The 72089-nt window shown below is 36.8% G+C and overlaps 3 protein-coding genes and 1 pseudogene across 4 annotated transcripts; 1 reads left to right on the top strand and 3 right to left on the bottom strand.

Annotated features, from left to right (window-relative positions):
* Positions 1-2740: 2740 nt before the first annotated feature.
* On the bottom strand, positions 2741-3680 carry LOC148927501 (zinc finger BED domain-containing protein DAYSLEEPER-like; annotated as a pseudogene).
* Positions 3681-19786: 16106 nt separating this feature from the next.
* Positions 19787-21640, top strand: LOC125191635 (cyclin-D3-3-like). The gene is made up of 4 exons (XM_048089031.2): positions 19787-20426; positions 20514-20715; positions 20863-20993; positions 21114-21640. The coding sequence occupies exons 1-4, from the start codon at positions 19974-19976 to the stop codon at positions 21372-21374; spliced, it is 1047 nt and encodes a 348-aa protein (XP_047944988.1). The 5' UTR covers positions 19787-19973; the 3' UTR covers positions 21375-21640.
* A 12833-nt stretch (positions 21641-34473) lies between these two features.
* On the bottom strand, positions 34474-36761 carry EB1C (end binding protein 1C). Its single transcript, XM_048091208.2, has 6 exons — positions 36555-36761; positions 36322-36477; positions 36072-36178; positions 35213-35456; positions 35018-35131; positions 34474-34928 (listed from the first exon to the last, which is right to left on the bottom strand). The coding sequence occupies exons 1-6, from the start codon at positions 36660-36662 to the stop codon at positions 34674-34676; spliced, it is 984 nt and encodes a 327-aa protein (XP_047947165.1). The 5' UTR covers positions 36663-36761; the 3' UTR covers positions 34474-34673.
* A 1032-nt stretch (positions 36762-37793) lies between these two features.
* Positions 37794-41037, bottom strand: LOC125194366 (putative LRR receptor-like serine/threonine-protein kinase At4g37250). 2 transcript variants are annotated; one of them, XM_048092547.2, is made up of 3 exons: positions 40453-41037; positions 39394-40365; positions 37794-38595 (listed from the first exon to the last, which is right to left on the bottom strand). In XM_048092547.2, the coding sequence occupies exons 1-3, from the start codon at positions 40955-40957 to the stop codon at positions 37901-37903; spliced, it is 2172 nt and encodes a 723-aa protein (XP_047948504.2). In that variant the 5' UTR covers positions 40958-41037; the 3' UTR covers positions 37794-37900. The 2 variants fall into 2 exon arrangements, with proteins under 2 accessions (XP_047948504.2, XP_047948503.2); XM_048092546.2 differs by having other exon boundaries at positions 39394-41036.
* Between the last annotated feature and the right edge of the window lie 31052 nt (positions 41038-72089).

Below are 72089 nucleotides of genomic sequence, written 5' to 3'. Positions count from 1 at the left end.
GACCTAGTGATTGTTCAGTTTAGTTTCCGTGTATGTTTTTGTTGTTTCGCCTAGATCTAGCTGTTAGCGTGGCAGTTTAAATCCCAAGTCAAGTTAAATTTCCTCAACCCAAAAATGCGTGGCAGCAGCCAACCCAAAAATAATCCCCAAATCCTTGAGCATGATTATTACGCATCCATCTCTGTGGGATCGATCCCTACTTCCCTGTGCTAGGTTTTAGTAAAGTGGTTGAGGGTTTTTTTTGAAGGAGTGCTTTGTGTGTCCGACGACCAACGAGTGCCTAGACCGTGTGATCTAGCGGATTTGCTGGACCTAGGAAACCTGTTATTTTCTTTATGTGCACACAGTGACCCCCCACACACTAGTGTCGTCTAGCGTGAGCTTTCACTCGACATCAGGTGTTTCATGAGCGTAGCAAGCACATTGATGTGCGGCTACACTTCATCAGAGATGAGGTGGAGAAGGGGAATGCAAAGGTAATCAAGATCAGCACTTTGCATAACCCGACAGACATGCTTACAAAGGCTCTTCCAAAATAAAAGTTTGAGCATTGTAAAGAGTTGATAAATGTGCGTGTTATGGTCTGAGCTACTTGTGCAAGGTGGAGAATTGTGAAGAATGGTGTGCATAAGGAGCCCAGCCCACTAAGCAAGCAATTAAGTGAAGAAAGGAGAAATTAGTTCAAACTCATGAACTAGCCGTCAGAATAGTTGTTGCAAATTCTGTTTTGCTTCTTTTCCTTTTCTTGTTTTCGGTTAACAGCAGTTAGTAGCTGGGAAGTATATAGAGTAATGAGAAGAGTGTAATACACAAGATTTTACACATTGTTTGATAAAATTCTCTCTCGATTTCTCCAATTTTCTCATCTCAAATTCTTAGCTTCAATCCTTATTCTTCATCAACCAAGATCTTTCCCAAATCATAACATAAAAGTTAGGAGAAATACAAAATACAACTATCATTATTATCTTATATAGTTAAGTATGCTGGCGGATCTAAAGAAGAACAATTGGACCCCCAAAAATTATATTGTCCTATTATGTAAGAAGAGAGGGCTAACTGTGTAATGTAAATGCAGAGGTAGAAGAGAACGAGCAGTAGGAAGAATGGAAGATTTGGTTTTGGGCTTTAGAATGAAAGTGATTTCATACAAGATTTAAGTTTTTGGGCTTATTTAAAATACTCTATAACTGGCCTATTATTACAGTTAATACTTATGAAGCCTATATATCTTATTTTTATTTTCCACCCCTTTTAGTTTCTGATAAAACAATAAATGATGTAATAATACTAATTTTGAGTAGTATTAAACAATTGTTAGCATTGGATTTTAAAAATAAAGTAATTAGAACATAAGAGGATAATAAAGTAATTAAATGCGATTATTTTATTTGGTAACTAATAAAATTAAATTAACGAATATAAGAAACACATATTCTATGATGCAATAGCCAACTACAGAGCTTCATAGGGACTATTTCTAACACATGCACCCCCTATGAAAAGTTAGAGCTGGCAAATCTTGCGGATTGGGTCATTATCAGGTTGACCCTATAACGACCCAACCCAATAAGGTCAAACCTGAACCCAACCTGTTAAGGAAACCCCAAATCCGAACACGAACCCAACCCGCCACCTTCAAACCCGGACACGACCCGAACACGATAACGACACGAACCACTTTGGATTGACCCGACACGATAACAGCACAATATCGACCTGAACATGATACCGACACGAACCACTTTGGGTTGACCCGACACAATAACAACACGATATCGACCTGAACACGATACCGACACGAACCACTTTGGGTTGACCCGACACGATAACAGCACGACAACAACCTAAGCACGATAACAACCATTCACGATTACAGATTGCTTAAAAAAATGATCAAGACTTTAAAAAGCCATATAACATGAAGATGTTCCATTTTAAACAGCAAAACTCCAACACAATCCAAAATAACCCAACAAAATACATAACTTTTGTTCCAAATCCTCAATCAAGCTAACATATCATACTCCTTGGCAGCTTGGCTAGTTGCTGCATGTGATAACCTCAAGTCCCCTAACCTGTAAAATGTAAATTCACAAGGTAGAAATTAATCAAATTATAGATTTCACATATCAAATTTATTCTAAGCCATTTAATGATCTCAATAACCTGATTCACAGAATCAGAAATAGCATCTGATCCTCATTCACATAGTTTAAATCCAAATTCTGCAAGTTAAATTCAGTATCTTAAATTCCAACCAAGCTAAAACCACTCTCATAGTGATAATTATAGATCAAACATCCAGGCAAGAAAAGGCAATGAAATCTTGTATAATTACAAAGCTCAATATGTATATATAGAGCAGGTAACAAACAGGAAAACATGATAAACCAGACAAGCAAATAGGAAATTTCATCAACAATAGGAGAAATTATCGATCTTGATTAAAACCTTAGCTTAAAATCCTCTCCATCATGAGAAAGTGAATCAAATAAATAGAGAATAAGCTTCAAGAATTTGTTATTGAAAGCTTCAAGCAATAGGATAAACTAATAAACAGGTTCCTGCCTATATTCCTCACAGCCCATTTATCAAATTTTATATTCTTGAAAATGAAAGAAAAACAAATAATGAGTATTTAGTTAAGAATCAAATAGAGGAAAGGAATTTGTACAAATTAAGTGAAGTAGTAAGCTAACCTTTGATGCTTTCAAGAAGTAGCAAAAGTCAAGGCTGTTTAGGTTGTGGAGCTTCCGGTATGCGGTTCATCATCAACATTTAAAAAGACCTCGGCTAAGTCATTTGTTGGTATTTCTCCTTTAATGCCTTTGAAAGAAAATTAGAATTAATAAAATAACTATAATAATCATAAAAGTTAACATTGAATAAATAAAAAGTTACCACCTTTTTTCCAAACAACCAATCTCTAGTGCAAATTATTGCCTCCGTGTTGCTTGGCTTGAGTGAACTACGATATTGGTCAAGAACTCTTCCACCAACACTAAACACAGATTCAGAAGCAATAGTGGTTATGTGAATGCTCAAAATGTGACGAGCCATGCAAGCAACATGTGGATACTTGAATTGTGATCCTTTCCAATAGTTAAAGTATATCAAGATTGGATTTGACATCCAATCTTTTTTCTTCCATGTACAACTCTAATTAGGATTTTTGATGGCTCAATCCAAACTCAACATCCAATTAATTGAACTCCTACAATTAAGATGCAAATAAAAATGAAAAATCATTAAAATCAAATAATATTGACAACATATAACACTAGAGAGTAGCTTACCTCCGCCACTGCCATTGAATCAGCATTTGTGAAGTCATAGTTCTGTCCGCTTGCAGTAGAATTCCCATTTTTATCAACATCAAATTTTTCATTGTAGGAATTGCAAAATCTTCAAACAATGCAAAAAATTTCTCTTTCACCAATGAAAACTGACGAGAGTTGGGGCCATATAGTTTCTTATAAAAGAAGTCCACAAACTGAAGCCTATAGCGCGGATCAAAGACTACAGCTATGGTCAAGATCATACTGAAATCTGACCAATACTTCTCACACTTTGGTAGCATCAATTCAGCCATTTTTTTGAGATACGAATTTGAACTATTTTGATGTTGTCTCAATGAACTATAGCACATAACAACTGGACGGAAATACAAATTAGATGTAGGGTAGCTGCTTCCAGAAAACAAATTAGAGACGTCATAAAAGAAGCTCAAAAATCCACGAATCTTCTCAATTTTGACCCATTCTTCTAATGAAGGACAAAACTTATAGTTGGAATCATAGAGTTGAAAATGCATGAAAGCTTTCTTGTAATATAATGCATTATCTGTAGGAATTGGCAGCGGAAGCGGTGCGACGGATTAACATAATTTAACAATTATTAATCGCACAAATAAATCACATAATAATCAGATCTATTTAGTAGATTATTTAGAAAAAATCTATTCGCATAATTCTCACATGTATCATGCTCATAACTTGAATTAATCATGCTTTAAGAATATTGAAACCTAAAACATGCTTTTCTACGGAGCAGAAATAATACCTAATTAATTCTCCAAAGAATTGAAGATGGCTAGAAGCTTCTCCACGTGACGCTTTGAGTACTAGACCACAGATCTTCTCTCTGGTTCCCGAACTGTACTCCGATATCAGTGTGGGCTGATCTCACCAGAATACTAGGACTTAAATAAAAGAGACAGAAAAACTACTCCTAAGAGAAGAGGGAAATTCGACCAGCTCAATATGAGGGGGGGGGGGAAATTTTCAAAAATTTTAAGAATAAAAATTGTAATAGTTATGTCTCCTTTATCCTCCTATTTATATTTAAGTTCGTTTTGGGCCCAGACAGGGATCTATGGAAGGTTTTGGATATGGGCTCATCCAATTTACTTTTTACTAATTAAATTGAACACACAATTTAATATAAGCTTAATTGGAATATTACGAGCAGCCACTACAGAAGTAATATTGAACTCTCCCCATCCAAATCTGAAATTATAAGTAATCCGGGTTTCTGTTTTATCTTTCATTTCCCGTGCTTAAGATTAAAATGTCCATTAATTAATTAATGTCTGCTATGGACTTAATTAATTAATATCTTATTAATTCCAAGAGTGGACTTAGCATGAAACCCTTATTTATTATTCATAGCGTAATCAAACTCCAACTAGCTAGGTTCCGAATAATAGAACCTTGTTTCGCGCTCCTCTTGAGGAAATTATCAAACGAGACTCTCCTCGCGCACGATTCAATATAATAGCAATCCTAGCACCGCTAGATATTAATCACCACTACCCAATATATCAGGTTTATTGGGTTACGAAAAATCCGCACCATTTGATAAGTCAAAGTAATGCATAATCAATACCGTATGCTCAATGGTAACCTACATTGATTAAGAAACAAATATTTATCAAGACCTCGCCTTTCAGTAGATAGCCTAAGGACAAGTCTTGCTGTTAGATCCGTTCAGTGCTATACCACACCAATGTCATCTTATTTCAGTAAGGCTTAGAAATATGCGGACTGACATTGCAACCTTTCTCGATGGATAGTCTAATTCCATCTAGGTTGTGAAATTCTTCTTTTTCTTTGTTTAGGACTGACCGTGTTACCTTAAAGTGGACGCCGCCCACAACCGGTCTACTAAAACAAAGACTTAGACCTTGTTAAGTTAACTTATACATTTAAACATGCAATTAACATCCATTAAATGTAAAACATAACAACATTATGACAAAAATAATGTGTTTTATTCCTTGGAAAATAAAATAAGAGTTTTACAATATTCAATCACTCGAAACGTGATTTCTAGTATACAAACTCTAACATTATCAAGCATCAAAAAGGTTGAATTCCACCTAGTACTCACATCTTGCCTCAAACCTCTCTTACGATCCAAACCTACTTTGTAGACACATTCCAGAAAGTTTTGCTTCATTGTTTGTGAACCTCGCACATATTTGACACTCTCACGAATCTTCACAACAGATTGCTCAATATCCTTCAAACCAACTTGAACAACCAAATTGACTAGAAAGAATTCACCATTAGAAAGAAGTGAATTATTCACATTCATTTTTTTTATATATATATTTTTTATTAAATCGCCTTTAGCGGCGGAGGGTTAGGTGGACCCTCAACCCGTTCATTTCATCAAACCAATTTTTACATGGCTTATCCAAAAGTGATAAGCCCAAAGTGAACAACAACAGAACTACTACAAACCAAGCTGCTGAGTTAGATGTAATGATCCTTGCGGGTGCAACTCCATCATGGAGAGTATAAAGGGGACGAACCACTTTTCCGGGCCCAACACCCGTATACTCTGTGATGTGTTCCACCTTCCCATCCTTTTCTCATACTCACTCCTCCTCGGCAAGTACGACATTCGGTATTCCTCTCTGATCCATTCGAATGATCGCTTGTAGCAACCTCGGAATCGAGTTGCTCTCCCCGAATTGGAGCCTTGAAATTTCGGCTCCCCTTCTTGCCAAAAATCCCGCTGCTTTGTTTACACTCCTTGTGGATGTTGCTAAATCGACAAACACATTCTCTTTGTAGGAGTCGTATACATGTCAGGGGAATTCGAGTAAGAGCCGGGCCTAACTTGTTCGAATCAAGCAGAGCAACTGCCTGCGGGCATTCATTTCACCAAGATATGTTGCCCGAATTATTCACATTCATTTGTGTGAGCAACAACTCCACTGACAAATCATTTGCACTAGCATTATCTAAAGTCAAAGAAAACACTTTATTGTCAATTCCCCAATCACAAAGCATAGAAAATAACTTGTTAGACAATGCTGCGCCAGTATGCGGAGATGGCATTAAGGAAAAGTGCAACACAAACTTTTGTAAGACCCAATCTTTTTAAAAATAATTATGTATTTTTTTCTGAAATAAAGTGGTTGCATTTTCTCTGTATTCGTTTCAAAATTTTAATTTCGTAAATTGTTAAATTCCATAAATTGTTTAATTTGGTGAATTTGTGAATTTTTTTTATTGCGGGAAGTCCATGGGATGTCCGCCACTGTGCAGTGGGATGTCCTTATGATGTGGTAGTGCTGTGGGAGGTCCTTAGAGCATCTCCAATGGGGGCGGATGTCCCTCGCCCTTCCTGATGGACTTCCCAAGAACACCTCCCGCCACGTCATAAGGACCTCCCACAACACTGTCGCGTCATAAGGACTTCCCACTGCACAGTGGCGGACATCCCAATGACTTCCCGCGTGGACTTCTCGCAATAAAAAAAATTCACAAATTCACCAAATTAAACAATTTACGGAATTAAAATTTAGACACGAATACGGGAAAAATGAAACGATTTTATTTTTTTAAAAAAAGCATACATATGTGTTGAATCTATATAGTTTGACGCTAGCCGAACGGGGGTCTCGCTGATATGTTTTTGTTTTAGGCCTTCATTTTCAACGATAATACATGCGTTAGAGTTTTTAAAAAAATCGTACATATAGAGTTTGCAACGAGCCGTATATTTAGAGTTTGTAAAAAAAGAGTTAAAAATCGCATCGGACGTCCACGGCGGACGTCCGTCAGCATGCAACAGTGGGGGACGTCCCGGGAATGCTGCGGATCTCCCGTGTCTGCTACGGACGTCCGCGTCCGTCCCCGCCTCGCATTATGGCGGACGTCCCCGACGGACGTCGGGCATGCCGGTCCGACGCCCGCCGGGACGTTCGCGGCTGGAGATGCTCTTATGACGTAGCAGGAGGTGTTTTTGGGAAGTCCATCGGGAAGGGGGAGGGTCATCCGCCCCAACTGATGATGCTCTAATGATAGTAGAAATTTAAACAGTTTAATTTAGCAATCTTAATGCATTAAAAAAAGTAATTAATTGAATTTAGCGAAAGAGGCTTAATTAATTGACTGTAACACATTTGCATGGAAAAGAGTAAACACAATAAAATAAATATGGATGTGATAGTGTGAGGGGGAAGCAGAAGAAAGTGCATATTGGAAATTACAAAACCAGTGCGCAAATAAGAGATGACCAATAGAATTTGACAAAGAAAATAAATATACTAGTACTACTACTATTTATCTTCGTACCTGCAAATTTAAATGACTAGACTAGTCTTTTATGGTGGTGTGGTGGAATGCAATAATAATAAACTTTTCCAATATATTTAGACTTCATATCTAATATGCTTAGCGGAAACCAAATGATTATTTTAGAGTATAAATTCATATCCAATAATGATTATTTTGGATATGAATTTTGAATTGAGTGATTATAAGTGTGTTTCTTATATTTCTATGCATGATTATCCTCGATAACATCACCGAGAATATATTTATTTTCCATACATAATTAAGTACTCCCTTCGTCCAAAGGTATTAGACCAATTTTCCTTTTTGGGATATACCAACATATTAGACTCATTTCCTTTTTTAGCAAAAAGCATCTATCTTATTTTATTTTTCACCTACTTTTTTTCTCTTCGCTCCCCTACTTTTTCCCTCTCTCATACTTTACTCTCTCCACTTTAACTATTTAAATATCAATTCCTTAAATCATGTGCCCAAAAGAAGTGAGTCTAATACTCCGGAACGAAGGGAGTACTATGTTTGATGGTGCTATTAGAATTTCTTACATTATTTCAATGATAGATATTAGATCTTGAGGTATTCATAAACATTCAATGTATCTATATTGTTTGTATTTAACTAAGTTCTTTTCTAAAGTAAATACTTTAAATAATACTTACAAGAATGGATCTAAACTGTTTGTTTGATAAAATATATGACTAATTAATTTCTTGGCTTAGTTTGTCATTACACATTATCGCTTCATATTCTCAGATAAATTGAAGCCATTTGATACGGATACGACATCGCATGACGACATATCCTAAGCCCGGCTCAAACCACATGCCCACTTCTTGCCCAGCTCCACACTATGTCTCAAAGCATAATGTGGGATGGCCACCACATCTGCAGGGTTTATGTCTGACTGGCCTTGTATTTTAGCTCTACTTTCATTAGCAGTATTTAGTTAATGTGATTGAGTCAAGTAAATTATGTGTTCATTCAATTCCTCAGTTATCTTTGTTGAATTATTTTCAGAATTGCATGAGAGAGTTGAATCGCATAGAATTTCTCAATAGCTGTATAAAAGTCTTAATTATTAGTATTTCATTCCTTTCATAATAAGAACGTAGATTTACAAATATTTTTTGCCTTTATCATAATCTTTTCCTTCCCTTTTTCCAATTAAACCCTAAAAATCCATCGGAACTTTAGTAGGTCCCGATGTCTACTGACGTCGTACATGTCTTCCCCACGTTGACCGATCGTCATCGTCCCCACAACACTCAAGGCATATAACCATTTATCACTAGTTTGATCAAACATTATAGTAAATCCACGTGGACCAAAACAACATGTCACATCTGTTTAATTTCATCGAAAGCAACACGGTTGGATCGAGTTGTGAAAATTAAATAAAATTCAAAAGTTCATGATTTAATTGACTATTTATAAAGTTTACCGAAAAAATCGAAAAGTACTATATAAGTTGGTGATACTAGCAACTATTACTTCTAATATTAATCACTTCTTTATCTTATTACCAACAATAAAACAAATCCAATTCATTTTTCAATCAAACGTACCTTACAAAACTTGTTAAGAAGCTTTAATAAAATTCGAACATGTTGCCCTTATATTAACCCACAACATAGTGATCCTCTTGTGAGCCTTAAAACTAGCACCATTGATCTGTCACCTATTAAGCTTGATTCATTCAATAGCACAAAATCCAATTCAACCGTAAAACATACGCTGCCAATTTTCGTGTCCCATGCTTAAAATTATTTTCCTATCAAAATTTGATAATTTTATATCATGAACACTACTTTTTTTAATTACTTATTATTAATTGTCATTATTATCTTGACTATGAACTATTGAATCCTTACGGCATTGACCACTCTCTCATTCCAAAGGCAAGCCCTCTCTCTATTTGTACTCGGAAAACTAAAGTTGGAGATTTGTTGAATTACTTATTCGAATTCTTTGGTAAAAAGCTTTGAAATTAAAGTTCAGACATAATATAATGAAATTTAAACAATCAACGTCTCTTGATTTCAAACATGCCAATCCCTCAAGTCACCAATTTGGGTTTTTTTATTACTAGTTTCGAGGAAATACATTTCACTTTTTTCATGGACAGTCTTTAAAGAGTTGATATATCTAAAACATTAAATTGGTCTAGTTGATGGAACTTTATACACATAGTTATGATTAAAAACACTCGCATAGTTATTGATCCATCATTGTACTCATTTTGCTGAACCATAAATAAATACAGCATGATATTGTTTAGTCAACAAAATCATTTATAAATTTCAATGATTTTAAATATAAAAATACATAATTTATCCTTGAAATATTGACGTATAGTAAAGTATCTAGCTCCTAGGTGACTCGAATATTCCAACCTATTAATATGAGGGAAAACGTCCTAGCTACTAAGGTACGCTTTATCGTCTACCCAAATGTATGTATATATTGGTGGAGTATTTCAAGCTAATTGAGAAATATAATAAATTTTTAAAAAAATATATAGTGATATGTAATAATGGTCAAAAAAAAAATTCTATTAGACTAGGGATATCTACCGGTGGACCCAGTGACTAGGGTGAGACAACTGGCTCAAGAATTTAAAGTTGCTCCATACCCAAAGGCATGAATCGATCCCCTAACTAGGGGTGGCAAATCGTGCGTGTCGGGTCGTTATCGTGTCGACACGATAACGACACGAACACGATAACAACAAACACGAACACGACCCGTTAAGAAAACCTCAAACACGAACACGAACACGACCCGCTATCCTCAGACACGAACACGACACGAACCGTTTCGGGTCAACACGACACGAACACGACACGAACCCATTAATGACACGAAAATAAGTATTAAAAAATGAAAATAATAAGAATAATAATATTAAAATATTATGTGTTAATAAGAATAATAATATTAAAATATTATGTGTTAACGGATAACACGAACACGACACGAACACGACACGACACGCATTGTTAACGGATAACACGAACCCGACACGAACACGACACGAAATTTTCGTGTCCTTAATGGGTCGACCCGATAAGGACACGAACACGATAAGCTCTGACCCAAACCCATTAATTTCGTGCCGGTTCGTGTCGTGTTATCGTGTCGTGTCGAAAATTGCCAGCCCTACCCCTAACCATTTGATTAATGATGAACGAGTGTCATGCTACTTGACCAAAACCCTTGGATTAATAAGGGTCAATTTTCTAAACTACTTTTGTTTGGAAGAGTGAGTCAATGGTCACTTATTTCAAGAGTGGCATTTTCTTAGCCCTTTGTTTTCTCTACTAATGTGATTGATCCACTGTGTTTTGATTGATTAGCGTTTTAGTAGGTATTTCATTGATAGTAAATATCATTAATTGTATAAAAGACCATTTACTTTTTAAAAGCACGGTACTTTTGGCTTAAAATATACTGTGATTGTACTTATTTATGGTCGGTTATTCTAATTGAATGAGAGATATTCAAATAACCAATGTGAAATTAGTTCAAATATGATTGAAATTTGGTTCTAAAGAAAAATAAAAATAGTTTGGAGACCCAATGTGTATATACACAGTTGATATTGGTGCAATCGGCATTCGGGAATTTGACTTCTAAGAACATTATTTAGTGTGCCCTTTCATAAACTAATTTATATGTAACTTCAAAATAAAATTGATTTATGTGTCTAACCTGCTTTATACTATGTGCAATCATTTTGTAAGATTGTCGGGTGTCGTTTGTTCTCATTTACAAAAAGAATATTTCACATTCTTGCTATTTATTTAGCTACCTGTATTCATTTTTGTACTATCATTAAAAGTAACAATTTTTACTTTAATTAATATATTTTTGGAATCAGTTAGCCCTTTGTTATTTATGTATTTTCGAAATTATAGCATTGTAGTATTATTTGTTTTACACTACACGTCTTTATCAACCATATTTGTGGTAGAATATAAAGGAGAATTTAAAACTATTTGGATGCAAACAAACTTCTTGAAATTGAAAATGAAAATGAAAATGAAAAGATTATGGGGTAGTATGTTTCTGTTACTACTAACGGAATATAAATTAGTACAAAGTGAGAGAATATTGTCGTCAGAGGAAATAAGCATTGCGCTAAAAATAAATTAATATTCACAAGTTAACAATTTGTGAATGATTTACAACAAAAATTGTAGGAGTATCAATTGATTTGTGCCCTCGTTCAATTTTTGGGCTCCAGAAAATTAACATGGTTGATCAAAGTATTTGTGGAGGTGTGTTTAACATTTTAAAATTCACATGGCAAAAATGACGTTTGGGGCTTTACAAAAATCAATATTTGATTATCCAAATAAATATTTAAGAAATTTGATGATAAAATTAAGAGTTAAAGTGATTGTGGTCCAAAAACACAAAGGCGCAACCAGCTTCCACCAAACCCGATATAAGACAAAACCACTTAGAAGTGGTCAACGTTTTTAGGCACCCATTTTCTACGCTTTTTCTTCGCTTGAGATTCACTCAACACTACCCTTTCCTTTATTTTATTTAAAATGACATCAATTTTATAGTCGGTCTTAATCAATGTTCTATTATATCATTTCGGGATTTTCGTGATTTAAAGTCTTATTTTTCTTGTCTATTCTAAGGAAGTAGACCTTATCATTCACCTAAACCATTACATTCACATTTAACTATCTCCTACTCCCTTCGTCCACGAATAGGAGTCTCGTTCCTTTTTAGTTTGTCTCAACTAAGATGACACATTTCCATTTTTGGTAACTTTCTCTCTCCAATTAATTCACTCAATCACTTTTTCTCACTCCTATTAAAATATTCATCTTTCTTTATCTCTCTACTTTAATACTTACACCCACCTTCTCTCTCTCCAATTAAACACTTTAACCAATAACTCCTGAAATCTCGTGTCGGCTAAGCAATATGTCATCTTAGCCGGGACGGAGGGAGTATCATTTTTTCAAAACAAGTGCAAAAAAGTGAACGGGACTTTTATTCGTGGACGGAGGGAGAATTTATTTTTCCCATTTTTTATAATTTTTTTCCCTAAAACTCATCCTAAAATCATCTATAATTAGAATCATATAATGAACCCAGGCACTCAAGGCTTGTTGATGCCCTCTATGGTGCACTACCGGTGCCGGTTCGACGACTTGACGCAATTGTTATCTCAAATTAGGAGAACCAGCGGTAGGAGGAAGGAGATATGGAAGAAACTTTGAACGAATACGAAGCTACTACTAGTCATGTTTACGTGCCGTCCGAGACAGAGAAATTGTTCGAAGTGTGGATCGCCACTTCGGAGGATCCAATGGTGGGGAACCAACAAAACCAGAATGGGTTTTGTACGAAGGTGACTGACATACAACAACAAGCGCCCGAGGGGAATGCCCCCCCCCCCCCCCCAACGAAGATGCCTCGCTGTTATTTTGCTCTAGTTGACATGGACTTTAAAAAATTTTCCAGCATGCACAGGAATGATGAAATGCAGTACCAAAGTGCAACAAGTGCAACCGACCTTTTGAAGGCGGCTATGATTGTCTTACAACAAGACACCAGGCAGGCCTTCGAGTATGACAATACTTGGGAGAAGGTACAAAATATTAATAGGTGGGTGGGTGGCATCGAGTCCAACATGGACTCCAGGTCATTAATTACGAAGAACCAGGCAGATGGCCAATACACTTCAAGAGGTGGCAGTGGCCAATCCGAGCCGGGCGAGGAGGAGGTTGCTAGCCAATTCGCGAGAGTCGATGCAGGGAGCTCGAGCTCCAGTAGGCGACGTTGTCCGATTGGTGTGAAGGCGGTAAAGGTGGCTAGAACTAGAGGCAGAGGAGGAGGTGAACCAAGCCCAACGACCAACTCCAGAGCGGTATGACCGTTTAATGGACCGTGGTTCGCCGCCACAATGGTCGACGCTTCTCATATGACGTTGTTACAGTTTCAATAGCGTTGCCAAGGAATTGAGCATTTGAGGGTTCAATTGGGACTCCCCCTGACGTCGCCTCGCTGTTTGAGCAGCAACAAAACCTCCTTCAATTTTTTTTTATATATATTTTTCAAATTTCTAAAATTTAAATTGTATATTTTTAAATTTTTAGGATTTTAATTATTTATTTTTTAATTATACAAATATTAATTTTTAGAATTTTAATTTATAATTTTTTTAATTATGTATTTTAAATGGAATGTTTTTTTTGGGATTAAAATTAGATTGCTCCAGATACTATAAGAAGAGGGCGATGACATAACAATTTATTTTATAAAAAAGATAATTGCAACATACTCATTTCAAAAAAATATGATAGTTATTTCTTTTTACCTTTTCATTTACTGATTCGATTAGAGAAGCTTATAATCTAACCAATAAAAATATGGAGTTACATTAATTTCTTAAAATATAAGCTTTGAGATGAATTAGCTTGGTCATTAGCACGGGTTTCTAATTAAATCTAATATTACAACCAAATACACTATTAATACCTGATAAGAGCTTTTATCTTATTGTAACATAGCTACTAAATATCTCCTAACTTGACAAAGTCAGTTTTCATATTAGAATACATGCGCTTATTATATAGTAGTACACGTTAAGATGTTTTTGTAACACATCGAATGTTACGCGTTGTGTTTGAAGTACTTTGCAATGTTGTGTAATGGGTGCAGCGCATTTACAAGCGTTGTTGCACTTGCACTTGCACATGCCCTTTAGAGCACTCCCAATGGAGTTCCCTAAAAACTCCCTTATTTCTCCCTAACTCCTGCCACATCAGCGCCACATCAGCACCAAAATTTATCCCCAGTTTTTAGCCAAGTGCTACATTGGTTTCTCCCTTATTTCTCCCTTATTTCTCCCTAACTCAACATTTCATTTTTACATCATTATTTTTTATATTATTTAATTTTCCCTACAAATGTATTTAATAAATAGACTAATAATGAACAATTCATCGTTGTATTAATCATTGGAAAATATAATACAACGAGAAAAAAAAAACTACAAATAAAAAACGCAAATAAACAAAGATTTAAAAAAAAAAAATCTAAGACGGAGGGGCCGGAGGGGCGTCGGGATCGAGCCCCAGCGTACTCTGCAGGTGTTGGATGCATTTCCAGAGGGCCGCCTTTTCTTCAGGGGTCCCGCCGCCGGTGAAGTACAGCGTGTACATCTGGGTCAGATTGGCGACATTGCTCGAATAAGTGGCTTTTTCTAAGTCGATGACGGATTCCGACGCGACTTCCGACGTTGCGCCCTTCCCCTTCCGCCTCCCCTTCGCCTTCTTCACTCCCTCCGGGCGCTCGTGCGGACCATCCCCACTCAAGTCGATGTGGGCCGCGCTCCCCTCGCTCTCCGAAACGCTAAGTCGCGAGCGCACCGATTTCCCGTGCAGCGCGTCGTGCATTCCCGTCCGGAATTTGGGAAGATCCTTCAGCTTATCGTAGATGTTCCAATACTTGAAGCCCTTCGTCGACAAGTACTGGCTACTATACATCCGGATGGCCTCATCTCGGACCATGTGCTCGTTCTGGCCACTCGTCATGTGAGTCATCAAGTTAGAATAAATACCGTTGAAGTGCCCGCAGTCCCTCATGAGGCGCTCCCAATGCCGACGGATCGCCTCGCTGCCATGGTCCTTCATTGAGGCAGTCTTGTGGCTCCTGTACTTCGCGGCAATCCGCTCCCAGAATATGATCTCAGTCTGGTAGTTGCTGCGCTCCGCGTCCTGTGACGTGTCCGCCCAGCAGTCGGCTATCAGCTCGGACTCTTGCAGAGTGTAAGTAGTCCTTACCCGCTTCGGCCTCTCATCGGAACCCGTATCAGTCGCAGCCGACGACGCCGGCGCCTTCCCCCTCCCGCTCCTAGAAGGCGGCTCGGTGGGCGTTTCTTCCACCTCGAAGTCCTCCGCGCTCAGTGTCGCGGCCTGAGATTCTTGGTCGCCTGGGGTTGATCCGGGGGTGTCGAACTGGGGCCGATACACATCGTCGGCTGGAAAGGGCATTCTGCCGGCAGAGTTGAAGTACGGAGAAAGTCTCCGCGCCGGAGGAGTCTGCAAAGGAGACGGACCCCCGTATGGAAGTTGGCCGGGAGGAGAACCCATCGCCAACAACGACTGCATCCACTGCTCGTTTGCTTCATCCGTGTTGGGAATTTGTGAACTCGACTCTTTCCCCTTACCCTTATCCTTACCCGATCGGGAACTTTTCTTCCAAAAGCTCATAATTTTGATGAAAATTGAAGATTGGGAGAAGAGATTGAAAATGGAGAGAATGAAGATTGTGGGTGATGAATGGAGGAAGTGGAGGAAATATTTATAGGGGTGGAATGTAAAATAGCCGTTGGGTTCAAAAAAAAAAAAAAAAAATTTTAATTATCGCCGATTATCGCCGAGCGTCGCCACAGTGGCCGGCGATCGCTCGGCGATAATCCGGCGTTAGAACGCCACTCGGCGAAGCAACGGCAACATTATCGCCGAATTATCGCCGACTTCGCCACAATGGCCGGCGATAATTCGGCGATAACCGGCGATTTATCGCCGAGAATTCGCCACCTCCATTGGGAATGCTCTTAGAGCTTTAGCTGCACATTTTGGCAAAATATCGAACAAGTCAGAATAGTGTATTGGAAGCTTATCAATTTATCATTATCGTTGTTATTGTATAGTGTCTTATAAGTTATAAGCAACAGTAAAATTACAATTGTATTTTTTTTATTTCAAACCTGTCCTCTTCTTGTTTTTATCTTTATTTCAATTGTGCTTTTGTATTCAATTTTCAATACCTAAGCTCAATTATTTAAACTCTGACATTATGAGCTTTATAAAAGAGCAATGACTTCTTACTCATAAAGAAATTTACGGAAATAGATGCAGACTTTGAAAATAGATGCAAACTTATTAGTTGAATAATTGATTTATATAGGTTATTTACATAAGTTAATAGGGTTTATTTTAATTTTATATTCTTTCATTTTTTTTCTTTGGATATATTATAAGTAGCATTTCCTTTATCACCTATTGATCATATTTTTACTAAAATCGGATACTTTGGCTGTTAATTTCTTGAAATAAAGAAAATAGCTTTTGACCAAGAAAAAAAAAGTACTCCATGCATGATCATGAATGGAGGCAAAACTGATGCTAAAAAAATTGATGTACGATAACAAAATCCAACTTTTGAAAGAAAGAGAAAAAGATAAAGGCATGTATATGTATATGGAGTAAGTACTGTACTTCTCAATGATGGGCCTGACCCGACCCAAGACTAATTTGTTTATGAACATGAATTGATTTTAAATAAAAGTATATAGCGTTGTTTATTACTCCATATTTCTGTAAAAACTTCGAAACAGTATTTGACAACTAAAATCTAAACTCAGTACTCCAAAACCTTAAGTACAACTATTCTCTACTCTTTCGTATTACTATTTGACAATAATTTGGTAATTCAATGATAATCATGCTAAATAAATTAAATCTTCAATTTCTATTTAATACTATATTGTAATATTTGTAGTTTTGATTTTTATTATACTCCCTCCATCCCACTCTAAGTGGAACATATTTTATTCGGCATAAAATTTTATGAAGTGTTGTTTTGTGAGTTAGATGAATAAATAATAAATTAAGAGACGGAAAAATAAAAAGAGTGATATTTTATTTTAAGAAATATATTTTGTACTCCCTCCGTCTCAAGGAAGATGACCCCTTTCTTGGGCGGCACGGGATTTTATGCAACTTTATTTTGTGTGTTAAGTGGAGAGAGTAAAGTAAGAGAGAGAGAATAAAATAGAGATAAAGGGATTTCCATTTTAAGTAATGAGTCATCTTGATTGGGACAAACCAAAAAGGAAAGTGGGTCATCTTCAATGGGACGGAGGGAGTATATTTTAGAGTGAAATATCGCAAAAATGAATATAAGGAGAGCAAGGAAGTAATAAAATGTACTATAATAGATAAAGCACTGAAAAAATCATGTTCCCTAAAAAATATTTTGAAATATAAAACATATGTGAAATCATTCTTATCTAATACTAGTATCGTACTAGTTTTTAAAATTTTATAATAATAATCATGCTTGAGTGTACATGTATATGAGTAATTTTTTTTACAATAATCATGCTTCAGTGTACATGTATATGAGTAATTTCTAAAATTCTCCCAGTTTAATGGAGTATTTTACAATAAATAAATATGATTAATTTTTTTATTCCATGTGTCGATCAATAAATGTTCCAATTTTGTTTTGTGCGAATTTTAGAAAATATTTAACTTTATGAAAGAAAGTGAAAAAAATATTAGTGGAAGATGTGTCATACTCTTATATACTGGTTTTAATATAAGAGTGAACTACATAAATGGTATCTAATCTTTCACTTTCGCACATAAATGGTATCTGATTTTTATTTTATATCGTTTTTGGTACTCCATGACAAAAATAACCTTAGGTACCAAACATGTGATTTTTTTATTATGGAGGATATTTTTGGAATTTCAATTAAATAGAACCAAATATGTGATTTTTTTATCATGGATAGTAATCACATTCATGGTACTTTCTCACTAGGTACAGATATGATATTTTCACCATCTCTCTTGAGTATTGGATATGATATTTTCTTATAATTTGAGTATCTAAAATGATATTTTTCCCTTCATTTTTTCAATCACTTTATGTTGTCATTTTTTTATTTCTCTAAAACTTTTAGATGGTAAAAAATTAAACAAAAAATACTATGAAATTATGTAACACTAATTATAAAAATTAAATTTATAAATTTATTTATCAAAATAACTTGTAGCTAAATTTAATTTTGATTGTAATTCAATTATTTTTTAAATATTAAAAATTTAAAAATTGGATTAATTAAAAATTAAATATTCGTACTGTAATATTTTAAGGACCATTTGCGTAGCTCACTCTAATATAAAAAGTGAGTAAAATTAGTTAATGGCATATGAGATCCACTTACCAAAAAAAGTTTAAGTGAAATGAGATATTTATTGGAGGACGAGCGAAGAAGGAAAAATGAGACTTTTAATTGGGGACGAAGTGAGAAATAGTAGTATTTATTAGAGAAATCATGCATCCTTTTTAGATTTTTAAAATATTTTTGTAATATAATTTATATCTCTAATTTTTTGTATGACGTGTTTGTGTATTATAATTAACGGATCATTAAACATAAAAAAATAAAAAGAAAGGTGTGAGTAAAATTAAATCCTTAGTTTGGCAAGTGAAAAACAAACCATTATACCATCCATACTACATGAATTTTATTTTAATATTATGTGATGCAGATATATTTATAGTAAAGCATTTAAAGTGAGTTAAATTAAACCAAAAATAAGAATTTTTTTTTAATTAAGCATCAAAATAAGATTAATCAGTGTCCAACAATTAAAACAGAATTAATCACATATTAGTACCAAAATAATTAATCAAGTTTTCACCTAATAATCGAAATTCAAACAGAATGTGCAAACCGATTTATGATATTCATACTTCATCCAACAAGAGTTACAAAACACACACAGTCAAGTGCTTTATTTTCACCTAACAATAAATAATTTTCCTTAACTTTTATTAATTAAAAATCAAAATTGAAATTAAAATTTAATCTAATTGCACCTACTAGTACTAAACCGGCCAGTGGTTATCGAATCTAACTGATTAATGACTTTACTTAGTATCGGAGCACTGTTTACCTAGGTCTAATTAGAACCCTTAGAGCATCCGCAATGAATGCTCAATCTGGAGCCCGATCGAGCGAGATTGGGCCCCTGATTTGGCGCCTATAGCTTAAAAATTTATACAGAATTTTTAGTTTACACATTTGTCTAACTACTTTATCGGCTTGTCGCTGTTCATATTGAAAAAATTGTATAGGTTGTATAATTCGAATTCATATTCTTGGAGGGTAACAATAATTTAAGTGGCGATATTTATGATTTTACAGTGGTATGTATGTTGTACTGTACAAGAATGTAGATCATTATTGTATGGCCTCTGAACATTCCCCCCAATTCCAATTTCTCAAGGGCGCCAAAATTTTTAATTTTACTACTTAAAATAAAAATCTTCACTCACAAAAAAATAAAAAAATAAAAGAAAAACAAAATAGAGGACAGGCGTGAAAGGTCTCTCAGATAAAAGCCCTCTTCTTCTACCTATCTTGGTTAAGCCCTTTTCTCTCTTCTCTCTCTCTCTCTCTCTGCAACCCAACCCTTCTCAGAAAGTGCAAAACAAACATTACTAGAATGCGAGTGAGCCCAAGATTCAACCTTTCGAGCTTTCGCTTCTTGTCTTGAAAGATAATGAGCAGAGCCCCCTGCGTCTTCTTCTCCGAAGAAGAAGATGGTTGCCCCAATCCAGCTTACCCATCACCAAAATCCAATCTTTGACGCTCTGTACTGCGAAGAGGACCCCAAATTCGAGGATCTCTCCGAGATTGAAAAACCCCCTTCTGCGATTCTCCTTGACCACGACTTTTACTGGGAGGAGCAGGAGCTTAAAAACCTGTTAATCAAGGAGAAAAATGAAATCCCCTTAATAATCGATGAAATTGATTCCGATTCGCCTCTGAAATCGGCGAGAAATGAGGCTATTACGTGGATGTTGAAGGTGATTCGCTGCTACGCCTTCAACGCCTCCACCGCTGCCTTGGCCGTGAACTATTACGATAGATTTGTCACTAGCCGCTGCTTTCAAGGGGAGAAGCCATGGATGAGTCAGTTGGCTGCTGTCGCTTGTCTCTCTGTAGCTGCGAAAGTGGAAGAGACGCAAGTGCCCCTTTTGTTAGATTTGCAAGTAGGTTTGATCTAATGCTGTTTTTGTCCAGTAAATGTTTGTTGAAATGCCTGTGAGAGTTATTCATTTGCTTTGGGCGTGTTTTAGGTTGAAGAATCTAAGTTTTTGTTTGAGGCGAAGACGATTCAGAGAATGGAGCTTCTTGTGCTCTCCACGCTCCAATGGAGGATGAATCCGGTGACGCCGATGTTGTTCGTCGACCACATTGCCAGGAGATTTGAGTTTGTAAAGAACCTACATTGGGAATTTTTGAGGAGATGCGAGAGTGTGATTCTCTCAGCCATTGCTGGTATGTAGATCACTTGATTTGTGGCTTGATTACATCTTTGATTGGGTTTGGAATGGATAGATTGATCTGTTGTCGAAATGATTTTTATGGTTTCTTGAAAATTTAGATTGTTTTTTGACCAAAAAATGTTACTCCATGTTAGTGCAGATTCTAGGTTGACTCGTTATCTTCCTTCTGTGGTCGCTGCTGCAACAATGATTTATGCAATTAGAGAGATTGAAGATGAAGCTGCTGTGGAATATGAAGATCAACTTATGATTGTGTTGAGAGCTAGCAAGGTTTGAATGTTTGATTCATTTGTTCGATCAAAAAAATCCTATTAACAAATGATGTAATATAGTTTTGTGTATGGAAACCCGTTGTTAATGGATTTCTTGTTTGCTAAATATTGTTCGCAGGAAGAGATTGATGATTGCCTCTCCCTCATCTCGGAGGCAACTGGTGGTATAAGCCATAAATCTTTCTTGAAGCGCAAATTTGATTCGATTCCAAGCAGCCCGAGCGGTGTCATTGATGCCTACTTCAGCTCTGATAGCTCTGTGGATTCATGGGCCTTTGCAATGTCAGCATCATCTTCACCGGAGCCTTTGTTCAAGAGAAGCAGGGATGTAGCTCCTCTAAGCAGCATGTCTGCCGGCCTGGCTAATCGCGCTACTTGAACTCTTCTATTTCATTATATTGGCAGTGGTACTTAATAATCACTCCTCTAATGTTTTTTCAACTCATAATTTAGCTAAATCTTGCAACATTACTTGCTGTATTTCTGACCTATTCATGTGAGATGATGGATTATACATCCAAACAATCGACTCCACCGCCTCTTTGATTGTGGATGGAGAGTGAAATTGAAGAGAGAGGCTTGTTGAGGTTTTTTACCCTCTAATTGTAGACCATTTTGGTTTGATGAGTATGGTCATTTGAACTATACATTGCGTTGGTGTTGCATACTATCATACACAGATGATGGCTGTAGGTCGGTTTAATGAAGAAGCACGGAGAGGGATGGGTGCGTAGGGGTACTTGAAGACGTAAAAGGTTTTTAATCTAGGATAGATTAGGTTGTCAAAGGACTATGTGCTTCTCAACTTGTTTCCTATTATTGCTTGTCTAAATGCAAAGAGAAGTCTCTCATTCAACTTTTGCTTTTCTTGCTTTATTTTTGGCCTAATTCACAATCACATGATCTCTGGTTTATTTTTAGAGTATTTTCATGTTTAGGATAGTTGACAAGAGTCTCAAGATGAATTTATCCAATTAGCTTTTCATTAATCAGTATGAGTCTTGGAGAGTTATGTGGTTGATTGCTTGTTGGGTTCGTTTTGTTGCATCAGTGCACGTTAGAAAGCAATGTATCGAGTCGAGGACTTTATGTACCGCATCAGTTGGTTATGACATATGGGTTTAGTGTGAGATCGTCTCATGGTCAATTTTTGTCAGACTGGTTTAGTGTGAGATTGCCTCATTGTCAAATTTTGTCGGACGAGTTTAGTGTGAGTTCGTCTCATAGTCAAATTTTATCGGATGAGTGTAGTGTGAGATCGTCTCATGGCCAAATTTTGTCGGACGGGTTCAGTGTGAGGATCACCTCATTGTGAAAAGGGTTTAGGGTTAATGAGAATTTGATGAGAAATTTTTGCTAGTGTGGTTGGCATTGAATATGAGTGAATGACTGGTGCTGAGTTATCTTTTAGAAGATTTCACATGGTTGATTCTTTAGCTTATTAAGATATTTTTTACACTTTAAGGGGACCATAAGATATTACAAAATTTACATCTTGGGATGGGACCATTGTCTTCGAATATATATATTGCACAAAGGTGAAATACTTGTATATTTTGCAATATCACTAAGTGGAAAAAGCTGAAACAGTCAAGGACATCAAAATTAGGATGGGAAGTAATCGAGATGACTTCAAGAATGATGTGTACATGGTGGGATTAAGTTTGAATTTTGTTTAACGAATAATTGGACTTAAATTTAAATACTAATCCTATTAATAATAAATAAAGTAGTTTTGGCTATATAAGTTTAATACTATAGTTACTTTTTAGTGTTTCATACGTATGAATAGGTATGTATCATTTGGATGAGTTAAAATTTTAGAATGAAAAGTAAAGAGTGATACAATCAATATAAGCAGTGAGTATGATTATGAATCTATGATTAGGATTATATAGAAAATGAGAAACAATAATGATTTGTGAGGGTTCAGATTCAGTGGGGGCCGCCTAACCTTTGATAAATACGACATTCTTCAGAATTGGTTTCATTTTACTGTCACACTACGATTTAATTTTATCCATTTCATCATTTTACTATTCTTCAATTTTATATATTTATTTAAATTATGAAAACAGAATAAATCAATAAATAGGAGTTCAAAAATTAATTAATTTAAATTTATATAATTAAATATACAAATTTAAATATTTAAAATTTGAAATTAGAAAAATCATAGTCATAGTTTACATGCAAGTAATTAAAGCTTGAAATTGTTGCCATGTAGTGTCCCATTCTCAATGGCATATTCAGAAATTTGAATCAAAAGTAAGAATTACGTATAATATTAATAATTACATGGCATATTAAAAACAAAATAATATTAAAAGTAGTATACCTTTTAAACTAATTAGAAGACATGGCGGCATATTGCATATTTCGAATTCGTACCAAGGCATTAAAATATAATTGGGATAAAATAATACTAATGCTACCTAACTATCTGATATTAAAAAAAAAATCTAATTCTTACAAACCCATTAAGAATACAACTAAGATAAAAATTACTATACTATAAAATATAGTAGTAATAAAAAAACTAACTAAAAATTTAAAAAACAAACCTTGTAGAAAATCCAAACCATGTGCATGAAAGAGAGCGGAAATCAGCTCTATATTTATAATTGTGCTACCCAGTATTCATTATCGATGTATCATAGTCAAGAAGAGAGGAGTGTTGCTTGATCAACAATGCGCCCCCGAGCTTTTCCATTCTCTCGCAATGCTTGATGAGAAAAGGTTCTGGGCCAAATGCAACGTTCGTCGTCTCCAGAGCCTTCCCCTTTGCCGTTTCATGAGCCACGAAGGATGAAATGGACTGTAATTTCAAATGCTATGAAAAATGAACATGTTGATGTATTTATAGATGAATTTTAGTAAAAAAATAAATAAGTAAAATAAAGAATCACCCTCGACCCTCCATCATTGTGCAACGACAACCGAGATTCCAGTTGCGTTGCGAATTGACTACATCGATACATACACTAGGTCATTTGAATGCTCAACCTACTAATTGGGTTATCATTTTTGGTTGAGAGTAAAATATTGATATATAATCGTAAGTATATTTAGTGAAGCGTTCAAATGCCAGTGACACTGTTACAAATGAAAGAGATGTAATTGTTAATAGCAGAAAAAAAAATTAAGATTAGAATTTGAACAATAATTATGTAGTACTAGTTTAATGTGAAAAGATGTGCAACACACACATATATATAAGAGAAATTTTTTATCTTACATACCTTTATAAGCATCCCTTGTCAGTACCATTTTCGATTAATGCACATTTAACGTAATTTATGTTACTATTGTTTATATTTAGTTTGATTATAATATAGTAAAAATTGTTATTAACATTTTAAAGTTCACATCTCACATAATAATCAATGCTATATTTAATAGTTTATTTATGTATTTGAAATTATAGAGGATTAATTAATTTGTAATCCCTCCGTCTGCCATCAGGAGTCTCATTTATGGGCTTTGAGTTTAAAAAAATGTTAAGAAAAGTGGGTGAAAAAAGTTAGTGGAATAGAGGTCCTACTTGTATATATTAGTTTTAATAATGTGAGTGGAATGAGATAGTGGAAGGTAAGACGCTATTACCATTTATGGTAAAAGTGAACCAGGACTATGTTAGAGTTTGTATACTAGAAATCACGTTTCGAGTGATTGAATACTGTAAAACTCTTATTTTATTTTCCAATGAATAAAACAGATTATTTTTGTCATAATGTTGTTATGTTTTACATTTAATGGATGTTAATGCATGTTTAAATATATAAGTTAACTTAACAAAGTCTAAGTCTTTGTTTTAGTAGACCGGTTGTGGGCGTCGTCCACTTTAAGGTAACACGGTCAGTTCTAAACAAAGAAAAAGATGAATTTCACAACCTAGATAGAATTTGACTATCCATCGAGAAAGGTTGCAATGTCAGTCCGCATATTTCTAAGTCTTACTGAAATAAGATGACATTGGTGTGGTATAGCACTGAACGGATCTAACAGCAAGACTTGTCCTTGGGCTATCTACTGAAAGGCGAGGTCTTGATAATATTTGATTCTTAATCAATGTAGGTTAGCATTGAGCATACGGTATTGATTATGCATTACTTTGACTTATCAAATGGTGCAGGTTTTTCGTAACCCAATTATCCTGATATATTGGGTAGTGTTGATCAATATCTAGCGGTGCTAGGATTGCTATTATATTGAATCGTGCGCGAGGTGAGTCTCGTTTGATAATGTCCTCAAGAGGAGCGCGAAACAAGGTTTTATTATTTGGAACCTAGCTAGTTGGAGTTTGATTACTCTATGAATAATAAATAAGCGTTTCATGCTAAGTCCACTCTTGGAATTAATAAAGTTAATTAATTAAGTCCATAGCAGACATTAATTAATTAATGGACATTTTTATCTTAAGCGTGAGAAATGAAAGTTAAACGGAAACCCGGATTACTTATAATTTCGGATTTGGATGGGGAGAGTTCAATATTACTTCTGTAGATAATATTCCAATTATAACTTATATTAAATTGTGGGTTCAATTTAATTAGTAAAAAGTAAATTGGATGAGCTCATATCCAAAACCTTCCATAGATCCCTGTCTGGGCCCAAAAGGAACTTAATATAAATAGGAGAATAAATGAGACAGATATAACAATTTTTCCAGCCTTGCAATTTTCGAAAATTCCCTTCCCCAGCTGAGGAGATTTTTGAATTCCTCTCCTTTTCACAAAATGATTTCTTCTGTCTTCTTTATTTAAGTCCTAGTATTCTGGTGAGATCAGCCACACTGATATCGGAGTACAGTTCGGGAACCAGAGAGAAGATTTGTGGTCTAGTATTCAAAGCGTCACGTGGAGAAGCTGCTAGCCATCTTCAATTCTTTGGAGAATTAATTAGGTACTTTTCTGCTCCGTAGAAAAACATGTTTTAGGTTTCAATATTCTAAAGCATGATTAATTCAAGTTATGAGCATGATACATGTAAGAATTACGCGAATAGATTTTGTCTAAATAATCTTCTAAATAGATCTGATTATTATGTGATTTATTGGTGCGATTAATGATTGCTAAATTATGTTAATTCATGCAAATTAATTGAGCCACCAGCGCTTCCGCTGCCAGTTCCTTCAGACTATTATTCACGGACGGAGTAAAATGAAAAAACGAGACTCATGTTCGCGGACATAGGGAGTATAAATGATGAATGATGATGTCAATATTAAACTTTAAAGTATTGGAACTATAATAAGTGTATAAAACAAAACAAATACTAGCTATAATGTAGATTAAACGTGACCAGTGTTTACTTGATATATGTACATGTCTCTCTCTATATAGTTGATACTAGTAGTATATAAAACTTTATATTATTTATTTAAATTCGATGTAGTATAAAAATGGAATTTTTGTCATTTATGAATTGGAAGCTTAAACTATAAATTCGTTAAATAAAGTAATGATTTTATCATAGATCTTGAAAATCTAACGACTGAAAATAATTAGTACTATTTTGGATAAACGTTACTGACCCATAATAACCAGGACAACTAATATTCCCAAGAAATGAAGAAGCAGAAATTTGCAATAAAATTATAAGTTGTGATAAATTTAATGTAAGTGTGCAATAATATCAGCTGCAAACTCTAGTACTCTCAATAATGACATTTTTCATAAAAATAGGTATAAACAACAACTTATAAAGTCCACCGAAAAAAATACCATTTGCCAATGAGTTTAAACCCATAATCACTAGTTAATTAATATTGGTTGAAAATTAATCATCAATTCGCCATTAACACATGTACCGTAATTAACACCTAAGGATTTCAGAAATTTTCAACAACAAATTAATTGGAGTGTAGGGAAAAAAATTATTTTTATTAATTACGTTTGATGTAAGGATTTCACAATTTGGTTGTTACATTTTTGAAATAGTAAATGCATGTTTGTTTGAAGTATGATACAGGGGGCATTAGCGTCCTTTCATCTTTAGAGTCACAACGTCCTTCTAATCACATACATGCTGCCACGTGGCAACATGTAAGCAACATAATAACGATATTAAGCAACAAAGGATGGCACAAAAAAATTACCTCGGATTGCATAAAAGACAATTTATGTTGCATTAAATGCAATTATTTAATGCAACATAAACTGTCTTTTGCATTTAATGCAACATAAATTGTCTTTTATGCAATCCGCACATCTCAGTCATCCACTAAGTTTGTTGCTTAATAACGTTGTTTTGTTGCTTATATATGCCACGTGACAGCATATGATTGGAAGGATGTTGTGATTCTAATTTGAGTTATCTTTGAAGTACACCAGTTATGATATATCCTCATTAATCTTAAGAAGAAAGAATAAACTAGTAAGACTACAGAAGAGAAAATTCTAATGAAAGAGTTATAGTACTCCATAATTAATCCTAATTAAATCAAAAAGTTTGAAATATACTCAATTAAATACGACAGTAAAAAACAGCTAAAAGAAATGCTATTTTGAATTTTCTAACCTCAAATAATAGGTTCTAGTAAAAAGAAAAAAAGTGAGGGTAATGAGAAAATGATGGAAGTTTTTCTATGTATCATTCATAAACGAATTATTTAACTTCAAATTACATTCTTACTCTCATCATTAGTTTCTGAAAAATATAAGGATAAGGAAAAGTGATGATACATGAAAATGGAAATAGTACAATTATTTTTAGAAATTAACAGAATAGTATTCATGTGAGCAAATCAGAGGAGACGCAGACAGCATAAATATATTACATAGTTGGCAACAGCTATATGTGATCATTCAAGTAAGGTCTCCCTAAATTTGATGAAATTATTCTTTACTTTTTATTTTTAATTTATTAGTACTTACTTTTTTGGCATTGCTCATAATTAATTTTTTATGAAAAATAGAAATATCATCTTGCAGCATTTATTTCCCATTATTAGTAGGAAGAGATCAGCATATACTTATTGTATTTTAATGTTATAATCCGTTATCTGTCTCTCTAATAGTTAAATTCAAGTCCCATGAAATAAATATTCTTGGATAGTGACTCAACAATTTATTAGAGATGTAAGTCAGTAACTGCTTTTAATGTGGAGTCGTTATTTGCACACAAATACATGTAACCAATTACTATCGAAAGGAAATTATATGGTGAGTTTTGTATATTCGGGGATTTGTTCAATTACAGCTGCTTCTTTTTTATTGACAAAATATTTTGTTAGAGTTGCTACCTGCAGTGCTTAAAGACTTAAAGTTAGCTTGCTGCCTTGCACAATACCTCATTCACCATCTTTATAAAATACAATTATATAAAAGCTAAGTTTTGCTTAGTTTGTTTTGCAAAATAATTTCCTTTTTACAGGATGAGCATGTATTTGTATTTCATTTCCTAATTAACAATATACATTTACTCGTCCAAATTCTAAAAGTAAATAGTCACATATATATTCTTATGTCAAACAATCGAACAACTCTTGAAAAGTACATATACTTAGTAAAATAGATCTCCTTCACCTATTTGTAGTTGAGATATTTATTTTGAGCACGGAATTTAAGAAATTTATGTTAAGTGGTGATAAATATGGGTTTGGCATGCTTTGAGGTTTACATTTGACTCGTTTTAATTATCTTTCATGCGAAATAGGTTCTTTAATTGCATTATTTGTACAATTTGATACTATTTTGTAGTGTTTTGTTAGTAATAGAATTAGAAAAAGAGAAAAAAGTCAAATTCGAAGATTAGGGAAATCACACAAAGTCAGCGGTCGCCGAGCCACCCAGTGGTCAATGGAGGTCCAACGGCCCGTTGCGAAAATTATGCTTGAGTTAGCCTCCCACCCAGCAGTCCGCTATGTCAAAGTCAACAGCCTACCGAGTCCAATGCCGTGAGACCCGAGAGCAGTCGACGGCCTACTGAGACACTGCCAGCAGTTTGCTGAGTTCGAGTGATGCACACATTAAGCCCTAATTCGCCCAAGACATACCTTTTGGGTTAGAGTTGTCACCAAAATGGAGGAACACCTATAAGTTTATAAATACTTTGCATAACTCTACATTAATAATTCATTCAGTCAAGAATTGAGAATTCGTTATAAAAAAAACATCCACCTTCATTCCACTAATCATCAATCATCCCACACTTGGAGTTTGGAGCAAGGCTAGATTGAAGACGAAGACTTCAAGATTCATCCTTCTGAGTTTTGTCTTTGAATTGTTTTTGTATTTTCTTTCAATAATGTCGATTTTGTTACCTTGTCTATGGGTAACTAATTTGTTGAATTCTAGGGATTTGAGACTAACTCTTTTGGTTTATTTAATTTAATTCCAGTTTTTAGTATCCAAGACTTTATTTTTTCGTTCAATTCTATTGGATAATGTTTTTGGTTGGGTGACAGACAACATACGCACTCTCCATTTAATATTTACACTCACTCTTTCTCTCAAATTAACCACATTAACCAATAACTCCTTAACTCTCGCGATGACTAAGAAATGTATCATCTTAACGGGACAAAGGGAGTATTAAATTAATCCAATTATTACCAAGTAAATTTGGTGATCGGTATTTTAGAAAGTTATTTTAACATTAATGTTACCAAGTGTACTTTTTTGCTCGACATATATTTTTACTATTTGCTTCAGAGAAGAATCATACTCAGTAAATTTATTTATTTAAATAATCTCTTAATATTTTGAGAAATTGTGTGCTCGGGAACATAGGGTTGGTTGGTTAATGCGGTTAATTAGAGTTTATGTCGTCTTAGGTTCCGATGACATTTCTTAGGTTACAAAGCACAAAATTTATTCAAATTTATAAAATTTTTGAGTTTATGTCTTAAAAATATTTTGCAGTAGCTACAATATATGCTATTGGAAAAGTTTTCTACACCAAAAATGAGAATTGTTGTATGATTGTAGATGATCAGAGTACTGTAATCTACTCGATCGGTCCTTTACTCGGCAAGTGCTAGGACATTTAATTATAAATGTATTGATAAAACGTGTATTTACATGAATTTAGGTACTAGACTTGGCTTATTAATTATGTAATGAGTTTGTAGAGTTTTGATGATGGGAATAGTCAATAAAAGTGAAAGTGGGAAATGACGATCCCCACAGTCCACTAGAGTAGAAATATTCACATCAAAGCGTCTGTTCAAAGTCAAATATGGATGTAATCAAAAATCAAGTTTTATGTCGGGGAAGAAATTTACATGTCTATTTAAATAAATTATAGTATTTGATTATCTGGGTTGTTTTTAAATGTGTCACCAAACATGTCCAAGAGCACTGACATTTATTTAATTTTGTATTACTAATGTGGGACATTATGGTTGCTTATAGCATAAATGCAAGATGGATTGGAGTAAATGACCAATATGGATTAAATTAGTGTATGACCAGATTTTTCTTATTTTAATTTTTGATTACAGAGTGTAACTAGTCCTATACTATTTGCAAATTAAGAGGTGGATTTTGGAATAAAATAATTACAAGAAGTAAAAAAATAGCATAAGCAAAATGAAATTACGATTCACTAATTCTCTAATACGAAAAGGCTGGGATTTATGCTGATTTAATGTCTACACAATATGAGGGGTGTTCGGTTTGCAAAATTGTATCTCAATATTAAATTTATAATATGTTTGGTTCATGAGATTCAATCCCACAACTCAATCCTAGATGGATAATTATAGGATGGTTGGTCATAGCTAAACCCCTCCAATTAATATAATCTCACAATTCAATCTTAAATTATAGTATCTTGGTACTACTATTTTATTTACGAAAACAAACACCACCTGAAAATATAATTATATCTCATATGCAATTTATGATTTCCCACACATAATCTAAGTGTATGTACATCCACTTTCATTTCAACATTTCAGTTTTCCTTTTTAAGTAGATTCAATTCGCCTGGACGCATTGTTCTGATATTTTAGATCCATGCTTTCTGACTTATATTGAATCCTAATGGCTTATTATGATTGTCATTTCATTCTTACATATACCATGAAGGTAGAACACCGTAGATTCAATTCGCCTACACGCATTGATTTGATATTTTAGGTCCATGTTTTGTGTCCTGTTCCTAAGAGCATCCTTAACGCTGCTGGGCCGGGCCGCAACTCGCGAGTCCGGCCCGATTTCAGCGTTGGAGGGGGGAGAGTCACGGCCCGGGACGGTCCCGGGGCCGCAGTTCCGTCCCTAGGCCGCTCCCAGGGTCCGGCCCGGCTCAGGGTTAATGCGCATCGGGACGGGCCGCAAACCCCCAAAATTTTTATTTTTATTATTTTTTTGATTTTGTGCCATTTTATTATACCCATTTCTTCAACATTTTTCCCCCAATTTCTCCATTTCTATCCTCTAAATTATTTCAATATTTTTTCTAGGACGTAATTTTTATTTTCTAGGTCTTAATAAAAAAAATTTCTAGGATTTGTAAAATTTTTTCCTCGGATTTCTAATTTCTATTTTTCGACTGAACAATTAATTTTCCCGATTTTAATTGTTCAATGTATTCAATTTTATGAGTAAAATAGGTTGGAGTTGTAAATAGTGCAAATGAATAGTTGTGGCCCGAGTTGTGGCCTGCAGGGTTAATGGAGTTGTGGCCTGGGTCCCCAAATTTAGGGGAATGATGACGTGGAGGGGACTTGCGGCCCAAATCCGGGACGAGGTTAAGAATGCCCTAATGGGTTTATGCTTGTCATTTCATTCCATCCTCATTTCATTTCATTATATCATGAATGGCCTAAAAACACGATTGAGAATTCAAGGTCAAATAAAAAATTAACCTGTACAATAGAGTCAAAGATTGAATTTAGAAAGAAATTTAAGAATGGGCCAAAATCCAACAACCCCCTGCGTGATTCGGTCGATGACAATAAGGACTACTACCTCAGAGGCTTCCTTTGTATTAAAAGCAGTTATGATACTAATTTATGAATTTCTGACCCCAGATAATTCATTTTCTGGCTTTCCCATTTAGTATATTGGATTCAATAAAACATGTTGTCAAAATTGGACAGCTGGTTTTGCTCAAATGATGTCAATAATTGAAATTTATACGGTTGTTGACACATATATATATGTAACATTTTTCACAGTTACATTCATCAATTGAGAGCTGCAGTATTTATGTTACCCTTTGTATGATCTGCTCTCAATTATTCATACACCTAACCCTAACTAATCCAATAATTCAAAGCACATTTGGAGATTAATAATTGTATTCTCGTACACACTCAAATGATGGGTCATTCTTTTAATTAAATTAAACACTTGAAAATGGTGAGGATTCGATGGTGCACGATTGAACTCTATATTAATATGATACTATTTCCTCCGTTTCTAAAAATATAAATTATTATTTTTCAGCCTGTTTCCTAAAAATAGAACCTATCCATTTTAGAAAATGGAGCTCACAATCTACTAACACTAATTCCTCTCCATCTCTTTTAGTTTACCCATTTTTTCTCTTTCTCTCGTTTACTTTATTAATTTTGCATAAATGTGTTGTTTCCAACTATTTTTAGGAAACGAAGGGAGTATTAGTTTTGAGTTAAACAATTATATAGTTTTATTCTTTAGACACTTTCCGAAAGACCTTGAGTAGGTATTACTACTTGCACATTTTTTAATTTTCGGATGTGAGGTTGTTTGAATATTAAAAAAATTACCACTTTTTAACTAACAATATTAATATGTGTAAAATAAAATAATGGTCTCATGAAATCATTATTTGACTGAAGTCTAAAGTCGAAACAAATAAAAAACTAAAAACTACCATAATCTAGAAAAATAAATTGCTCTGATTTGGTCAGAAATTCATGAAAATTCTGATTTTGCAGAAAATTCAAGAAAGTGTGGCATAGTATGGTACGTATATAGCATATTAAAAAAACTGAAATCGATGCTGAAAATTAATTAGTGGCCATAAATGGTATAACGACTGAGATGAACAGCTGTGTCAAAACATAAATTTAGCATTTACTTTTACAGATAAAGATTGGTAATGAGAGAATATATTGTAGTAAATGAGTAAGCATTGAGGGCAGGCTTCTGCTTCACAACAAAATAAAGCTATGTAACTTGTGACAACACTACCTCAATAATTATGGGTACTATTAACTCTACATATTTTAACCATTTTCAATTTTCATATGAACAAACACCATACATAATGTGGCCTTACAAAATCATTGCCATTTGCAATGAAAAATGATGTACTATTATGAATGATGTTGATCTATTTTCTCTGGAGAGTATCCTTGGCCGACTCGAGGGTAGAGACGACAGAGGCGGCGGCATTTGACAAAATGCCGCCGCTTGTCTTTGAGGCAGGAGCCGGTTGGGGATGCACCTCGTGCACAACCTGCACGCGCCTAACCGGCTCTTGCCTTTGCCCGGCCGATTCGCAAATATCAACGGTCTCCACCTTTTTCATTTGCCTCTGTCCAACACCACCATCCCCAGATTCCTAAAATTCAATTCTATGATAAATTAAAAATCTCAAGAATCATGTCATTTTAGCAATTCAGGAAATATAAAAGAAAAACATACTACCTTCTGGTTTGCTGATGCATTCATATTTGTGTTTGCTGGTTGCTTATATTTTGGAGATTCTTTATAGGAAATTAATATATGGTTGTTTCATTTTTTTTTATTTTGGAGAATTTGTTTCCGATGTTTTTGGTAAAGAAGTGGCTATGGAAACTGCTTGCTTCCGATATAATCGGGAAAATGCTTTTCCAACATACATTCCTCAATCCTAATTCAGTCAGCATTCTAAGAAATAGATGGAAAAAAAGGATTATATACCAAACAAAGTTGTTTTAATAAGTGGAACCTACTACTTTGTATGGGACTTAGGACCGACAATCTTTGCACGACATGAAAATCCGATACCAATACGTACAAAATTATGCTTTTGGCTCTTTATCCGATTGACCATTATTATTATTTTAAACATTTATATTATTTTGAAAAATAGTATTATACTTTAATTTTATTATTTAGACTGAAATCTTGATAAAATTTTAATCGTGGTATTTTGTGTTCTTTATCGTGGAATATCAGACTTTATCGTATAATACCAAGTTTTAATCGTATAAAATCGGGTTCAGATCGTTACTATATAGCGTCAACTCGAATTGCATCCATCTTTAATGGTAGGGCTAGAAATTTTGAATAAATAACAAACCAAATAAAGTTTGGATTTTTTATTGGGCCAATCCAATAAAAATCTAATGATTTCAGGTTGAATTAAGATTAGACTTTAGAATATTTTATGCAACTGTGTGAATACCACTAGGTTATTTTGCTTGTGGACTAGAAACGCAAAAATTATTATTGGGCCGTCAAGTAACTACTATACTATAAATATGGCCCAAATTAAATAATAAAATACAGCTAAGAACCAAGAGAAGGCCCAAATAATACTCAAAACAGAGAGAATGAAGTCGACCATGAATAACATGATCTTATTTGCAGAACACAAGTAGCACACATGAATTACAGCAGGCTGCCAAAATAAGCACAATATCCAAAACATGGTATTTTTCTGTTATATTGATCTAACAAACAACAAGGTTTGCTGCAGGCCAATAATCTATTGAACCGGCAATATTATAGTAGATGCATAATAACAGAGATGATCAGTATGTAACCAGAGGAGATCCACTGCAGTGGACATCAGACACTTCAGACAACCGTTGCCTCGGAGACAATGTGTTGCTAGCAGCAGCTTCAACATCAACATTGATAATGCTTTTCCTCTTCTGAGAATCACTCTTCTGCTTTCCCTCCTCCTCCACTTCCTGCTGCTGCTCTGATAACATAGCTTGAGCTTCGGCAACAACCGATGCATCATCTTCTGCAGCATACAAGATCCTTTTCATCGCTCCCACCACCTGTCATCAATATATATCACAACCATTCAATCACCATTCTTTCATTCATAATGACAACAAGAAGAGTTGGGTTCATGAGTGGTGCCTACAGGTAGTTTTTCAATATCAGGGGTCTGGCATAAGATCTCAATGTCTCTCAGTTTGGCAAAGTAGAAGTCTCTCTCTTTCTCTACTCTATCTATTGATAGTTTCAGCTCTGTAATCTGCACACACACAAAACTAGATAAGCTTTCAAATGCCCATAAGGCTTTACTGATTATTCATTAGGGGATATAATTTGTAACCTGTTGCTCGAACATTGTGCGTTCTGCTTCGGAGCAGCCAGATTGTCCAACACCTGGAGAAGGTCTAACTGCCTTAATGGATTGATTTGCTGCATTTGCATGAGCAGCATCTGTCCTTCTACCATTATGAGTGGCTTGTTTGGGTACAGAGGCTGAACATTTGGTTGAAGGTTGTGTTGCTACAGATTTCTTGCTCAGCTCTTTCCCACCCTTGCATGCCTCTCTTCTTTCCAAGGGATTGTAACTAAACATTACTCAAAAAAACATTAGATAATCAGAATATTACAAACTCAGAAAATCTCTGCCATGGCTCAATCTATAAGCATGAAGGCACCATTTTGTATTTTTAAAGCAAGCTACTATAGTAAAAGAGTATAGCAAGTTAATCAATAACATCAACACAATAATGCCATATAAGCTCCAAGGGTGTCCATTAAGTACTACGATCCCATAATGCCCCAGCAACTGTACCATAGTAGCTCTTAAAGCTTCTGTTAGATCAGTAGCTAAATAGTGGAGTACAGAAGATGAGGAACAAGAAAAATCCCACAACAATTGATAAGGTACGCAGAGAAAACTGCAAACAACTAAACCAAGGTCTAAGACTACTGTTCCGTCCTGATATCACATTGCGAACCACATGAAGGATAAATTGAATAAACAAATGGATACATGAATATGATTTATACAGCACAAAAGAGCCAAACTCATTCTACGTTTTATCCTATCTGAGCGATGATTAGCCACATCAAATTTGAATCTAGATCATATTTACATATCAAACTGTAACTCAAATAACGAGCATTCATCAACAAGCACAAAGGATAAGGTGAAAAAAGGTTTAGAGCGCAGAATTCACCTGTTCATCTGACCTCCATTAGCACAATCACAGTATCGCTTCATCCACTGCATAAATTCCAAATTGTCCAGAGGCCTTCCTTTGATCAATTTGTTCACCTCGATATGCTGCAAACAATACCAATTTAATACAACAAATTCACACAAAAGTAAAACCTAAGGACGGATGCAAATTAGATGGCAAAAACAGAGAAATTTTTACTTAAATCGTCAATTTCCTTGATCAAAACCTAGATCGGACGAATAGATACCTTAGTGATCTTAAGTTTGTTGAAAACATCTTGAAGGACCTTGTAGTTCTGGATGGACTCGTACTCACTCTTAGCGTCGAAATTGACTTTGTGCATCGGAACCATCCCCGGATGAACCGCATCCATCAGCTGGCAATGGACGGCGCCGGTGCAAGCCTGAAGACAGTGAGAGATAATTGATTGATGAACGGTGAGGAAATCAGTTAGGAATGGCGTTGGGATCGGAAATGTACCTCTTCGACTTTGGAGAGATTGAGACGGAGAGTGGAATTGATCCATGAGAGAATCTCCGATCTTCCGACGAAGTATGCTGAATCCATCATCCCGATATTGGTTGCCATTTTCTGCCTTGAAAAAGTGTGTTTGGATCTTTGATTTAGTGTGGAGAGGAAGAAGAGACGCGCTCTGGTGTTGAATTTGAGAGAGAGAGAGAGAGAGCCGTTGAGTGAGGTTGTTTTGAAATGAAGCGAGAGCGGGACAATTTATTTTTGTAGTTGAAAAAATCATCAGGGTTTCGGGAGTGGTGATGCGCTGGGCTTTTTTTGTCGCGTTAGGCCCATTTAGGGAGATTAGAATAACGGTTGTTTTTTAGAGGAGAATTTTAAACTAGTGATGAACACCACACCACTACTTTTATGTTAATAGATCATTCGCAAGCTATTTCTATGGAGGATAGAGTTTTATTATTATTAACAAAATTTAAATGGAAAATAATAGTGTAAATAAAAAAATAATATCATCCCTTACTATTTAAATTCAAATATATTTTTTAGTATATATCACATTAAAAAATAGTTTTACTCCACTCATTTACACTAAATTTAAATTTTACACTATTTTGAATATAGTATGTTTTATAAATTTTTGTAGTAGTACCATATTTGGTATTGTTCTATAATAAAAATAAAAAAAATAGTAGGTTCGATTGGTGTATAGCTGGAGAATTTTTAATAACACCAAAACGCATTTTAAATATATAGTAGGAGATGGTCTATAAAGTACTAAAAAATTAAATTATAGTATGTATGTATTTGTTTTCTTATCACTTGACTTAGACAGATCTATTTTTTTATGGAGCTAAGAAAGGATATAAGTTTCTGATATGTTACCTTGATATCAAATTATAAATATACTCCGAATAGAAGTTTGATACAGAGCAGTGCGGCACTGCTCTCCATTTCAACACTTAAAAACTTTTTTTAATAGGGCAACTGTTGTCATTTTCTACGATATTCAACAAAATTGATATTTTTCTATGTAGTTAAACACTTCATTACTTTTCCAATTTTTTATTTTCAAAATTATTATTTCCGGAACCATTGTGTCTGAGCATTTTTGCAACATCTATGGCCTGCAACGTTCTTGCAAAATAACCGATTCCATGCCTTGAGAGGTACGTGCTCATTATTTTTGGCATATGTATTAGAAAAATTGCATTTAATTAATACAAAATATTCAATCGAAGCCAAAACTTGAAAACAAATTAACCTATGATAGTAATATTATCAAAGATAGTTTAGTAAAAAAACTACAACATGTCAGCCATTCATCACTCATATCACACTGTGCCTACAATCAATCAATAACAAGCAGAAGAAAACGAAGCCGCCGGAAACCTATCTAGTGCTTGAAGCGCCTCCTTCATCGACGGTCTCTTCTGCGGCGCCGCCGATATGCAACTGTACCCTAATTTAAGCAACGCCAGCAACTCCTCCTCCTTCCCTTCCATGTCAGCACGGATTGCCGCGTCGGCCATCCTCACCACTTTTCCCCTGTCTCCGTCCGACGACGCGGTCCCGGCTAATGCCAGTCCGGGGCCCGCCTCCTCGGACACTATAACTTTGCCCGTAAGGAGCTCCAGTAGCACCACTCCGAAGGAGTACACGTCCCACTTCGAAGTGGCCTTCAGGCTCCTAAGGGACTCGGGCGCGTGGTATGGTGACACGCCCATTATGCTAGGGCTCGGGCTTGGGGTGGCCCCGCTCGCATAGTCTGGGAAGCTGTCCCGCGAGGCTGTGGACCGCTTGCTCCCGAAGTTACGGGCCGAGCTGCCGGCCCAAGCCTTGGAGCTGCTGTTGTCGCATGTGACGAGGCGCTGGAGTCCAAAATCTCCGATTTTGGGCTCCATATCCCAGCCCAGTAAGATGTTAGTGGGCTTGAGATTTCCGTGCACATGCTTCTTCTCGTGGATGTAGCACAGCCCGCACGCCACGCCTTTGGCTATCTTGAGCCGCATTTCCCACGGTAAAGGGCATGGCGAGGAACCAGCTTTCCCTGAGAAAATCACACGCCCAAGCACAAGTTAGCATGTAACAATAAATCTGAGTGTATTAATTATATCGACAATTAAAATTTTAGTCCGCACTAATATCATCCACGGTCTCTATTCTTCAAAACTATCATCATAAAAGACTGCATTTTTTGGATCAAAATATACTGATATCATCCACAGTCTATATTCTTCAAAAATATGAAGATTGATACAATAAAGCATGAAAGACGTTTGTATTTTTTTAATCCAAATATATTTCATGCTATAATCGCTATTTATGTCTTCTTCTATGAGAAAGAGACGACACATTAGTTCATTCATTCTCCTTCAAGTATGTGTGATGAAGAGTAATTATTCGCCACATCTTTTGGCGACGGAAATGAATAAACCGCCAAAATGACAATTCTCTCTCATAATAAATAGCACTCATAGATTGGGGGGTATTTTGGTGAAAAATGTTTTAAAGTCGTTGTAGCGAGGTATGATGATATTTTGAAAGAATAAGGAGCACAAGTGATATTAATGCAATGTTGAAGGACTAAAAATTGAATTCTATGATGAAAAAAGTCGCACACTAGAAGACGAAGCTGACTACCAACTAAACTGGTGGTGGCGCGCAGAAGAGAGAAGCATTTAATATACTCCCACAATAAGTTTCAGTTACAACTACTCCACCACCGCTTCAATTGCACTTTAACATTCATTCACATATCCTACACTTTCAGTTACTATTCATTTACCAATGTAAATAATTAAATGAAATTAAATTAAATGAAATGAAATAAAGAATGCGAACTTACTGTAACGGGCGTTAGCGAGACTAGCGTTGGGAAGGAATTCATAGACGATGAGCTTCTCCTCGGAGCCCCAATAGAAGCCTCGGATCCGAACCAGGTTGGGATGCACCAGCTTCGCGATGACCCGAACCTGGTTGTGGAAATCCCTAAATCTCTCCACGCCGCTCTCCCCAATCCGCCGCACCGCCAGCGTCGTCCCGTCTTCCAAAACAGCCTTGTACATAATACTCGAACCCGACGCCCCTAGAATGTACGCCGACGCCTTCAGCAGCGTCTCCAGCTCCAGCTCCTTCTCCCCGTCCACCGTCACCAGCGCTCCTCCGCTTTTCTGCTGCGCCGATTCTCCGTCTGAGCTCGTCGAATCGGAGGAGGCTTCTTCGGCGTCGTCCACCGCCGCATTGCGCTGCTTTTTGAGGCACGTCCAGCCACGGAGCCAGCTGGCCGATGCCGAAGCCCAGTCAAACTCACCCCCAATTTCCGCCTCCTTTTTCGCGCTTCCTCTTTTCTTCACACTGTACACGTAACCAAATATCGCTAATAAAACCGCGATTCCCGCCACATCGCCGGCGACGATCCCTATAATTGTTCCGGTTGGGAGCCCGCTCGTTCTCCCCTGCTGCGGCGGACCGGGGCTGGAGGTGATGGTATTCGGAATCGCAGCGATCGCCGGCACCGACGAATTAGGCACGATTGCTGCGGAAGACGGAATCGGGCAGAGGCTCTTCAACGGCTTGCCGCACAAGTTAGCGTTTCCGGAGTAGGAATCGCTCCGTTGGTTGGAGAAGAGGTCGGATTCTGGAATTTCACCGGTGAGGTCGTTGGATGAGAGATCGATTGTCGCATTCGCCGCTATTCCGGCGGCGAACTCCGGCGGAATATCGCCGGAGAGTCTGTTGTAGGAGACGTTGAGATACTCGACCTTTTCGCCTCCGAAATTCACCGGGAGTGTGCCGTTGAACAAATTCGATGATAGATCTAAGAATTTAACAGAGTTGAATCCACCTGGAATCTCACCGGAGAAGTAATTGCTCCTCAAGGAAATAGCTGTTAAGTTGTGCAAACCTGAGAGATTCGCCGGGAGCCTTCCGGCCAGGGCATTATCAGAGAGGTTGAGAAGGCGGAGACTTTTGAGGTTTCCGAGGAGCGGCGGGAGGTCGCCGGAGATCAAATTGTTGGAAAAATCGAGGGTTTGAAGCTCGGAGGCGAAGAAGAGAGAGTCCGGAATAGAGCCGTTGATGGAATTGTTGGAGAGGTTTAGAAGACGGAGGTGGGGGATGGTTCCGAGCGTGGCGGGGATTGATCCGAGGAGGGCGGAATTGGGGAGGGAGAGGGCGGTGACGGCGGAGGCGGGGGCGGCGCAGGTGACGCCGTACCAGGAGCAGGGAGTGGCGTCGGTGTAGTTCCAGGAGTGTAGGACTTGGAGAGGGTCGCTGAGGATGCTGTATTTGAAGGAGAGGAGGATTACGCCGTCGGTGGTGAGGCCCAAGGAGTCGGAGTGGATGAGAATGATGGCGGCTAGAATCCTCCAGCGCCAGAAACGGAGGAGGTCAGGGTCGACGGAGATCATGCTTGCCGCATCCAGTGAGAGACACACTGAGGTGGCATTTATTGCATATCACTATATGAGAGACGAGCTTGTATATTTTATATTACGCCTTTTTTTATACACATTTAACACTATATATTTTGTCAAAACAGGAAACTACTCTCTTCAAAATTTATAATCTCATTTTTTTTTATTTTTTTTACTCATTTTTGTATAAAAAATTGATAATTTGGTAAACGGAAATTTTCTTTTTACTGATACCCCTCTATCCTATCAAATGGAATTTTAGAGATGAAATATTGTTTTAATACAAAATTAGTAAGTAAGACAGAGGTAAAAAAGAAAAAGTGATTTTAGTATTATGAATGTGATCTAATAGAGAAAACCTTGTTAAAAATGAAAGATACATATTTTTTAGAGATAACCCAAAACGGAAAATGAAGACTATTTAGACTCAGTACTCAGTAGAGTAATATTTTAGTATTTTATCTCTATATACTTCTTCTTTTATCAATTTTATAAACTTTAATAGTTTTGGTAATAAACTGGGAAAGATGCCATTTCGTTCAATCAACAAAACAAAGTGTTTAGTTCAGTAGTAAAATAATTGAAACTTCATCACAAGATTTTATTTGCATATAGTCGGCCATGGAAAGATAATTCATTGTGTACTCTGACCTGGATGATTATTAGTGGTACCAAAATTGAGTTAATCCATCTACCAAATTAAACATCTCTAATTAAAAGAATTTACCCATTTTATCTATAGTAGATATATAGATATAGTTCACTTAATTATCACAGTCAAACATTATCTCTTATTTATAAATATTGCTAGTGTGAATCCGCCGTAATTAATAAAAAAAATGATACTGTTAATAGACTTATAATGCACTCAGCCAAATTAGTTTATTTCATACTACACCTAAAATTGGATCATTGTCAATTTAATGAAATTTTCCCTATGGAAAAAATGGGAGAAGGAAGCACAGGTCAGCAGAAAACAAAGTTTCTAACTAAAATGCAGTGTTGTAGTTGATGATGGCATAAATTAATTGTGTGGGGATACAGAAAGGACTGAAATGGATAATTAATTAATGTGATATGACACTAATTGGGAAAAAGGTTGATGAGTTATTTTAGTTGGAATAAACAGAGATGAATGTGGAAGGGAATAGCATCTTTGCTACATGACATTAAGATGGAGTCAAGAATTCTTCAGTAACAATAATAATTCTATTAATCCTATTGACTTTACCAAAAGGGATCCAACTTGTAAATTATTGGTTTCGTTTCTGTCTTATCTCTCCTTTAATAACATGGGATGTCATATTGCAAGAATTTGTTACATACTCTTATTATTATTAATATTAATCTCTGGACCACAAAATAGATCTAACTGAATCTTGCATACTATAATACATAATAACATTACTCAATCTAAATGGAGTATAAGTGAGTTTTAAATTAATGCAACGTAAGTAACTTGCATATAAACTAAAAGTTCTTTCTCCAAATTGATGAATTCTTAATTCCGTATTTCCCTTTGTAATAGTATATGGTTTTAGTTAGATAGTTAATTAGCTTAGATTGCATGAGTAAATCAAATATTAATCTTGACAGTTGAACTCATCAAAAATTCTATCAAGCATACGCATACGCATACGGCATACCACACTTTTGTGTTTGTCTAAGAATATGTTGGGTACATAGAATTGGAATTGAACTTAATTCATTTCTAAATCCTTCCAAATCCATATAGTTTTGTGATATCGAACAGTGGAATCGGAAGCTTCAATTCCATTACCAAAGCTTGAATTCCATGGTACTGAACGCAACGCACTAATTGGTACCTACCACTTTCATGTATATCTTCGTCCGATCATTTTTCCACAAATTAAATGCCCTCTGCCAAAAGGAACCAAAGCATTTTCATATTTTGTTTTTATGTTTGAGAATGGGATCATATCGAATTGGCCTTAGACATGATTGACAGATGTCTTCTCAAGTTCCTTCGATTCATATTTGAGGTTACCGGGTTTTCTTTCGTTTTCAAATTCAAAGAATGTGATCGTCTAAATATTTTTTTCTCATAATGTGTTATCTATAGCATCTACAACATGAGAGGCCCGTCCCATGGTGCCAAGGATGAGCAGCTCGTCTGAAAGGGAAAATCTAGGAGCTGTCTCGCCCCTTTTATTTTTTTCCATATTTTTTTTTCATATTTTTATTTATCGATATACTCCATTCGTCCCTAAAAATAGGAATTTTTGAAACAACACTGAGTTTAATGAAAATATAAGATAGCAAGAGAGAGAAGTTAATAAAAGTGTTTCAGTGGAAAATAGGTACACCACATTAGAGAGAATTCCTAAAATAGAATATATTTAGTTTTAGGGGACGGACAAATAAGAAAAAAGTTTTTATTTTTAAAGGACGAAAGAAGTATATAAATTCGGGTACGTTAAAATCAAAACAGTCTTATACTCCCTCTGTCCCAATAAAATATAGACAATGGATATGACACGAGAATTAAGACAAAATTGGTAAAATAAGAGAGGAGAAGAATTGTATGATAAAGTAAGAGAGAGGAGGAGTAATAGTTAAGATAGTGTTAGTGGATAGTGAGACCTGCATCATTATATTGAACTTTCCAAAAATGAAATACACATATTTTTATAGGACGGATGAAAATAGAAAGTACACATATTTTTATGGGATGGAGGGAGTACATAACAACAAACCATAAATATAGTATGCGCATATAATAAACATTCTTTATATATAAAGGATTGTCCCCTCAATAAATAGATGGTTAAGGGTGTATGTGAATTGAACAAGCGGTAGAGTGATAATGTCTTAGATCAAAAATCTTGGGTTCGAATTCACCGTAACGCGACCTTTAAATTTATACTAACAATCTAAAAATAGATTATTAAGATAAAATAGATCGTGTGTGCTCGTGCGCCATATATTAGTAAATCATTTGGTAAATATTGGTAAGAAGAGTTCAGACCTATAAAAATGCTTGCATGTGAAAATGCGTTTATCAATAATGCAAATTTTAACGATGATTACAAATTATAGATCAATGGTTAAATTGATTCCTACGTACCAAGAGGATATATATATATATATAGGGTTGTGTTAGTGTGCTAACTAATTTATAGTAATAACTAATAAATTTCAATATTGTGTGTTAAAATTATCAACACAAAGACATAATTATATCAATACAATAGGTAAATTTAAGATGTCAACACAAAGACATAAGTTTATCAACACAAGAAAATTGATAAATTTATGTCTTTGTGTTGATATTTTTAATATACAAAATTGATATTAGTTATTAGTTATTACTGTAACTTAGTTAGTATTTGATCACACAATATATATATATATACCCCTATATATATATAGGGGAGATGATCAAAATAAGAATGCATTTAAATTCAGAAATGCGGCCCAAATCTTGGCCCTAGGATTAGATGATCTAAGGGTCAATAATTAACTCAAAACACGGAAGGTCATAATTAAGTAGTTTTAGGTCATATTATAAGATTTGGGTTTATGTCATATTAAGATCATTTTAGGTCATGCTTTGTTAGCATGACCTAAAAATAAACTAACTATGACCTAAAAATGCCCTATGTATGACTTTGTTCTGCGTTTCTGTATTTAAATCTGGTCTTCATATTTATGTGATAACCTAATAACCCTATCATTTTATGGGTCAAAAGTATCATTTTTACTAAAAATGATATTTATACACGATAAAATGATATTTTTTCAGCATGCATAAAATGATACTTTTATTCCATAAAATGATATTTTGCGTCCATAAAATGAGGGTTATTAGGTTATCACCATAAATATGGGTTATGATACCTATATATATATATAGATATCGAGTCCCATTATCCACAAACCCACTCTTAAAGACCGAACCACCGAACCCTACCAAATTAGGGCTTTTAGATCTAGTTTTTTATGGATGAGATTCACAAATTTATAAATTATTTTCTCCTTCATCACCAGTCTATTTTTATTCATCCGAAGGTAAATAAGTCATACTAACATGTTACGAAGATTTAATTTCGTCCAGAATATATTACTTCATTCTAGTAGGTTTTTACTTCATTCCAGTAGGTTTTTACTTCATTCCAGTACGTAATTGTGGTTTCGGCGTCGCGTGCCGTTCTTTCTCTCTACAATATCTATCACCACCGCCATGGCGCTAATATGGTTTAATAAACACATGGAATAATATAATAAATTATTGGAATGAAGTATGTGTAGAAGCATTTGAAGTCCTACTGGAATGAAGTAAAAATCTTATCCAATGAAGTAATAACGTTTCTGAATGAAGTAATAAGCTTACTTGAATAAATTGCATATTTAAATGTTAATCAAGCAAAAATCCACGTCAATGAATTTGAATGAAGCATATGTTGAATCATTTCAAAACCTACTGGAAGCAAGTAAAAACATGTTGTAGTTTCAAGGTATTACGTACAGAATGAAGTAATAAACCTATACAATGAAGTAAAATGGGCTAGTAATGAAGCAGAAAAAAAATTTCCCAGCAGCACATCTCATCAAAAAAACTAGATCTAATGGCCCAAATTTAATCTTTAGTTCGGTCTTTAAAATTGGTTCGACATTGATCACAACTCTCTCTCTATATATATAAACTATCATTCCTCATCGTTAGGCTTTAGAACGGAAAACACCATTATAAAGTTAATGAATCTGTCAATATAAATGAAGATCGAAGCCAAAATAGGCCTGTATTTTTGGGCGACTTTGCTAAAAAAAAATCTTTGCCAATTCCTTTCCCGACAGAAAACATAAAAAGTTCCACTCAAAAATAAAATAAAATAAAAACAACATAAAAACGTTGCATTATGTCTATATTAATGTTATTCTAGTGTTGTTTCTTTATCTCCAAATTTTTTTTAAAAGTTATGTGCAAGGAGCCTTTTACAAAGTTCTTATCTTGTTCTTTTCTGCTTACTGATGGATTCTTAAGAATAGATTCTTATTCTATACAAAAACCTCAATCTTTCGTTATTTCATTAGATAATTCTATATCTTAGCATAATAACATTGATCAATGAGAAATTTGAAATCTTCTTCTGTTAATTAAATGAAACTTTTATAAGCAAAAATCACATACAGTTAAAAATTTCCTCAAAGTTACACATAACTATTTTCAAAGTAAATAGTGTGAATATTTCCAATTTTAGCGCATTTTTCTAAGCGATTACCCTCGTTACAATAAATATACTAGTATATGCATTCATCAAGATACATGTATACATAAATTATACATGCATGATGCTCCTACAATTTTCAATCAAAACATATCAATTTTATTTAACTGATTTTACTATCAATTAGTATTATTTTCTTACTAAATTGCCTCTATTATATTTTAAAAAATAATAAAAGATTTGATTAAAAAGATTTGTGTTACATTTCTACATGATTTCAGTGTGATTGGAAGATAATTGTGGAGATATCTAATGAAAAAGTTAATCATTTCCAAAATCTACATATATTTATTATAGATGGCTACACATACTATAATATATTAATTCTCTTTAAATCAATTAATATTCATGAAACCATTTTAAATGTAAAATGATAAATTCAACCAATAGTCACTGGCTGATTATCTTGTGGCAGCTTTATAATTTTTGTGGCAAAGAACATGAAATTCCCTTGTTAAAAGGCGTAACACGATTAACAATTGGGATTGGTGATGTCAATTCTCATCTATTTCCTCAGATTCCATTGAAGAAGAAAAGGTGAAAAGAAGGTCTCTTTTTTGATGAGGCCAGATTTCCTTTTTGTAAGTCACAAAAAATTCACAATATTTCACTTTCTCTCTCTTTTCAGGTGTGCCCATCTCAAAAGAAAAAGGTAATTATGAGAGAGTTTGTGTGGAATGCAAAAGAGGAATACTACAAAGTTAACTCCACTAAGCAATGCACACTTTTGAAATGTCGAGGTAAAAAACAAACAAAATGCAACAGTGAAGTAGTATTAAATTCTCCATAAAATTTACAAGATGTGATCTGTAAAATATTCTTGCTGAAAAAAATGGTCAGTGCTAACCTTAATAAAATCCATCAGGTGGAACTATCAATTGTGGTTTTGTAGGTGTTTGTTCTTTCATATGATATTATCTCGATCCATAAAAAATAGATTAATTTTACTAAAATCAAATTCTAAATGTAGAAAAAATATTAAATATTTAAATACGAGTACTAATAATGTGGACCCCATAGTACACTAATACTATTTCTCTCTTGCTTTTTTTTTTCTCCTCCCTTATTTTATCAATTACACATTAAAACTAGTGTTATACACAATTATTTGTATTTTTGGTGGGTGAAGGATAGTATTCTTTTTAATTTCGTTCTTGTTTGTCATGTTAGTGAGATGCACAAAAAATTAAATAGTTAGTAGTAATAATCATGGAATAAAATAGTTTTGCTATAAGATTATGAAATCGTATCATGATATGAAGGTCATACTTTCCATCTTAGGTACTTGATATTGTAAGTGACAAATTGAAGAATTCTTAAAGCATCTCCAAGGGGGAAAGGTATATTAAGAAGGTATATTTCTCATTTACCTCCTCAAAAAGATTATTATACCTTCTTAAAAAGTAATGGACTCCAAGGAAATAAGGTAAATTCAAAAAGCAAATAAAATAACTAACTTTATACCTTTTCTATCAAGAAGAGGTAAAGATACCTGCTCAAAATAAAAGAAGGTTTAATACCTCCTCAAATACCCTTTCCCTTGGAGCATGAAATTTTATGAAGAAGAGGTAAAAATGGTAGTTATTTCTCTTTATCTCTCCATTTACCTCTTCCTTGGAGTTGCTCTTAGCCCATTCAGTTAGATAAATGTGAGTTACTCTAATATTTTATGTTTCAAACTCAATAATTGTGATTAAAAGATATTACTACGTCTTTTTAGTGGCATAATTCGACAAGAATCTTCAATTTTTGGAATAAATGGGCCAAAGTACACAGTTAAATCTACTTTAATCTATACGTAATAACGCTATCCACAGTAAGAAAAAAAATTTATTATCTGAACATATTGCTACATTGTGTGTCCAATTAATCACAATAAAAAAAAAGTTGAAAAAGTAAAAAAATATAATAATGATTGGTTACACAACGTGACAACATGTCTGGACTATAGAAATTTTTTTTATCGAACCCACTTATTCCAAGATTTTTAGTCACTAAGTTTACTATTCATTTATTAGATTTATGGCAGAACTATATATTTTTATTTCATTATTTTTATTAATCTCTGATTTTATATGACAATTTAAGATTAATTCTAAATAAAAAACAAATAATTAAAAACTCAAAAATCACTTCTTTACCTAAAAATTCTAAAATTAAATAATTTAAATATCCAAATTTCATTGTATACCAGTTTTTTACTTCACACTTTCAATTAATAATGATACCATTTGGTTTACATAACAACACCTTTATTATAAGGAAATCCCGAACGCTTATTTTTCAACAGGAATCAAACTAAAATTTACTGTAATTAATTAAATTCCCAGCGTTGCCCAAGCCTTACAACGCAGCTCCTAATCTACAAAGCAAAATAAGACATACTTCATTGTTGAAACATCTATTGTCGAAGTATTTAGGTTTAATTAGAGTTTTGATTCAATTTCATTATTTAATTTTGCATATAATCCCTAATAAATAGATGAAAATATTGAGAAGAAAGTGGGTGCCAAAGGGCATATAGAGTAGGTCAATGATGACAATTTTGGCAAAACTACTCAATTGAAAATTCTTGACAGGTTGCCATCAATTTTGACTGAATCAATTTATTACAGCACATACATGGAATTTCAATTTATTAGAGCATCCGCAATGGTTAATAGGCCAGCCATAGGCCAGCCATTCTCTCCTCTGCCACGTCAGTAACACTAAAAAAACCATCTGCCACGTCAGATTTAGGCCAGCCATAGGCCAGCCGCAATAAAAACAATTCAAAATATACTACATTTACGGAATTAAAATTGCGATATACGGAATTAAATTTACGACACATATACGGGAAAAATAATCCATTCCATTAAAAAAAAAGTACAAAGATTTTAAAAAAAAAGTACATGATTTTTTTTAAAAAAATAAAGGGCTTCAACACCCGAGCCCCGCCACTCTCTACTCCTCATCGCCGTCGCCGTCGCCCTCCTCGTGGCCGTCGCCGCCGCCGCTGCCGCCACCCGTGGTATCTGAGCCCACGTCGGAACCCCCCAGCCTCCTCGTCGCGATCTCTAAATCAGCACGCATGCTCTCGAGCATCTCGAAAAGAATCCTCTTCTCCGTGGGGTCAGTGGCGTTCTTCCACTCTCGGAAGACCTGTAACATCTGAGCCCGCGTTTGGTTACGCGAATGGAGAGTGTACGCGAGTGGGGCGGCTGGGAGGGCGGAGGACTGGACCTCGCGGGGCGATAGGGGGGATCCGCCCCTCGCAGCCCGCTGCGCCCGCTTCTGTCCAACCGGGCGGGGGCGACCAGTAAATGAAGGAGGGGATGGAAACTCCTCAGCATCCGGGGGGAGGTCGTGGGATCCGCCGCTGCTGCCGCTGTAGTCGCCGCTATAGTTAAGTCGCTGCTTCTTCGGCCACCCAGCGTCGCACCCCGCCCGGAACTTCTCCGAGTCCTTCAGCAACAAGAAGCACTCCCAGAAGGTGAACTCCTTATACTTCCCCTCCAAGGGGAACTGACTCGTGGCTATCCTCCGGGCGTCGTCCTCAGTCTGCCCACTTTTGAGCTGACGGAGGGCGTTGGCGTACAAATTCGCAAAACGGCCCACTGCGGCCCTGGTGCGTTCCCACCCCTTCCGGACCTCCTCGTTGCTGAAGTCCTTCCCGTGCGGGCAGTGCCTCTTATAGGCAGCACTGATCTTCGCCCACATGTTGACGACCCGCTGGTTGTTCGCAACCAGTGGATCGTCGCACACCTCCAACCACCCCTTGGCCACCCCGGTGTACTCATCCTCCGTCCACTTCCTCCGGCCAGGGGCAGCGGGCTGCGATGACTCGCCGACCGCCTTGCCCTTCCCCTTCCCCCTCGTCTTCTTCTTCGGCGCGGCCCGCGTCGCTGGAACGGGAGTATCATCTTCCCCGAGATCGATCCCCATATCGTGCAATGACAGAAGGTCATCGCCAGAGAATTGCGTCTCCACTGGGGTCGACGTGTGAGACGAAGCCGTCAAAAAATCAAGCGAGGGCCGATATACCGCGTCCCCTCCCGGTGACCCCTGCACCCCCCCCGGCATCCCGGGATACATGCCGTGCAGCATCCCCCCCGGCATCCCCCCCTGCCACATCATCCCTATCATCTGCTGCAACATCATCTGCTGCTGCATCTGGGGCATACCCCCCCACCCGGGCGCTGACTGCCCGCCGCTCCCCTGCCCGCCGCCCGGCATCCCCCACGGCATACCCCCCGGCATACCCCCCTGGTTCCCCCCCATCGCCCCCCCCGGCGCACCAGCCATCATCCCCATCATCTGATTCCAAGGGATGTTAAATCCCGGGCCCATCTGCCCCCATCCAGATCCCACGGGTACTGTGGGAGTCTGAGAGCCGCTCGTCGCCGGACTGGACTCGTTGTTGTGATCCATCACTCGATGATGCTCTTGAACAGAAAGTTAGAGAGAGAGAAAACTCGTTAAAACAAGTGGTGCAAATGAAAATGAAACGAAAATCGCGTTTATATATGATTTTAAAAAAAAAAAAAAAAAAAAAAAAACGAAAATCGGCGCTGGCCGATCGGGCCTCTGCAATGGTGGCTAGCCGATCGGCCAGCGGATCGGCTAGCGACGAGCGATCGGCCAGCCCACGCCGATGCGCTCGCCGATTTCGCGTTGGCCGATTGCAATGGTTCGGCTAGCCGATCGGCTAGCGCGACGAATTGGCTAGCCGGTCGCTAGCCGACCATTGCGGATGCTCTTATCTCAACATGATTCAAATAAACATAAATACAAAAAATTGATTCCACCTACTCACAGAATCACAAAAATAAATTTACTACTCTTAGAATTAAAAAAATAAATGTAATTCATGCTTCAACGAAAGTGAATTAGTCCAGACATGGGGGGTGTCACACGGTGAAGACTTCATAATGAGTAACCACACATTTTAAAAAAAAATCATATAAGAACGAGACATTTTACCTATGGTTTCACCAATTGTATGACTCACTTTGCTTTTCATGAAGTATGATGATGACCTCTCAACTATAGAATCTAATGCAAAATTTCAAATCATACATATGTAGTATCTTTCTAAATTGAATTCAGATGATTGATTTAGACTAAGGCTTCCTATAAATTGGAAATTTGAGCCAACTAATTTTGTTAGCATAAAAGCGTGATTATTTTTAGTGTAGTACAAAGTGCTTATGCAAGATGTTTGAGGTTAGGAAAAAAAAAAGTTTAAAAAACTAAAAAACAATTAAATAATAAAAAAGCAAGCTATTTACAATTATCATAAAAGTAAAAGAAAATTAAACGAGTAGCACACATTAGAAGTTAGAACGTTATTTGTCAATCTCCATCCACAACTTCCAAGTCCATACAATGACGATTTTTAAAAAACAGTTAATTAATTTCTTACTACGTAAGTTTGGCTTAGACTTGCATGCATTATCCTCTGATTTTTGCAGTTTTTATATTGCTAAGTTGGACAAGTCTATGCCAAAATTAATTGTAATTACAATATGAGTTACTTAATTAATTCAAAGGGTTGAATGACTGATCGAATCATTCTTTTAAAATTTTGCATGGTTTGTTTGTTAATTTAGTGACCCGTTGGCTGTTGATAGCTGCTTAAACGTCAAGTGACTTAATTTAATGCTAAATATGTAGGATCGTTTGGTTTAAGGTAGCTATAAAGATTGAAAATAATTTCATCAAAGAAATTAACAAATAAAAATTAAACACTTAACGTGAATGACTAATTAATTTAGAAAATTTAACTCATCGAAGGTGCTTAAATTAATAAGTGAAGATTGATATGGTAATTTAGTAGACACCTGGATTTTATTACTACTATTTTATGATGATTTAATGTTATGCTATTTAAAACAAAATTCTATAGGTATGAGATATCAGATCATGTTATGTAAGTTGGGCAGGAAATGAGTGGTACAAATGCGATAAAGTTTTCCTTTAAATTCTGGTAAACATTAATGCACAAGAGTTCTTAATTGTTATGTTTATAGACAGGAGCATTTATTTTGGCCTTCTACTTTAAACATTTATCAAATTATTTTATATTTTTTAAAATTTAAATGACAAATTATTAAATTTTTAAAAATCACTTTTTCGATTTGAATCAATTTGATTGATTTACTTATTTATATCTTTAGTATTAAATTCAACACAAAATCGTTTAATAATCCATACAATTATTTATTGACATCACCAAACATATGGACAACAATTTAGCATCAAATTTGTTTGAAAAAATTATTGTGTGACAGTAAATACTTTTTTTTTAGATATTACTCTCTTCATCCCATGCTACTCGTACTTTTCACTTTAAACCGTAAATTAAGAATTGAGTAATTATTATGATTAAATTAGCATTTTAAGTGAACAAAGCGAATGCTTAATTAACTCTAATATCTTAATGAAATATTCTAAGTCTTATTTATACGAGCCAAAATAGAAAAGTGCGAAAAGTATAACACCGCATCTAAATTTGACTAAAATTCATAATTTTATATGCAATTTAACTATTTACATATAAGGTGGGTTAAGATAATTCAAAGTTTTAACAACAGTTGGCCACCTAATTTAAATATTTTGATTAAGATAATTAATGTTATCATTTCTCTCACTCGTTACTTGTCAGATACTTTAGGTGAATAGCTTTTCGGTCAACTCTAATCTTAGTCAAACTCTTATTTCACGTGCTCTCCCTTTTACATGCAAATTTTGTAAAACAAGCAACACGAAACAAATTATCTTAATCTAAAATTCTTCGAGACTAGCTTAGTTCAAAGCTATTAAATATTATTTTGGTATAAGCTGGAGTAATCGATTATGTCCTAAGACGCAGAGCACCACCCAATAGAATACTTTATTCAACAAAATAAAAAAGAAAAGGAATGATTGAAAATTGTTTGCAAGAAACCAAATCATCAAAAATACAAGCAGAGAATTAGAGGAATGATTGTCTTACCAAGAGTGCTCGAAAATTGTTTGAAAGAAATCAAATCACCAAAAATGCAAGCAGAGAATTAGAGGAATGGTTATCTTACCAAGATTAGAAGATTGTGATCCTACATATAGTGCTTATCTTATGACTTATATACATGTAAATCTACACTAGTAAAATTATTTTAAACACACAGTATTGAACATTATACTAAAAACCATTCATAGATCCTTTCTCAAACATGGCGTTAAAGCAGGAAAATTAAGGGGCAGAACGTTTTCATCATAGCAAATACGTTGTTCTCGGCCAATTAGGCAAAACTAGCCTAGAAACAACCAACCAGAATCTGCACCACAAAATGGCAGATGATACCAAACCAAATATTGAGTCCTCAACGAGTTAAGAACTAGTGAGAATGCCACAGTGGCAGTGGCGTTCAAGCTCAACGGGGAGAATTACCCGTTGGTCACAGCTTATGAAAGTCGCAATTGGGAGTGGAGGGGCTTACTCACTGATGCACTATTTATTAGCACTAAAAATACCTGCAAGTATACAGGATAGATCTCGTATAGCTAAAGGTCAATACCGGAATATCGAACACTGGAAATATAATTGCAACTGGGTATCATGTACTAAGCGTCAAATACTATCTAGAGAAACAAGAGAATTTTGAATTAGCTAAGCATAAACACATAAAATAAAGCAAGTAAATTAGGCAAATAGAGGAAATCCAAGAATAATGGTTTCACAATTATGGTTATACAAATTCCAACTATAATACCCTAGCACAGTTTATACTTCGATAGAACGAGTCACATAAGTTTTGCCCATGCGGTACAAGTGTAAATACTAACACTAGGGTTCTCAATCCTAGATACGTAACTCCTAGAAGCTCCTAAGACCCTTGAAAAGTCCTCACTCTCAATTAACAGACCCGTTTTAAGGGAAGCTAATTGTAGTGTCTATTAAGTGGATCTAACTCGCCAACCTCTTTTCACGATTATGTAGCAAGTTATATTACATCAGCATCGAATGTGTCACTCAAGCATGTAGTATTACGGAACAACTTAAGGAAGAAACGAAGTAAAAACAAAACGGATACTAAATAAGAAAAGGAATTGTATAAACCAATAAAAGTTACTAACACATCCAAAGAAGTCTTATAGTTTAGCTACTTATAGACAAATAGCAAAAACTAAAAATTAAAGAACAAAACATAAAGAAAAAGCAAACAAAACCCAAGGATGAATTGTTGTGCAATCTTTAGTCTTCTCTTGCCTTGCTCCAATCTCCAAGAATGGTGATGGAAGGACGGATGGAGGAATTAGGATTGGAGAATGGAGGGGGGAACCATGAAGGCTCCACTTTTGGGGGCTATGAATTGGTTAATTCTATGAATGAGGTTATGGGGTATGTATAGGCTTGAGAAGGATTTAAATTTGGTAATAAGTTTCCTCCAAACATTAGGAAAGATGTAATTTTCGTTCCCCATTGTAGAAGGAAAAGATTTGGCTTCACAAGGTAATATCTTCTTTCCTTCTTTAAATTTCCGCCTAGACTGCAGCTGGCAGCTTTGCGCGACTTTGGTAGAACGGCCATAACTCTCTCCACAGAACTCTGATTAAGGTGATTATTGTACCATCTTGAAGCTATGTTCAAGAAGAAGAGAATGGTGTGTAGAACGCCCTGATTGGACTTCAGGATTACCGGCAAATCGAGTTTGAAGACAGCTATCGCGCGCAGCGTTTTACCAGAGGGCCGCTGGCAAAGGCCCAATGGGCCGCTGGACAGCTCCAGAACTCCCTGGACTCGTTGCAGCGACCGCTGCATTGGGTGCAGCAGGCCGCTGGGTTGCCCTGCAGCTCTTGCTTATGAAAATTCACCTTTTTGTTCCCTTTTTCTGTTCTATTTTGCACATTTCTCACAAAACACGTTAAAATACCAAAATGGATAAAATATGCGATTAATGAACGTGTAATGCAACTTTGACACTCAAAATGGACCAAATAATGGCCTTAAAACCGTGCAAAATCCGAGCGTATCACTCCCACATCACTGGAATTCCAGCACCGTCGGAACCAAGAATCGAATGAGATAACGATTGGGATAGGGGTGTCGAAACGGGTACCCGCGGGTACCCAAACCCGATTTTGGGGGTACCCGTTCCCGAAAACTTCAATATTAGACTATCCAATCACGACCCGTATAGTTAAACGGGTAACCCCATACCCGCATCGGGTTTCCCAAACCCGCAGACATAATTTGAATTGTCTATTATATTATTCAATGGTATTATGCTTTTAGTTTTCGCTTATCATCAATGCTAATCATCTAATACAATAATTTTATGTACATGTTTGGAATTCTAGAATGAATTTTGGGATTGTTGCCAGTTGCTACATTATGATTTTAGATTTGTATTTTTTTTTTACTTTGTTGTATTTGCATAATTTCCAACTATTAACTATGCACAAATATGATGATTTCTCATCTCAAATATAATATGACTACGTATGATATATTATGCAAATCCAAATTTCAAATAAGCAAATAGTATGATAGATTTGAAACTAATAAACTAAAGTAAAATATTTGAAAACCCTAACTCTAAAAATAATGGGTATTATCGGGTTTAACGGGTATACCCACGCAGGTAGCGGGTACACCCATACCCGCAAAAATATAAAACAAACTACCCGATCCCGCCTCGTTTTCCATTGTTGTCGGGTAGCGGGTCGGGTTGAGGGTTTCCTGATACCTGCTACCCGTTTCGACACCCCTAGATTGGGATGAGACAAAGTCTTCTCCTGGATCATTGACAATATCGAGAATGGAATAATAGCCAACTTTTCCCATCACCAACACCGAAGGCCATTTTAGGACAGCCTCGCTACAATGTTCGAGAGTACCACGGATCCATACCTCTTGTAGGACCTAGAGGAAAAGGCAAACACAATCACACAAGGCAATTTGGATCTAGAAACGTATTACTGTCGTATCTATAGATTATGGATAAACGTTGATGGAGGCCGGAAACAACCAATTGATTGTTGCGACAACCGAGCTAGCCGACTTCAGCAACATACAACTATGAAGCGGTGATACAAATTCCTAGCCGGGCTGAACGAGGAGTTTGAAAATATTTAACTGGATGTACTGAAAAAAGTATCCCTTCCCTTGGTTGAAGCAGCCTACATTGGGTGAAGAGGGAGATGGCTTGATGGAAAATCATGCCACCGCACCGACATCCTCTTACCCGACTGTGGAAGCTCACGGCAGTGCCGACTTGTCATTGGGAGGAATCAGATATGGATTCGGTGCCCAGAGCCGTCGCCAAACCAACAGGAACGGACCGCCATGGTCACTGTCCACGTCCGCAGTTACACACCACCGTCTGGGAAACAAACCGGATAGAACCAAGCTTTGGTGTTTGATGCACTATTTTATTAGCACTACAACTACTTGCAAGTATGACATGACAATTACTACATTCGTCCGTGAATAGGAGTCCCGTTTTCTCCATTTTAGTCTGTCCGGGAATAGGAGTCGTGATTCAATTTTACTGTAAATGGTAATAGGGTCCCACATTCCACTCACATTTCATTTAAAACTAATAATATATAAGTGGGACTCATATTCCACTATCTTTTTCTCACCCACTTTTCTTAAAATTTCTTAAAACTCGTGATGAGACTCTTAATGGCGGACAGAGGGAGTATAATAAAGCCAAAGGGTAAGCACAAGGTTGTAGAACTCAGGGAATACTGTCACAGACTGGCTACAAAATACTATGCTTCAACTTAGGGATGTCAATCGGACCGACCCGCTCAGGTTGTAGGTTATTCGGCAGGCTATTCGGGTTGTGGTTTTTTTTGGGAGTTGTAGTTTTTCGACCATAACCCTAAGCCTCCAGACTTTGTGCTACCCGTCGGGCTAATCGGGCAAAAAAATGCTAAGTTCCAAATTTTTGTTTAACTAAACTTAATATTCATTTCCACTACAACCCCTCTTGACTACATATACAGTGATCTATGGGGTTCTGCACCTATTAATTCTGTTGGTGGAGGAAGGTACTATTTGTCTATTATTGATGATTATACTAGAAAGCTGTGGGTCTATATTATGAGAGAAGTAAGAAATATTTGAAAAGTTTAAAATGTAGTGCAAGGAAGTGGAGTTAGAGAAAGGTATGAGTGTGAAATGCCTTAGGACTAATAATGGCCTAGAATATCTTTCTACTGAGTTTGATATGGTTTGCAAAGAGAAGGGTATGAAGAGGCATAGGACTGTCCTTTGCAACCCTCAACAAAATAGGGCTACAGAGAGGATGAACATAACTAATCTGAAAAGGGTTATGCCTACTTCTAAGATCTGGTTTGAGCAGCAAGTTCTGGGGAGAGGCAGTGTATACTGCTTATCTAATCAACAAGTGCCCTGGTACTGCTCTAAAGTTAGAAACTCCAGATTACATGTGTTATGGAGCTCATAGTGATTATTCAAAGTACAAGGTGTTTCGGCGGCGGTGACCCTCAACTTCTTCTTCTTCTTCTTCTTCTTCTTCTTGTTGTTGTTGTTGTTGTTGTTGTTGTTGTTGTTGTTGTTGTTGTTGCGGCGGTGCCCCACTTCCTTGAGCATGTAAATGCTCTCCGCCCTCATGGTATTGATCGATGGCTTCGAATGCGGAATCCTCCTCGGGGTTGAAGATGGGGGGGGGGGGGGGGAGGGGGTGCACAACGACATGTTCCTCTTCTTAAATTCCCCTTGAATGTGGTTAGCCTCAATGGCTCCCTGGTGGGCGGCGGTGTCGAGCTTCCAATTGGCCTTGTTGTCCCACGTGTTAACCTTAGTCAAATATGGGATTGGATCGGGAAAGTGATCTCGCTCCACTTGGAGAAAGAAGGCTTGGCCATTTAAGTCGGTCTTCAAAAACCCCACCGCAAAAAGTACTTCATAGGTGATGAACATCACACCCATGTATGGAGTGAAGTCCGTGGTCGGGATGCCAAGGTGTTCGGCAATCGCCATGATCAAGCCCCCGCAACAAATAGTGCTCCTGTCCTTCTTCGAGATGCGGTCGACATAGATGATGAAGAGGATTCCAAAGTTCATCCCCTTCTTGTTGAGGATACTCCACATCACGTCCAATTCGGTTTGGGAGACACTTCTACCGTCGGTTCGAGCAAACATCAATAAAGTCATAGCTCGGTGGAGGTACCTTAGAACGGGGTTGCGGATGGAGGAAGACTTGGCATAAGCCGAGATGAAGTCATCCCCCTCGAGAGTCATGGCACCCTAAATATCGGAGTAGTCCTACTTCACTTGCTCGCTGGGGTTGAGGTTGTAGCATTGAAACACCTCGCATAAAGCCTCAATGGAGAAGGAATGGTTGCGGTTGCTGAGGGGGAAGTCTATCGTCTTAGGGATGCGGGAACGACGGTTTTTGTGCACCTTGAGAGTGCTTAAAAACTCGAGGGTGAGTCTCCTATAGGACGGCCACCTCCCTTGGAACACGTGGCTCAAGCCATTCCCGTCCCCGACGTTGCACAACGCCCAAAAATCTTCAATGATCCCCAAGGTGGCGAGAGGAATCTCGTGAGGGTACCTAGAAGGCATCGTGTCTCTAGCCGAGACCTTCCTCCACATAGCCTTATGGACATCCAACGGAAAGCTAATTCCATAGCTCTTCGCATTTTCGGGCTTGCCTCTTGTTATCAACTTCCAACAAAGAAAATCATGCTCTTAGAAGAGCACCGAACAAATTGACAAACAAGGGTTTCCTCCAAACTTGCACTCAACCAAACATATATCAAAAATCAACAAATAGATGAAGTTTGTATCAAATATGTGTTCTGGAGTGTAGCATGTGAACATGTACAACAATATCAACACAAAAGAACAATAATAATCCATCCTCCAACGTGAATTAATCCCCCATGCAGAGACATATCAACATATTCATCACAAAACAACAATCTCTATAATCAACACATGTATTGCAATTCATGGAAGTAATAATAGCCCCACAGTGCTATGAACATGATTACAATTTATAAACATTGAAGAACAAGACGGAATTCACCAAGAAAAACTAACAATCCACCACCCTACGCAAAAATCTAACCATGAAAAACAAGTATAAACATCACCACAATCATCCCCAATGCTAAAACATGCTTTTCATCCGAACAATTTCAACAATAGAGAGCAAAATCCATGATAGAATTGAAACTAAACTCAGAGAATAAAGTTAGGATTCATACCTTGTGTTAAAGTGAATTGGACGATGAAAACTTGAAAATTGAGATGCAATGGATGAATAAGAGTGTGATTGTGTGGAATTGATGAAGAATTTGAGTTGGGGTCATGTATAAGAGAGAATGGAGAGAAAAGATAAAGAATGGAATGAGAAATCTTACCTTTAGAGGCTGTTTCGCGTCACTGCCTCTCGCGCAGTGACCGCTGCGCGTCTTTTGAAAAATGGCACGTCTCTCTAGGCCGCTGCGGCCCGCGCAGCGACTGCTACAGCCCGCCCTAGGGCTCCGCCCTGTACCTGCACACGTGTAAACGAGTAGCGACCGCTATGGATCGTGCAGTGGCCGCTTCGAGTAAATATATTTTTTACTTTATATGTGCAAAATGCATGAAAATTACAGAAAAACGAAAATAATGAAACTAACGAAAAAGAAGGAAAGAACAAATTGGGTTGCCTTCCAACAAGCGTCTTTGTTTTAAGTCGTTGGCTCGACTTGAAGTAACCCTACTAGGTGGGCGAATCGACGACCCTTGTACTGAAACCCCCGAATTTAGTGCCCAATTTAGTGCCTAATTGGACCAATTTAGTGCCCAATTTAGTATGGTGGTCTTGATCACATAGATTTCGGGGTCGACTTGTGGTTGAGTTTTCTTCTCTTTCCTCTTTGGTTTTTTCCTGTGACGGGGTCGATTAGGCTTGCCCTCTCTAGGAGCTTGAGGCAAAGCATTAACAACAAAAATAGAAGGGTTAAAAAGATCTTCCCCTTTTTGTGGCCCCTTAGGCTTTGTTTTGTCGGTCATCATAACCATCCTGCATTCATATTCCGTCTTTGCTTTTTGCGCCTCTTCATACTTGAGCATCGCGCTCTCTATCTTATAGGTTGACTTGTAAGATTGTCGCTAAGCGTGATCTCCCCCTAAAGACTTAGAAATGTGCAGTGCGGTGTGATATCACTCGATCTAACAGGTCTAGAGGATTCGACTAGACTTCAGAGGCTAGAAGATCATGAAACTATCAGACCCACTATACTATAACCAGCACAGGGAAGTAAAGAATCGATCCCACGAGGACGAATGTGTTACGAAACTGCATTTGAGGATGTTTTGGGAAAAAGGGGTTGGCTGCTGCCACGCAATTTTGTGGGTCAAGAACTTAAAACTATTGGGTCTGAGAGATAAGAAAAACTTTACTCTACCTACTGGGTCTAAGAAATGAGAACGTACGAAACATGCATGACTTAGAGAAATGAGATATTTTAAAGTTCTAAGACAACTGGAGTTAACTTAACTAGATGGACTTTCCTAATTTGGACAGACAGAGATAAAGCAAAAAGTGGGGACAAGTTTCCTTAAACTACCAGGGTCTGGAAAAGCATGCAGAAAAGTAAAAAGACAATGCAGAGAGTACTAACAGGGTCTGGAGAACATGCAGAAAAAGCAAAGTACATATGCAGAAAGTACTGACAAAAGCAGATCTGGTTCTAACTACCAACAACTTCATCTTCTTCGGGAATAAAATGAGAATAGCAGATAAAACAGAGTATTAAACACCATGAAAACAGAGCAAACTTCAGATCTAAACTTAAAACGAGAAATTAAAGCCTAAACTAACAGATCTACGCTACTGGACCTAAAGGATGCAGAAACAAAAAGTAAATAGCCATAATCATGCAAAATGTAAACAACACACATCATATCTACGAAACTCTAACTCAAATCCACCACGATTCAACAAATCCAAACATCTCCATACGTAAATCCACAACCTCCAACAACAAACCAACATATTTCAGCTCCAAACATCCAACAATAAACAAGACCGAAAGCAAAAAGTGAGAAATAAACATCAACTCGGCGAGATCCAACAAAAACCAACATGAACTTCCATAATAACGAGAAATAGGTTCGAATCCAGCAAATCAAAGTCAGAAACTAGAGTTACGAAATTTAAAAACCAATAAGTACTTGAAACCGAAAGTAAACTAAACAAAGCAAGATAAATATTGTTTCTTTGCCTTCACAAGGCGGTGTTGCACAGCAGCAGAACAACGATGAACCACCACGGTAGCCAGGATCACTCCATCTCCAAGTGCGCAACAAGTGAAATGAGAAATTTGAAGTGTGGAACTAAGGAATAGAACAAGAGCTTGAGCTAAGAGTGTGTGTAGAAGTGGTTGTCTTGTTCTTCAAGGTTGAGCTCTTTATATATGTGAGGCTCTAATCCCTAGGGTATCCTTCTGGTAATTAGACATTTTTTCCCTTGAATAAGACTCCTTTAAAATAATCTGCTCATGCTCCATTCTGCTTCTGTCACCAACTTTTAATTCTCCTAGGTCCGAACGACGACTTCTGATTTTTACTTCAATTTCATCTCTTTTGCATCCGCCAGGTCAGGTAACAACAACTCCTAGGTCCGGCAGATTTACTACGCACCTGAACTCAGAAACACACATTAGCGCCCCAAATGCACAGAATTTTAACCCAAAACCAATGCATGAAACGAGCCTTATCACCCCCTACCTACATCAATAAGAGCTTTGCTTGTGGCTAGAAAATCTCTGCCTAGGATTAGAGGTACATTCTTATCTACTTTCATATCAAGCACAATGAAATCGACAGGAAAAATAAAATCATCTACCTTCACCAACTCATCCTCGATCATGCCCACTGCATTGATATCGGCCAACCTTATAATCACATCCAATGTTGAGCTTTTCATAGTACTTCAATGGCATGATGTTTATGCTTGCTCCAAGATCGCATAGAACTTTGTCCACCTTTCCTTACCCAATTGAGCATCTAATGATGAATTGACTGGGATCCCTTTGTTTCACGGCCCTCTCCCTTTGTATGATTTCGCTACAGTGATGAGGCAACTAAAGGTCGGCTTTTGTAGGCTTCTTCTTTAACATGGCCTCCCTTAGTACCTTTGCGTACCTAGGTATTTCCTGCAAAACATGTTTAAAAAGTGCTTGAACTGCTCTTCAAGCTTAAACTTCCTCTTTGGCCGGAAAGGGAGTATGATCCCATTGTGCCGCACGAGTCCATCCTTTGTGGGTGTATCTGTCTGTTCGGCAGCGGCCCGCTGCGGAGCTTGTAGCGGCCCTTTGGGCGTTGGGTAGACCCCAAGAATTTTCCCGGGGTTGCTGTCTTCGCCCGTTTTCTGCTTTGCAACCCACTTTTTGTTGATAACGGCCACTCGTGTTGTTGCCTTTGCCTTGTCTCCTCTATCTTTTGTTAGACTTGGTCCATTTGGTTCTTGATGTTGATGACGACGGTGGCAATGGTTTTTATTCCGGCTTCGAGACTGTTCAACCTTGCTTCAACGACCCCAATATTGGTGTCATTGGTCTTTCTATCTTGCACTAGCACCTCCAAGATCCTCATGATCCTTTGGTCATACTTCTCTTCCTTCTTCACGAGCTCAACTACCCCACCTTTACTCACATTAAATCGTGCAGGGGGTTGCAAGAAGTTGTTGTTTGAATATGAAAGGTTGGGATGAAGACGGTTCCCATTATAATTATTAAAATTACCGCCCCCTAGCCAGGACGATAATTGTTGCTATTATAAGGCCTATTGGGACTGCCTCCTTGTTGCACATAGTTGGCATCCTCGGAAGGAGCGGGAGGAGCGTCGGGTTTGGTGACCGCTATGACGGAGGTCGGTGGAATCGGATCCTCTCTCCTTGATGTGTCCATTTGGCCTACCCGCACCCTAAGCTCGACCAATTCCTTAGCTAAAGAGCTATCCTCGGTGTCATTTATGGCCGCCACTCTTCGCGAGCTATGTCTCTCCTTTGACCACCCTCTTCGGTTGATGGCAAACTCGTCAATCACCGCCATGGCTTCTGGTCCACTCTTCCGTAGAAATCCTCCGTTGGCCCCTGATTCCAACATAGCACAAATTTGTTCAGTGAAACCATTATAAAGTATACCTACCTGATAGTCCATGGTGAAACCGTTGTTGGGGCACTTGCGGATGAGGCCTTTGAAATGAGCAACGGCCTCGTAGAGAGGCTCATCGGGGACTTGAATGAACTGGAAGATCTCGTTCTTCAATTTCAGAATGGTGCCCGGCGGATGGTACTTATCGAGGAATGCTGCCACTATATCCTTCCACGTGGAGACTTGCTGTGTAGGTAAACACTCAAACCACTCTTTAGCAGAATCAGTTAATGAAAAGGGAAAGAGTCTTACCCTAATGGCGCCGTCGTCCACGCCATTCAATTTCAGCGTGTTTGCAATCTCCACAAACTTCGAGAGGTGGCAGTTTGCATCTTTTGTAGCCCTACCTGCAAATGGATGCTGCTCAACCCTTTGTAGAAGGGGTATTCGCAGCTCAAAATTATTAGCATCTACACAAGGGCCTTCGAGAAATGTGATCATGTTCCTGTGATTAAACATAATATGCATAACATAAACTATCTCTCTATTTTTCTTTTTTTGGGCCTCTCGAGCAATCTTCTCATCTAGGCCTATCAAATTGGATACCTGCGAATACCCGATCCTAAAATTCTCAAAATCCAATATCCGATACCCGACCCGAATTTGATTTCGGGTACCCGGATACCCGACTCGGGTATCCAGTCCCAAAAAATTGGGTATCCAGTCCCAATTGTGATTTTGATTTTTTTTTTTTTTTGAAAATTAACTACAAACTTTTAGAATTTATTTAAGATTATTTAATTCAAATTTAATACAAAGTTGAAGTACTAATATTCAAGTAAAAATAACTACAAATTTTTATAAATACAAACTTCTTATAGTAGCTCGAATTTAAGAGAAAATAACTACAAACTTTTAGGATACAAAATTCTTGTAGTATTTCGAATTTAAAAGAAAATAACTACAAACTTTGAAAAATACAAAATTCATAAGTTATACATATTAATATCTTTCATCCATCCACATTAAGTCAATAATCATCAAAATTAATAAGTTCAAACATTCATCATTTATAAATATCACAATTCAATAATTCATAAGAATCAAGATCTAACAATAATATCATCAAAATATTCAAAATTATAAATATCACAAGTCAATGAAATTAAAATGTAATTAAAAAATTAAATTACATATCTTATATACTAACTATTAAGTATTAATTAAATTATAGTTAAAAAATTAAATTACATTTACTTATAATAAAAATATAATTAATTAATTTCAGAAAATAAATCGGATAATTCGGGTATACCCGATCGGATATCGGGTAACCCGATACCCGATAATCCAAAATTCTCACTACCCGATCCCGATCTGATACCCGAAAAATCTAGTTTCGGGTATCCAATTATCTGGCTTTTTCGGGTTTGGATATTGGGTATCCATCAACTGCTTTACCTAGGCTTGCGGCCTTTCCCACTCAACTGTAGTCTCTTCTTCCATTGCGGTTCGATCACTTCTTATTCTCCTACATAACCTTTCAAATTCGAGATCGAGCAGCTCTAAGATGTCCTTCCCAGAACGTGTTCGCATACACTACCTGAAAAAGAAAGCAATTAAAATCTAAATTAGCAAATTCGTTCGTTTGAAGATATCAATCACAAAGTGAATGTATTCCCCGGCAATGACACCAAAAACTTGATGCACTTTTTATTAGCACTAAATAAACCTGCAAGTATACATAGTATATATAGTATAGCTAAAGGTTAGTACCGGATATCGAACATAGGAAAAACAAGCACAGATTGACTACATTCTACTAAGCTTTGTTCACTATTTGGAAAACCGAAAGTTATGGAGATTTTGAAAACTAAAAATAGTTTGAAAGCAATAAAACAACTAATTGCAAATAATTAAAGAGATAAGAGAATTCCAAGGATGTGTGTTCATAGTTATAGCTATACAAATTCCAACTACAATACCCTAGCACAGTTTATATTTCGATAGAACAAGTCAATTAAGTTTTGCCCATGCGGTACAAGCGTAGATTACTAACACTAGGGTTGTCAATCCTAGATCCGTAACTCCCAAAAGCTCCTAAGGGCATCCGCGGTGCATCTCGTCGTTGTCTCGATCGAGATGGCATCGAGACAGCGATGCAAACTCCATCTCGTCCCGGTCTCGTCTCCAGCCCATCGCGCGTCTCGCGCGGAAAAGGAAGCTGGCGAGCTGTCTCGCCATGCGCCTTGGCGATGTGGCACTCTCCCGTTCGTCCGTGACGCCCACTCGCCGGCACGCAAGTGGGCGTCGTTTATATCCGTTAAAATTATTTTTTTTAAATAAAAAAAAATTCCAAAAATTATACTAGCCGTTCATAGCCGTTTTTTTCAATTTTTTAAAGCCTCCAATCACTTCTATAAATACCAAATCATTCTCACAAATTATCCACCATAAATAAACTCTCTATTCTCCAGGAGGAACTAATGGAACACATTTGGGCAAAATTTGGCAATCGTTAGATGATCGTCACTAGAGAACTCTTTCTTCTGCTTCTTTGCCTCCATTTTTTTATGATTTGAGTTTTGAGATTTTGAATTTAAGTGCGTAATTTTTAATTTCTAGTATTTTAAATTATGTCTTTTTTATTTTTTTAGGATTTTAAATTGTATTTTTTTTATTTAATAATGTGTGTTTTTATTAATTGAATATGTTGGAAATAAAAATAAAAAAAATGAAATTGAATGAATAGTTAAGAGATGAGATGGTTAAAAGATGGAGGGATGCAGGTGTTGTCTCTTAGTTAAGAGATGAGGTGAAAAGTACTGTGGGGCCAATGAATAGTGAAGAGATGAGATGGATAATAGATAGGGATCTGGATGGCCTAAGGCCCTTATAAAGTCCTCACTCTCAATTAACAGTGTCGTTTTAAGGGAAGCCAATTGTAGTGTCTACTAAGTGGATCACACTCGCCAACCTCCTCTCATGATTATGTAGCAAGTTATATTAAATCATCACCAAATGTGTAACTCAAACGTGAAATATTATCCAACAACTTAGGGAAGAAAAGAAGTAAAAACAAAACGAATATTAAATAGAAAACGGAATTGTATAACCAAAGTCGTTGCTAACACATCCCTAGAATCTTATGAATTTAGTTACACATAATTGAATAAGCTAATAACATAGATTGTAGGGAAAACAAAGTGAACATAAGAACTAAAGCAATAAAATCCAAAGGTAGAATCCTTATAGCCTTGAACTTATCTTGATTCCTTCTTCAACCTCTTGTGCACAAGAAGAACTCTCTCAAATTTATGCTCTAGAATTATATAGCACAAAGAAGATCTTAATGAAGAGGTTTGAGGGGCTATATATAGAGGAAAAATCGAGCAGCATGAAATAAGGTAAAAGGTGGCTAAGTTTAGTAAATCTTGGGGAGAAAGTAGGTCAAATTCGTGCGTCGCGTTTTCGCAGCGGGTCGCTACGCATTGATCTGTAGCCTCTTCCTCTTGGATAGCGGTCGCTACACTATGTTGCAACGGTCGCTATGAATAATCCCGTAGCTTCGGAAACTCTTCGAGCGGTCGCTGCGCATTTCCTAGTGGTCGATGGGCGTGTTCTTCATTTCAGCACAACTTTCTCCGGAGCGGACCGCTACTGGCTCAGCGGTTGTTGTACGTGTTGCAGCGGACCGCTGGGCCTTTCGAATGCTCCAGATTTCCAACTTCGATTTTTTGCTGTCTTTTAGGCTCAAATATGCACAAATCTCACAAAACACGTCAAAATACCAAAATAGAGAAAATATGCAAAATATGGACATGAATTGTGATTTTGACATTAAAAATGTACCAAATAAAGGCCTTAAAACAGTGCAAAATCCGAGCGTATCAAGTTTGCACAGCAAGAAGGTATGGACTTCAATGAGGTGTTTGCTCCTGTTGTGAAGCACACTTCTATTATAATTTTACTTGTTGTGGTGAATCAGTTGGATTGGGAATTGCAGCAGCTTGATGTCAAGACTGATGTTCTCAATGGAGACTTTGAGGAAACTATTTTCATAGATCAGCCTGAGGGATATGTAAAAATTGTAGATGAAGGCAAGGTCTGCTTACTGAAAAAGAGCCTTTATAGACTAAATCAAAGTCCTAGGCAGTGGAATAGGAAGTTTGATGAGCAGATGATGAAGATTGGTTTCACAAGATCTAAGTTTGATGATTGCATCTCTACATAAAGAAGAAAGGCAACACTCTAGTAGCCTATCTATTGCTCTATGTAGATGATATGCTCATAGCTAGACCATCTATGGTTTATTGTCTGGCCTGAAAATTGTTGGGAAATAAACACAGGCAATCACGAATATGAAAGGAGAATGAACACAAGAAATTATTTACCCAGTTCGATACGATGTGTATCTACGTCTGGGGGCGATGCCAAGCCAATGATTTCACTATATAATTTCAGGATGAATTTACAATGAGGGAGCACCTCTATTTATAAGCAAAATAAAGAACCCTAATTCTAGTCAAACTAGGCAACATACCTCACATGGAAAATATACTTCAAGGAAAAAAATCCTAAATATGTTAGGAGATATTTTAGGCTCCATAGTTAACAATCTCCCACTTGGTGACTAACAACTCCTAAACAACCATATCCTCGTGATCTGCTTCCTGGATCCTCTTAGCATCGCCTAACCTTCTCTTCAAGTTCCAAGGCCAATTGACGCTATGCATAGCTTCAATTTCTTTAAGATCGCCACGTTAGTAAACATGTCTGTTGGATTCTCACTTCCAAGTATCTTCTCAAGTTGAAGGATTTTCATCTCCAATAAGTGTCAAATGTAATGATACTTCAACTCCACATGCTTTGTCCTAGAATGAAACGCTGGATTCTTTGCCAAGAAAATAGCACTCTGCCTACCACTGTAAAGTATACTACTCTTGTTCTCCTTCCCAAGTTCATCTAAGAAACTCTGCAACCACACCATCTCCTTGTTTGCCTCCGTCGCAGCTACATAATCAGCTTCCGTAGTAGACAAAGCAACGGTCTTCTGCAACTTAGAAGTCCATGAAATAACAGTACCCCCATAAGTAAATACATACCCGGTTGTGCTTCTTCTTCCATCAAGATCATTGGAAGCCAAGTCTGCATCCACATAACATGCCAAATCGACATTCTTGCCATTGAAACATAAGAATCTTTCTGTAGTACCTCTCAAATATCTAAGGATCCATTTAACTACTTCCCACTGCTTGTGCAATATCAGGCCTCGTACACACCATTGCATACATAGCACTGCCAATTGTTGAAGTATAAGGAACTTTCTTCATTTCAGCACGTTCTTCTTTTGTACTCGGCGACCCCTTCTTCGACAACTTGAAGTGACCGCCCAAAGGCACACTTACTGGCTTCGAATTATTCATGTTGGATCTTTCCAAAACCTTACCAATGTAAGCAGCTTGAGAAAGATACAATTTTCCTGTCGCCTTGTCACGCTCGATTCTCATGCCCAAAATTTGATAGGCATCTCCAAGATCTTTCATGGAGAATCGTTCAGACAATTGCCTCTTCAACTTATCCATCTCCTTTGGATCACCTCCTGCGATCAACATATCACCAACATATAATAACAAGATAAGATAGCTCTTGTCAAACCTCTTGTAGTAACAACAATGGTCAGCGTAACATCTTTTATAGCCTATCTCCATCATGAATCCATCAAACTTCTTGTACCACTGCTTTGGAGCTTACTTTAAACCATACAAGCTCTTCTTCAACTTGCACACAAGATTTTCTTTTCCTTTTACTACGAATCCCTCAGGCTGTGTCATGTACAACTCATCCTCCAAATCACCATGAAGGAATGTTGTCTTTACATTCATCTGATGTAACAATAGATTTTCTACAACTACCAATACTCAACACTAAACGAATAGTAGTCAGTTTCACAACAGGAGTGAAAACATATGTATAATCAATACCGTCTCGTTGTTCAAATCCCTTGACAACCAGCTTAGCCTTGTAGCGCTTGCTACCATCAGCTTCACCTTTGATTTGATAGATCCACTTGCAATGCAATGCCTTTTTTTCCTTTTGGAAGTTCCACGAGCTCCCATGTGCCATTCAGGAGAAGAGAGGCAAACTCGTCATCCATGGCAATTTTCCACCTTCGTTTATCAGGGCCTTCTCCTGCCTCTGCATAACACTCAGGTTCACCACCATCAGTAAGTTACAGATAGAAATTAGAGGGCGAATACCTATCAAGTGCACGTGGCTCTCTAGTCTGTTTAGGTTCACCACCATCTTGAGTGTTTGGTTCTTCTTCAAGCACCTCTTCAGCATTCTGACTCTCCTTGCTCCCACACGAGTTTGAGATGTCTAGCTCGACCACTTGGGGCTCAGAACTGCTAGAACTCGATGCTCCAATCTATCCTTGTACAATACCTGTTCATTGAAAACGACATCTCTACTGCGAATAACCTTACGGTTCTGCTCATCCCAGAGTCTATAACCGAACTCATCGCCTCCATAACCAATGAACGTAGACTTAACAGATTTGGCATCCAACTTACTTCTCTCAATAGAACTAACATGAGCATAAGCAACACAACCCAAAGATACACAGGAAAGATAGAGTTACCTCTTTTCCTGTCCAAACCTCCTCGGGTATCCAAAACTCCAACGGAACTGATGGACCTCTATTGATTAGGAATGCAGTTGTGTTGACTGCATCTGCCCAAAAATTCTTTGGCAATCCACTTTTCAACCTCATGCATCTTGCTCGCTCATTCAACGTTCTGTTCATGTGCTCTGCGATTCCATTCTGCTGTGGAGTTCCTTTCACAGTCTTCTCCATGCGAATTCCATTCTCGGTGCAAAACTCCTTAAACTTTGCAAGTTCATATTCTCCTCCATTATCGGATCTTAGACACTTCGCCTTCAGCCCGGTTTCAGTTTCAACAAGGGCTTTCCGTTGCCTGAAAGCATCAAATGCATCAGATTTACTCTTCAGAAAATAAACTCATACCTTTCGAGTGGAGTCGTCGATGAATGTCATATAATATTCAGAGCCTCCTAGGGACTTCACAGGTGCTGGTCCCCATAGATCACTATGGACCAACTCCAACTTCTGTGTCTTTAATTTTCTGTCTCCCCTTGAGAAACTCACCATTTTCTGTTTCCCAAACACGCAATCCTCGCATAGGCCAACTTCAACAGTTTTCAGGCCAGGCAGTAAACCTTTTGAGCACATTTTCTTCATCCCTTTCTTGCTCATGTGGCCAAGACGACAATGCCACAAATCTACATTATTTGCTTAACTTGCAAGATCGATGGAATCTTTGGAGTTAGTTGTGGTATACAACGTACCCTCCTTATTACCTCAAGCTACTATCATAGCTCCCTTGGTAATCTTCCAATTACTGCAGCCAAATGTCACCGTATACCCTTATCCATCAAGCTGCCCAATCGAAATCAAATTTCTCTGTAATCCAGGAATGTGTCCGACTCTATTTAGTATTATCACGTATCCATTGGATGTCACTACCTTCACGTTTCCCTTTCCCACGATATCTAAGGGCTCGTCATCAGCCAGATGTACTTTCCCAAAATCGCCAGAAACGTAATTTTCTATTACCTCCACATTGCTGCATGAATGGAACGACGCTCCAGAATCCAATACCCACGATTCCATCGGACTACTCACACTTAGGACCAACGCCTCGCCATCATCATCAGGCATGGTAGCGTTTGCTGTCTTCTTCTCTTTCTGTTCCTTATTCTTATACTTCTTCGGTGCCTCACACTGATTTCTAAAATGCCCAAACTCATCACAATTCCAGCTAACTTGATCCAAATCCTTCTTGGATTGGCTCCTTCCTCTGGATTTTGATCTTCCACAATTTTGCATTCCCTTCGATCTGCCTCTCTGTTCTGTACTCAATACTGAACCAGAAGTAGAAGATCCTGATTCTTTCCGGCGAACTTCCTCACCAATCATCAAATCTCTTACTCTGTCAACTGTCAGGTTTGTCTGTACAGCAGTAACTGTTGTCACTGTGTCAGCCTAACTCTCAGTCAGGGACGATAGCAAAATTAGGGCACGAATTTCATCAGCGAATTTTATATCAACCGAGTTCAGTTGCGAAGTAATCACATTGAACTCGTTGAGATGTTTTTGCACATGCTTTTCCTCTTGCATTCTAAAATTAAACAATCGTCTAATCAGATGTACCTTGTTTGTCGTTGATGGTTTATGATACATATCCTCCAAGATGATCATCATCTCCTTCGTCATCTTTGCTGCAGTTGTGTGATAAGCCACATCCTTGAACAGCGATAGCCTAATCGCGCTCTGTTGGAACATATATACTAAAAAGCATTTTTCGAGTTTATTTTGAATTTGATAATTTGCTTGTATATTGTAAACACTCTTCATTTAATGAGAATAATAAATGTTTTCTTCATACTGTGTATTTTACTTTAATGGGTATTGACCGTATTTAATTATATATTAAATTGTATAATTAAAGCGCCGGAAATTAAAATCAGTCTAAGTCTTCTACATTGAAGGTTGGGTCGTGGAACAGGTCATCACAGTAGGTGGCCCAACTGGTACCTTGTAAAAGTAAAACTTTTTCACAACCTAGATAGGCTTTGGCTACCTATCGTGAAAGGTTGCAGTATCCATCCAAAAGTCGTCTTTAATTTGAGAATGACTAGTGACACTGGTGTGGTATAGCATTGAATGGATCTAAAGTATAGACACGTCTTTGTTGCTA

Source organism: Salvia hispanica, chromosome 4, assembly GCF_029641045.1.
Source record: "Salvia hispanica isolate PSC_SH4W2 chromosome 4, Shi_PSC_v1, whole genome shotgun sequence".
Lineage (NCBI taxonomy): Eukaryota > Viridiplantae > Streptophyta > Magnoliopsida > Lamiales > Lamiaceae > Salvia > Salvia hispanica.
This window is presented reverse-complemented; position numbering and strand designations above follow the sequence as displayed.

Bases quoted from the DNA above. Each gene is read 5' to 3' on its own strand.
- LOC125191635 (XM_048089031.2), top strand. From the start codon at position 19,974: ATGGTTGCCCCAATCCAGCTTACCCATCACCAAAATCCAATCTTTGAC. The intron at 20,716-20,862 runs GTATGTAGATCA...ATGTTAGTGCAG, and splicing joins GATTCTCTCAGCCATTGCTG to ATTCTAGGTTGACTCGTTAT. The intron at 20,994-21,113 runs GTTTGAATGTTT...TATTGTTCGCAG, and splicing joins TTGTGTTGAGAGCTAGCAAG to GAAGAGATTGATGATTGCCT.
- EB1C (XM_048091208.2), bottom strand. From the start codon at position 36,662: ATGGCAACCAATATCGGGATGATGGATTCAGCATACTTCGTCGGAAGA. The intron at 36,179-36,321 runs GTATCTATTCGT...TATTGTTTGCAG, and splicing joins ACAAACTTAAGATCACTAAG to CATATCGAGGTGAACAAATT. The intron at 34,929-35,017 runs GTAGGCACCACT...TATTGATGACAG, and splicing joins CTGATATTGAAAAACTACCT to GTGGTGGGAGCGATGAAAAG.
- LOC125194366 (XM_048092546.2), bottom strand. From the start codon at position 40,957: ATGATCTCCGTCGACCCTGACCTCCTCCGTTTCTGGCGCTGGAGGATT. The intron at 38,596-39,393 runs GTAAGTTCGCAT...TGATTTTCTCAG, and splicing joins TCTCGCTAACGCCCGTTACA to GGAAAGCTGGTTCCTCGCCA.